Source organism: Nannobrachium achirus (assembly GCF_963921795.1).
Source record: "Nannobrachium achirus genome assembly, chromosome: 15".
Lineage (NCBI taxonomy): Eukaryota > Metazoa > Chordata > Actinopteri > Myctophiformes > Myctophidae > Nannobrachium > Nannobrachium achirus.
In genome coordinates, this window is record NC_137822.1 from 5,493,631 (window position 1) to 5,565,719 (window position 72,089).

General features: G+C 41.9%; 1 protein-coding gene across 1 annotated transcript; it reads left to right on the top strand.

Annotated features, from left to right (window-relative positions):
- Positions 1 to 7,542: 7,542 nt before the first annotated feature.
- On the top strand, positions 7,543 to 36,343 carry LOC308299204 (kinesin-like protein KIF2A; the record flags this gene model as incomplete). The annotated part of the gene is given in 21 exon segments (XM_080742930.1): positions 7,543 to 7,606; positions 9,130 to 9,224; positions 10,108 to 10,230; positions 10,679 to 10,733; positions 11,102 to 11,224; positions 15,677 to 15,777; positions 16,318 to 16,413; positions 17,282 to 17,336; positions 18,721 to 18,883; positions 19,437 to 19,527; positions 20,740 to 20,805; positions 20,936 to 21,022; positions 21,467 to 21,609; positions 23,022 to 23,226; positions 28,459 to 28,569; positions 28,995 to 29,062; positions 29,507 to 29,623; positions 31,828 to 31,975; positions 33,320 to 33,421; positions 34,710 to 34,845; positions 36,258 to 36,343. Coding segments are annotated over 21 exon segments (2,235 nt in total).
- Positions 36,344 to 72,089: the final 35,746 nt, after the last annotated feature.

The following is a 72,089-nucleotide window of genomic DNA, read 5'->3' on the forward strand; positions in this document are numbered from 1 at the left end:
AAACCATGCACTTACTATTAAAAAAATCAAATAAACTTGAATTACACCAGCGTTGACTGGAATCCCAGTATGATTGATCATGATCGATCTGTGTACTTACCTTTTCAAGCTTCACGGCTCTGTAGTTGGAGTCCTCCTCTGGTATAGCTTTACTAGCTAGCTTGGCTATTAACTAGTGGTAACAACCCTTGAAAAAGAGGCCTATGGCAAACCATGCGGTGGAGACGAAGCACTTTTTACTTGTACAGCGACAGATATAATACACAGACGCAAACCATGCAGTGGAGAACGAGCACTTTATGCTCGTACAGCGACAGAGACTATAGCTGTAACTGACTATACCTGTTTTAACCAACCTCGCCTCACAAGGGGACTATCCACAGGGCGGGAACCAGTTGTAACAGGCTTAGTAGCTGTGACACTTCCTGCATTACGCTTACACACCCATAGATATATCTGTACACACACCCGCCCCTCCACCACACTCTCACTCCTGCTCCCTAGGCTGAACAATCATTGGCATACAGTTAAGACACTCTTTGTTATGGCTGTTACTATGTGATCCTGGTTCATGTAACAAGTGTAGCAGAATGGCAGAGTTTCTGCCTGAAGACCAAATGCCAATTTCCCACATTGAAATTGGGGATTGCCTCTTACTGTAGTGTTTAAGATCTTTGGCTTTATAGTGTCCCTTCTCACGTGGGAGAACAGGGATCAGATTCCAGGAATTCAATTGGTGTCTTGACCTGTGTGCTTCATGCCTTCATGCACTCATTTACCACAGTATCCCTGGCATCCCTATACTCTGGGCCTTGACATAGCAGATCTACAAATGATTGTGCAGTTGTGATCTTGTAGATCAGCTATGTTCATAACAGCAGATTTATTGTGCATTGTGATGCGGTGCGTTGTAAGCTTGTAGATTGGTGGAACTATTGGTCACACATGGCAAGCATTATACTCTGCAGTCTTCTTGTTCTTATCTCGGAGAATACCAAAATAAATTCCAAATCAAGTTGGTTGTTTGAAAATTGAATATTATCTGAATATTCTGATTACAACGTAAGTCTGAGAGTGTGGTAACTCTCTCTTTCATGGCTCTTCTGGGTTGAACAACATCACCACGTCACTTACATCCATCATTCCAGCTGTTCGCTCCAGTGGCTGACACAGTACAGACGGCACCTGAAAGAAAACATTAAAATCATGCAGTGATAAGCTCCCCACCACCTTTATCCTCTGAGAAACTAATTGCACTATCAACCAACCAACCAACCAATCAATCAATCAATCAATCAATCAATCAATCAATCAATCAATCAATCAATCAATCAATCTGTCAATCTATCTATCAATCAAGGTTAATGTGTTCTTTTTCTCAGATTAATGTCGATGTATTAACTGTATGTCAGTGTCATTCGATCACATGATAACATTGGAAACGGGTGGTGGTTTGCCTCAGGACACAGCACAGCAGAATTACATCATCTGTTACTTTAAAGAACCTTACATTTATGCCTTATTACGGTCATCATTTGAACTTATTTTAACACAAATCTTTATCTTCTGGGGGCCCCCAGCTGGTACAAAATATTTTCAGAATGAGTTTTGTGGCCAAATACATATCAACTTTGGGGTCCTTGATATGAATGTTTGAGAACCAACTGGTCCAAAGTCTGTAGACACTAACTATGGGTGACCAGGCATTTGAAATGCAGGCCCAGTTGGGCCCCAGTTGCCTGGGAATTATAACAAAGCTGTATTTGCAATTAATTTATAATTGACTCTTGGCTTATTAGAAGAAGAGCTAGCTGTTTTCATGTTAATAGTTTTGCTGTGGTATAGTGGGTACCCACCCACCACACAATCGATCTCAGATATATTGGGATGATACAGCTGTCACTTGACCCGTGGTCCCTGGGCAGGAAGTTTACAATGACAATTTTGCATCTGGACATACAGTATGCCTCCATATGACGTTCCAGTGTGGGTATTGAAAAAATCATACCCAATGTGAAGTGAGCGGTGGTCGTGCTTGCATAACATCTTCAGACTAGGATTTGAGTCTAGGATGTACAGGCTACGCAACACATACACGTTTTGCTATGGCAAAACGCTGAGGAAAAAGGCTACAGACATACAACATATGACATCACTAGACAAACATGATGCTACGTACACACATTTTGCTATGACAAAACGCTGAGGAAAAAGGCTACAGACACACGCATAGCCACTCTATGGAGCGGTTTACGTGCTACACACACGTTTTGCTATGGCAAAACGCTGAGGAAAAAGGCTACAGACACACGCATAGCCACTCTATGGAGCGGTTTACGTGCTACACACACGTTTTGCTATGGCAAAACGCTGAGGAAAAAGGCTACAGACACAAGACATATGACATCACTAGACAAACATGATGCTACGTACACACATTTTACTATGGCAAAATGCGGAGGAAAAAGGCTACAGACATACCGGTACGACATATGACATCACTAGACAAACATGATGCTACGCACACACATTTTACTATAGCAAAACGCTGAGGAAAAAGGCTACGGACACGCACAGCCACTTATAGGAGCGGTTTGCACCGCTCAAAAAGGATTGAGCTCACAAGGGTTTCTATTACATTATATCAACCATTTTGATGGCAGCTGATTTTCATTGTGATCCATATAGAGTACTTTAACCTGTAGTGATATTTCTACCCAACAGAAGAACTGTCCAGTGTAACAGTCTTTGTCACAGTTTCATAAGAATATTTATATGATATGCCATGACTGCCTGTCTTCACAAGCTCAGTTAAATTTCACATTTGATTTAACAGAATGTTGACAGTTGAAGGTATTTCATGAAGTTGGTTTACTTTATCATACATTCTATTCTATTTAACCCATTATTCCTTTATAAAGCATAAGAAATAACTTAACCCATTATTCCTTTAAAAGGTTCAGGTGTACATGAAGTTATATGTTACCTCCTGTGGCACAGCCAGAGCAGCAGGTCCTTGGGATGTTTCCACCAGTGGTGGAAAGTAAAATGATGTGTACTTACTTCATGTACTGTATTTCTACTTTACTTGAATATTTCCAATTTCCAATACTTTTACTTATACGTCACAACATCTCAGAGGCAAATAATGTACTAACTCCACTACAATTATTTGACAACTTTAGTTACGAGTTACTTTGTACATTTGTATTATTATTATTACAAAACATACATTAACCACTTCAGCTCTGCATACAGTACATTTGGGCCATTTGAAAATAGCAGATCTACAAGCTCACAATGCGTCACGATGCAACCCATTGTGAGCTTGTAGATCTGCACTTTTCAAAATATTTGCATACAGGGACATTCTGCATAACGAGTACTTTTACTTTTGCTTCTTTAAGTACATTTTGATGCCAATACTTTTCTACTTTTACTCAAGTAAATGTTGAATTACAGACTTTTACTTGTAACAGAGTATTTGTACATTGCAGTATCGATACTTTTACTTAAGTAAAACATGTGAGTACATTTTCCACCACTGGTTTCCATCCTTTGTCAGGATCTCCCTCAGCCTCTGCAAGTCAGCACTTTTATCACATAAGCTTCTTATGGCCAATTGTGAAAATATTAAACATCTATAAGCTTATGATCCGAAATGTTGTAAGCTTGTATATACATTTTTTTGAGATGTTGAGCCTGTGACATGCCCAAGATAGTGACACAGAGTGTTATTTAAAACAGGTTTATTTTCTAGCTTGCTCTACTGTACATTCAATAAACAAAAATATCTCATACTCCTCACAACAATACTCCCTGTAACAAAGCGTAACAAAAATAGAATATGAAATAGAAAATGAAATTAGAATATTACAGGAAAAAAGCATTAGCACTTCCAGAATTAACAAAATCCTCCATGTAATGGTAAGTGTTTCAGTAAAACTATCAGGCCAGTCATCTTCAAACATAAGGCTATTATGTGACTGTCACTGGAGTAATTAAATCATGATTACATTTCAGACAGCACCCAGCAAGCACGGACAGGACATGAACCAATCAGTGATGTCTTGATTGGGGCCAGATCAAGTCAAACCATGACTAGTAAGATCTGGCCTAGAATATCACCAAATGTCAACCAACATAAATCCTGCCCACAAAAACAGACGTCCTGGATTAATCAGAGGGTCTGATCGAGGCTAGATAAATATCATAACTAGTCAGATATGTCCCAAAATAAATGCCCAAGCTCATATTTCAACTAACATTACAAGCAGTAACAATAATCCTGTCAAACAAAAAAGTCCATATGACGTCCTGGTAATGACGTCAAGATTATCCCCATATGGGCTGTGATCTGGCCGAGTTCTGAACGTCACCGGAGGACGTTATCATAACGTCATCATAACGTCATTTGGCTTGCAGGGCATGGTCTAAAGTCTCTAAACTAAAGCAATGGTTCCCAAACCCCCAGGGGGCCTCATCAAATTATTATTCCTGACTGATCAGTAAACAAACTTTAACCAACATACAGTATACTGTACAGTAAGTGTATACAGGGTATCTGTTCATTTCTACAATTTACCAAATTGGCCAGATTGTCAAATGACCGGGCCAATCAGTGACTGCGTTACCCTGTTCAGTTGAATCGCAGTCACTGATTGGCCCGGTCATTTTCTGATTTCTCATACTCACTCCCTATTATGGGCCGAAGTCCAGACTGATCCGTAGAGGAACGTGTGAGTGAATCCATGTTATCAGTCTGGCTAATGCCAGGCGGTGTCAGGCATATTCGCCTAGAACATATTCGCCTACACGCATTTGGTCCTTTCGCCTGGCATTTTCACTTTGGAGGAGAGTCTTTTCACCTACCTGTCTGAGCCATTTCGCCTACCCTCAATTCTGTGTGAAGATTTAATATGAAAACAAAACTAAATCAATTAACCATGCCTAGCGCGGGGCCCTTGCAGGTGCGGGGCCCTGAGCGACCGCACCGTTCGCTCTACCCTTCGCTCGGCCCTGGAGGGTAGGCGAAATGGCTCACAGGTAGGTGAAAAGACTCTCCTCCACGGCAAAATGCCAGGCGAAAGGACCAAATGCGTGTAGGCGAATATGTTCTAGGCGAAAGTGCTGGTGACCATGCCAGGATACCCAAAAACCGCTCCAGTGGAGCTGATCATGTGGCCAACGGTTTTCGATAACAGTTATTGATAATAAACAAGGTTGATAACATTTTACTTACTTTTTTACTTTATTTGTTTATTTAGACAGGACAGTACCAGTTCATGGACACAGAGATAATGACATATTGCATAATACAACATACAAGATCTTAGTGTAAACCAGCCGGAGTTAGCTTAGAGCTAGCCTCGGAAACCCAGACTTTTAGCTTAGAGCTAAATTTCATCCGTTGTCCTCAGGACATAAAACAAGAAACAAAACAAGACTAACAAAAACAAGAACAGAACAGTACAGGGCGAACAACAACACAACAAAAACAAGGTGCTTGGCGCAACCGCTTGCCTATAGTGCGACAAGGTGCCTAGTGCCAGAAGTAAGTTAAAAACCACACAGGAGAGACTAACCTGGCAGAGTAATGCTGCCGCTGGAATCTTTGAAACTTCTCTCCATCTAGGGCATCCAGGGTTTCCAGAAGTGATTTTCGGAGTGTTTTATACATATATTTATGTTCCTGTCTAATCAAACCAGAGCTTGACTCCACCAACTTCTTTGCTGCATTGTGTTGACTCGTTTGCTTCAGGATCTCCACTGCAACACTCACAGCCCCATCTTCAGTGTGAGCACCCACCATCAAATCCACTGTTTGCTCCCGAGTTTTATTCTCAAGAAGGCCCCTGGGAATGGCTTCAAAAACGATCACCAATTTCTGAGAGAGCCGCTGCCGGAAACGTTCAAAGTCTTCATCTCCCAACTCCTCCAGGGTGCACAGGAGGAGGTCTCTGGCAGAAACACACAGGATGTCATCTCTGTTTTCGGCGGTATATTTCTCCATTAACCTTTTTGCTGCGTCATGTTCACTCAACTGCTTCAGGATCTCCACTGCAACTTTCACAGCTCTGTCTTCAGTGTGAAAATCCACCATCACATCCACTGTTTCATCACGACTTCTTTTCTCCAGGTGGCTCTTAGGAATGGCTTCAAACTCAGACATCACCTCCTCAGAGAGATGCCACTGGAAACGTACAAATTCATAATGTTCAAAATGTCCCAGGGTGTCCCTGAGTGTAGAGGGTCCATCATAAACACTCTCCCTGGGTCTGCGCAGGTGAGGTAGGAATGGGTTCATGGTGGGAACCATGTTGTAACTGTGACTATATCTTCAAGTTTCACTTCCTTAAACACACACAGCTCGCCCCTCCCGCACATCACACTCACTCTCAGCAATCATTGACAGACAGTTATGGCAGTTACTGTCAGTGTCACTATTGCTCATGCAACTGGTGCAGCATAAGAATGGCAGTCTCTTCCTGAAGAGCAATTTCCTGCGTTGAAATGGGGGATTGCCTCTTAGGGTAGTAGTGTTTAAGATTGGCTTTTAGTGTCCCTTCTCACATGGGAGAATGAGGATCAGATTTTCTACACCTGCTTTTTTCAAAATATATTTATACATTTGAAAACGTGAGAAACAGGACATTCTGGATAGTGAGTAGCCTACTTTTGGTATATTAAGTACATTTTGATACCACAACTTTTGTACTTTTATTCAAGTAAATTTTTAATTCCATACTTTTATTTGTAATAAGAGATTATTTAATTGCCGTATTGATACTTTTTACTTGTGTGAGTACAGTATAGGCCTACTTTTCCCCACCAACAGACTGCGTCCATCCACCTGACTTTTGTCTGTGCTCAACCACGATCAGATATCTGCCATGCATAGGCCTATTACGCTTAAAAAGATCACTTATTTGTAGATATTTAATAATGACTGTACACACACCATTGAGCAATCATTTTGTAAATAATCAGTATTATTCACACATCAGCAACTCATAGATCCTATTAATTAGTTACAAGAAAACCAGATTCCTTCATTGTAAATAGGCCTACAACTCACAAAGGGATGTATAGTGTAATGACAGCATCATGTCACTGTGTCTGGGATGATGCTTCACGGATATCATATAGGCTATCCACTTTGCTCTGGCCGAAAAATAGCAGATCTACAAGCTCACAGCGCATCGCACCTCGAGCTTCTAGATCTGCGTGTAGATCTGCTTTTCTGCCCGCGACACCGTCGTACGACGAAGTAAAAGCTATAAGAGACTATCAGCAGCAGCAGCATAAAGGGCGAGTCTCCCCGGCGCAGGCGCACTGACTCCAGCCAGCCACCCAGTCCCTCTCTGTGTCTTTCCCTCTAACTGACCTAGACCACTTCTTTTCCCCTTTCTGCGGCTGCAACTTGGAACAATTGAGAGGAAAAATATAATCACACGCCCCCCGCCCAGCAGAGATTTACATTTTCTTTTTTTCCCTTTTTTTTTTATTTGCTCGTAAAAAAAACGCGAGACATACATTGACATGGCCGCTGCTATTTTCGGGAAAATCCTAACCGGCATATACGTGGAGATCAAACGTAGCGATGGTGGGTATTAATAAGAACGTTAGCTTCTCTCATCATCACCACCATCATCCCGATCCTCCTGCGGTGACTTGAGATGTTCTGAGCATGCATGGCTCGTTGAAACCACTGTCTGTCTGTCTGACGCTATTTTATAGCTATAGCAAGGCTACATCACCCCATCACCCATCTCCATCCTTACCATCCTCATCCTCATCTTTGTTGCATGCTTGGTCAGAAAACTAGGATGATCCGTTGAATGAAACCGATTCATGACTTCGGTTTCTGCGTTTTATCCTGCTGGCATCTTTCAGTCAAGATCGGCATGGCGTGTCAGTGTCACACATGAATTGCATTAAACCCACCGAGCTGTCATCGTGCTCAGTCTAGCCTAGTAACATCCCGGTTAATTGGCAGAAAATTGATTGATAGTCTGGCTTTCATTAATTAGCCTCACAACCCGAATCTGTGTGTGGGTTTAATATGAGCCGCCGATCGAGCGAGCCAGATCTGTTGTTCTAAACTGCATTTTGTGATGATGGTAGACTAGGCTACGTCTTAAAATCAATGTGCGAACTACATTAGGCAACATTTCGCTTGCTGATATTTATTATGCGAAATGTGCATTTTAAATGTCATTGGCAATGCCTTCCAAGCGTCCAATGAACAGGCGACGTGCTGAAGTTATGCGACATCATTGATGGGTAGTCATTATATTACTATACTGTATAGCTACCACGCCCATTGTGCATCGCAGAATAGGCTACCCCAAACATGAACCTGTATCAAATTACTGCCATTTAATTTGCCAAGGTTGGGTCATCTTAGGCTATTTATTTGAAAGGTAGGCCTATATAGCCTATAGAATACTAAGTGTTAAAAAAAGATTTATGGACAGAGATTTGTGTGATGGAGGGTGTATTCATGATTTCCAGATAGCTGCCTATGTGTTCTATAGCCTAGTGGTTCTCAAAGTGCGGTCCTGGGATCCCCAGGGGCCCTTGAGTGGGGGTTCCAGGGGGTCCCCAGCAAAATGACTTACAGCATCATAATCAGTTTGACCACTTTAACCCTATATTCAGCCATTTGAAAATAGCTGATCTACAAGCTCACAACTCATTTGTGATGCGATGCGTTTCGCCCTTGTAGATCTGTCTTTTGAACATTCAGTATAATTTATTATTATTATTATTTTAACAGCACAAATGGGGTTCCCTCTGGCATAAAATAATTTCATGTGTTGGTCGGTGAACCATTTGGGGGTCCTTCCTTGACATGATCATGTTGAGTGTTCATTTTTACAGCAAATTCTGATTTAGTCTTTTGAGTAACACACCATTTAGTCTCTGTCTTCAGATTTCTTTAGCCTAGTCCATTAGTCGACTATCAAAATCCTTAGTATTTTGTCTTTTAGTCTTAGTCAACAAAATGAACACTGGTTTGAGAACCACTTCCTTAAATAGGCCTTGACTCATACATGGTAACCCTGAATGGAGCTGACGTGATATGGTGTGATTTGTGTCCTTTCTTTCTCTGTGGCTCAACAGGACGAATACATCAAGCGATGGTCACGTCGCTAAACCCAGACAACGACAGTGTGACCGTGGAGTGGATCGAGAACGGAGACACCAAAGGCAAAGAAGTACGGCTGCCTCGCGTCACACCACACACCATGTCACCAATGTTTCATTTTGTCAGCAAATTTTGATTTAGTTTTACACAAAGAGTCTCATTTGTGTCTCCTACCAGATACACGAGGGTCTTTATTATTATCATCAAATTAGTGGCTTAGGAATGCGATAAACACAAAGAATAAGTCAAATCACTGGTTATATTTTGAAGGAAGAGGGTTTCTTAGTTGTAAATACAACTCTACAGGTGCCACAAAATGATTGAAGGTGCATTAGCTGTAGCTGTTGATCTGTTCCAGTTTACAGTATATTGTTCCTGTCTGGCATGATACCTTGATACCTTGCTATGTTGCGTAAAATAGCCAATCTACAAGCTCACAATAACGTGTCGCTTATAGACCGGCTATATTAGCTATTTTTTGAAAGATTTCGAAAGTGAAAGCGGTCAGGTGTCTGACTACTTGGGGGTGAGAATATGTTGCAATAATAACTACATTGGATCTGTTGGAACACATGTTCTTTTTTTCTCTCTTCCATTTCCTGAAATGTAACGGTTTTGGCCGTACACGTTTTCCAAGCGACAGAGACCATAATGTCGCCCTTGTCGGGTGGAAACCATGTATGTCCAAAACTGTTTTTTTTTTTTTTTTGCATTAATCATTTTCAAAAAAAAAAATTAAAATAGTGAAAATAGCTGATCTACAAGCACACAACGCCTCGCACCGCGAGGCGTTGTGTGCTTGTAGATCTGCTGTTTTCACTAGTCTTGTGCGACAGTCTTGTATGATGAAGCAGGGCTTTACAAAAAACATACAGATTTGAAACTTGGCGATACAAGGTTTCTGCCCGACACTGACACTAACGTCTCTTTCCCGTGGCTGCTGCCCCCTGCAGATCGACCTGGAGAGCGTGTTCGCTCTGAACCCAGACGTGGCCCCTGAGGAGGAGATAGCCGTCAGTCCTGAGACCCCCCCTCCGCCCTCCACTGCTGCTGCCAAGGTCAACAAGACCCCCAAGGTCTGCCTCTAAACCGCTGGTCACCTTTCTCTCGGTTAAAACCTCCCTGTTGGGCATGTCGTTATTGCCAAAAACATTTTCAAGAATTGTCTTTTTTTTAAACCACATTTATAAAAAAAAAAAAAAAAAAAAAAATCAGTCGCAGAGGTAGATTAATTTACACATTTTTTATCCATTTTTGCAGAATGTTCACCTGGTGGTTAAAAACAACTAGACTTGCTGCTTTAGTTTGCATGATGGATATGCAATATGTCAGTTAAAAACATCGTAATATATTTATTAAAATGCTAATCATTCAGTAACTCAAGTGTTTGCTATATATAGCAATGAATGGTAAGCAAGCCTTGTTGTGGAATAAGGAATTATTTCACTTGAAATCTCTTTCTTAAATTTTTAAAAGTAATTTAATATTTGTTACTAATCATGTGTTTTTAATAATTCCTTTCAGACCCGAAGAACAATTGTACCACCTAAGACTGAGAACCCTGTACGAGAGAATAGAGGTATGCTTATTGCATCTTTCAAGTACCTAGACATCCTATTGTCCTACATGTGATTATTATGTTGATTTGGTAAGATATCACAGACGTTTCTGTTACTTTTAAATACATTCACTGGACATATTATTAAAAAAAAATAACAATTAGAGGGTTTAAATGGTACTGGATAATATGCAGCTCAACAAAGAAAAGGTGAATTGATCCCGGTGCATGGCGGAGGATAATTTCACGATAAATTCAAATCTCCACGATACGATTGTGTTTCTTTTATCATGATAAACAATAATAACGATTATCATCCCACCCCAAATCCCAACCCTAACCATAACATTATTATTTATTATTGCTGTGATATTGTGTCCTATACCCAGCTGCATCAGTGGGAACGACTCGGGCCAGACCCAGCCAGCAGAGCCAAGCTTCAGAACCGCCCCCGCCAGCCATAGCACCAGCACAGCCTACCCAGCAACAGACCCTGCTGCAACAGCAGAATGGTAACACACGCGCGCACACACACACACACACACACACACACTTCTACTCCACTACATCTCGGATCCAAATAAGCTTTTTACTCCACTATATGCAACACATTGTGAGCTTGTAGATCTGCTATTTTGAAAAGATGTTTATACATTTGAAAACTTGAAATGGGAAGTGCTGCATAATGAGCACTTTCTAGTTCTACTTTTGGTACTTCAAGTACCAGGCCACTGCACTGAACGGTGGCCTTGTAGTTAGAATGTCCGCCCTGAGACTGGGAGGTCGGGGTTCGATCGGGTCATATACCAAAGACTGTAAAATGGGACCCAATGCCTCCCTGCTTGGCACTCCTGAGTGCGGCACGGCTGCGGCTCACCGCTCCAAGAGATGTAATGCGGAGAACATATCTCGCATATAGCAATGTATGTGACAAATTGTAGGAATCTTAATCTTAATTGTTATACCAATATGTTTGTGCTTTCAGTAGAAGTAGAAGTAGAATTCTGGACTTTTACTTGTAGCAGAGTATTTTTACATTGCAATATTGATACTTACATTAACAAAGGCATTTCTTATGATACATACCACCGGCATAGTGTTGCTGGTGGCAAACAACAATGATGATCAGCAAAGTGTGTTTAAAGAACAGAAATGCGTAATGTTTGAAGTGAACATCCAAGCCAGTTATTATTTATTACTGGGCTCATGTTGCTGTGCACAACTCTGTGACCCTCGGGGCGGGGTTCATTCAGCACTGGATCTGTCACTATTGTGATACTATCATGTTGACAGAAGCAGCTGTCCACAGTCATGTAAACACCACACACACACAGACGCACATGCAGAACACACGCACATGCATGCACACTAGAGCTGTCACAATCACAAATTTAAATTGACCATTAATTGTCACGCAAATAATTGCGATTAACGATTTGATTGTGTTTTTGGCATAGAACATTGGAACATAATGAATACAAATGTCATTTCTGTTTGGCTTCATTGGCTTCGTAATCACAAATTGCACAGGGCAGATAATGACAAATAACATACAAAGAAATGACTGACATGGTAGATCTACAAGCTTGTATTTCTGCTATTTTTGGAAAATGCTTGAAAATGTACGAGCATTTTTCAACATTGAAACGATTATGACGATTATGCAAAATAATTGTGATTATTATCTCAAATGATTGCGATTTGTCCGATGATGTAATATTTGTGACAGGCCCCACACACACGCACACACGCACGCACGCACACACGCACACACACACGCACACACACACGCTGCAGACAGTACCAGGCCACACTGTGGTGTGGCGGCTGCCTGGTAACAATGCTGCTACTACTGTGAGACTGAAACAAAAGCAGAGGCGAGGGTATCACCAGTCATTCTCACAGATTGGTAAAGGTTATGCCATCTCTTCACAAATTCTGTTCTCCTAGCTATGGTGTCCCTCAATGAGGCAGTACTTCATATATAGACTTTGTATACAGTATAGAGCAGGGTTCCCCAATTAGTTTTCCCCAAGGGCCGAATTATGTCTAGGGCACCAAGCTGAGGGCCACAACATTGCAGGGGGCGACGGCGGTGTTCCCGCTACTCCAGCGACAGTTCAGATATCGTCGTTGTCGGGTGAAAATCTTGCATGTCCAAAACCGTTGAATTTATAATTTTTAAAATTATTTAAACTAGTGAAAACAGCCGGTCTACAAGCTCACAACACCTCGCGGTGCGAGGCGTTGTGTGCTTGTAGATCTGCTGTTTTCACTACTTTTGTGCGACGGCCTTGTATGATTTGAGAAAGAACGTACAAATTTGGAGATACGAGATTTCCAGCCGACAACGACGATATACTAGTGTTGTTGCTGCTCTTATACCACCATTATTACCGGGGTTGGTGTGGGCCAGACAGTAGCCCCCCGCAGGCCGCAAATGGCCCGCGGGCCGCCAATTGGGGAACCCTGGTATAGAGTAAGAGTACCGAAATCCTGACACTCATCTCCTGGGTCGCAGAAGTTTTTCTCTTTGGAGAATAACATCGGGTCATCTTAAAATCGCCTCATTGCGCTCCAAAAATAAACAAACTGTCTCTGCCATATTGTCAGGGAGGTTACTCTGTATCGTTTACTATTGTCCGTCACTCATATTTGATACAGTCTGTTTCTGGCAAAAATGTAACTAATTTGGTGGCAGTAACATTAGCCTTTTCTCGCCGTCAGTTGATTTTTCAAACTGTTGAGATCATTTTTGGAACACAGTTCAAAAAAAGTCTATGGGAATTCAGAATGGGGAGAAAAAAGAAGCGCAACCCAGGTAGGATGTGTATATTATATTAGTCAGACTTCTAGTGCTCTGTTATTTTCCACAAATTCCACACCCCACTGGGTGTTCAGAGAACATTGAGGGGCTAGTTAGAAGCAAATATTTGATTTCCTCTTCATATTATGCCAATTCCTAATTTCCCCCCCTCACATGTGCAGTCCCTGTCTCTGCCAAACAGTTAGTCATGTGTTTCTCCTCCAATACATACATATGAAGTCACCTGACCAGATGCTTCTTTTAACACAAGTTTCCCGGGGGGAGCGTGTAAAGACTTTACAGCGTGTCCGTTGCACAGACTGTATGGCGGAAGCATTTGCATATTGTGTGAGCCTACTTGGGAACGATGCAAGTGTTGGTGAACACTGAAAATAGGGAACGCATGCCCCCACCCTGTTATGCATTGAGGCTGGGGTGAAGAAGATCAAAAGTCTGGCCTGGCTGTAATCTTTGGATTCAAGAGGATTTACAGTATTTGCCACATATCGTCACTGTCTGGCAGAAACCTCTTATCTCCAAGTTTCACATTTGTAGTTTTTTTTTGGTAAAGTAAAGCCCTGCTTCATCATATAAGACTGTCACACGAAACTGGTGAAAATAGCAGATCTACAAGCACACAACTCCTCGCATCGGCTATTTTCACTAGTATAAATCATTTTTAAAAAGATAAATCCAAAACAAACGGTTTTGGACGGTTTTCCACCCGACAACAACAAGTACATGCATGTGAAATGTTAGAGTGCATGCTCCACGGACTGTGCTAGCAGTAACAATAACCTTATATAATAGGTTTAGGAAAAGCATGAATCAATTTAGCAGCAAGGGGTGTTTGGGGTTTGGCTGTGGGAGGAAAAGCAAAGTTGATCTGTGGTCATATTCCCCCCCTGTGTAAAGAGATGTGGCTCGGAGCGCAGCACAGACACCAGTGATGTCACTCTAGTCTCCACCACAGCTGTGTGTGTGTGTGTGTGTGTGTGTGTGTGTGTGTGTGTGTGTGTGTGTGTGTGTGTGTGTGTGTGCTGTGAGGTCCATAAAGGCTCTTTCACAGTCGCTCCCTGCGCTTGGCGTTTGAGCGTCTATTCATAGTAGAGCGCTTGTTCCCAGTATTCTAACAAAGATGCCGGGATTAGTATGGACGTTTTCTGTGTGATTTCAGACACAACATTTGAAATGTCACCAATCCTCTAGAACCGGCGGTTAATTGAAAAACTCTAAAGAGTTAGTATTTTCAGAACATTTTAATGATCAATCAATCAATTGTGTTCCCGCTTGGATCAATGGAACTAGTTTACTTTTAAGTTCCTATTCATGAAAGACATTTTTCCACAGCGGTGCATCCGGCTTTGTTCGGGCATCTTTGCGAAAACAATTGGCCCGTGTTCAGGGGAGGGAAGCCGGGTGGGGATAAAAAAATCTTGACTATACAGACTCAGTGAGCACAGTTTTGCAATCGAGAAAGGACGTCATAGGCATACCTGGCTCCCTAGAGAAAACAGACTTTGCACCCACTGCACACAAAATGAAGTGGAAACATGAGCTACATTTTCTAACCACCTGTCCACTGTACCAAGACACCAGAGACACATACTTCCCACAGATCATTATAACCATCCAAGGAGAGTTTGAAAACATGACCAACGATGAAGACTCTTTTCACTTGTACATATTTTGTTCCGATTGTATTGTATCGTATTGTATTGTGTACACTTCTGCTTTGGCAGTGTAAACGTATGTTTCCTCATGCCAATAAAGCCCTTTGAATTGAAAAATGTAATTTAATTGATATTGGTCACTGCACGTAATTCTATGGGCTGGGGAGGGGGACGGAGGCCCTACATCCTCCCTTTGGGGGCTCCTCACTGGCAGTTGAGTCAGAAATGTGTGTGGGGAGGAAGTATTTGCCATAATGACTAAATTGGGTAGAAAGAAAATAGTTAAAAGAAAATCATGAATTCGTTATATTATCATTATTTGGGGCCCCACTTGCATTATCCTGTTCTAAAAGAAAATGGTGATGCTTGTTTAGATCACTGAGCTCAAAGTGATGTCGTCTCTTAATGGTTGTGTGTTTTTGTGTGCCCCTCCCTCGCTCCCTCTCCCTCTCTCTCCCTCTCTCCCTCTCTCTCTCTCTCTCCAGCACGGAGGAAGTCCAACTGTGTGAAGGAGGTGGAGAAGCTGCAGGAGAAACGAGAGAAGAGACGACTGCAACAGCAGGAGCTCAGAGAGAAGAAGGCACAGGTGCGTGAGTGCGTACGTGAGTGAGTGCGTGTGTGCGTGCGTGCGTGCGTGCGTGCGTGAGTGAGTGCGTGTGTGCGTGCTTGCGTGTGGTGAGTACACACAGGTACGACACACAAACACTCTCAGAGTCAGACACACACTGTACACAGAAGTGTTCAGAGGAGGAGTGGGCAGCCTAGAATAGGTTAGTCAAAAACATTGTCATGCTGTGCTCAGAGATGGGCAGTATTTGAAATACATGTATTTGAAATACGTATTTCAAAATACAGAAAAGTATTTGAAATACATTTTTTGTATTTTCAAATTTCAAGTATTTCAAATAGCCTGTGCTTGTGTCTCTCTGTACCTTCAACTTGTTTGTTTAGAAAAGTGCTTATTTTTGTATGTTTATTATCATAACTTTATTAGTATTATTATTATTAGCAGACTGAGTAAGCTATTCCACTCAACTCTTAGTACCCGTAAATGTGTTTTGGTTGTAACTTAGACTACGGTACATGCAACAGTAGACTGAACCATAGTTTGTATCTGTCATTCAAGGAGGTGGACGTCACTGTGCCCAACTATGAAATCATGTGCATGATCAGAGACTTCAGAGCCAGCCTGGACTACAGACCCCTCACTACCGCTGACATGGTACGTCCGTCGTCCGCTTCACTTACTCTTTAAGCCCGGGTTTATACTTTTGCAGACCCGTGTCATGTTCTGAAAATAGCCAACAGTGATGCGACACATTGTGAGCTAGTAGCTTGGCCATTTTCGCGCTATTTAGCAAGTGCCATGTACTGTAACCAAGCCCCCAGTACCGTGGTAGAACAGTTAAGCGGCCGGTGCTTGGTGGTCAAATCTGGGATAGCAACATTTTTGCTTTTAAAACACTAGTGCACGTGCTTCTAGAATCTGAAACGCAAGCTGGTGGCTATCTGTTGGCTCCGTTATTGGAGCCAACCAGGAAGTGTAGAGCGTCCTTCCGGGTGCTTCAAATGCCGCTGAGCAACTTTCATTGAAATGAACAGCTGGGGAGTCCGCCCTCTAGATATATTATAACTCAAAACGCAACAGATTCGCCAGAAATTGGGACATAATTCGCAAAAAGGACACAAGATAATTACTGAGGAAATCAATGTGATCTCATTAGAAATGGCAGAGACGTCCACAAGGACATCAGTTTGTGCTTTGGAGAAATTAGATTTAGTTTTCTTCCATTCCGTTCCACAGTGAACATTACCAGTAGTATGCTATATTGTTGTCCGAGGGTTGGGGGAGAGGAGAGCTTGTTTTTGTTGCTTCAACAACCTTGAATTGCTTAACAAGAAGGTGAGCCTCAAGGCCACGCTATGGCGTGATGTAGCGCGGCCTTGATGCTAGTGAGGTGCACCCGAGCGCCTGGGGTTTGTACCAGATGCCTCACAAATGAGGAATACAAAGGCACTAGTAGTAGAAAGCATTTTTTGAAGCATTCTTTTCATTTCTGCGAATTAAGAAATGCCCTTTGACGTTTCAGATAGAGGAACATAGGATATGCGTATGTGTACGAACACGGCCTCTCAATAAAAAAGGTAAGTGTTGCTGTATTCATGATTTTCTGTTCTTTTTGTTGCTCACATTGTAGATTAATTGTTGCTTAAAGGACAACTTTGTTTTTTTACAACAAGGGTTCATAAATTTAGATTGTAATTAGAGAAAAGAAAAAGTGAGTGTTAAAATGTTTTCATTTTACTTCGTTTTAGCACATTTAGCTAAAACGTGGGGCATGCGTACGAATGGGGGCATGAGTACAGGTGGCTAATTATGTCTTTTTAGACACAATAACCCTGTAATTTCTTTAGTGCTATTTACAGTAACCCCAGAAGTCACATCTTCCCATGAAAGATTGCGATGCATCTTGGGAATGGGCTTATTCTGTGTAAAAATACATATTTCGCCACTGGTATGCATGCCCCCAGCCACTGAAATCAAAATAATTCAAATCTCTAAAACGATAGAAAGGAGTAAATGAAAACATTTTAACTCTCATCTTTTATATTCTTTAATTACTATCTAAAATATGAACCCTTGTTGTAAAAAAAACAAAGTTGTCCTTTAATCACGATTCAGAATTTAGGCATTTTTACAGTAGCAGACACATCCAGAGACCAAGGGATACGAGATTGCTGTGAGAAAAAAAGATAAGAGTATTATCCTATAAGAGTATTAGACTAGGACAGTGTGACTGGCTGCATCACTGCTTGGCACAAAAGAAGCTCAACCATGTCACTTTAGGTGTTGATGCTTCTGCATTGTAAAAATGCATGTGAAATATAAAATCCTTGAAGCAGTCGGATCAAGTAAACAGTAATCCTAGCATCAAAAGCAAGTGTAGGAGTAGAAATACTATTTCGTCGTTGTCTGGTGGAAACCTTGTATGTCCAAAACCGTTCCTTTTGTATTTATCATTTTTAAAATGATTTAAACTATAGTGAAAATAGCCTATCTACAAGCACACAACGCCTCGCGGTGCGAGGCGTTGTGTGCTTGTAGATCAGCTATTTTCACTAGTTATGTGTGACAGTCTTGTACGATGAAGCAGGGCTTTACTTTACGAAAAAACTAAGAAATTAGAAACTTGGAGATACAAGGTTTCTGCTGGACAGTGACGATATAAATGCTGTATAGGGTAAGGCTGACATAGACAGACAACACATACAGACAGACCCTCTCCTAGTCGGCTTGCCTCTGAACAGACACACCTTCAAAATGACCTTATGTCATCTGTGTATTTCTCTGTGAAATGTCACAAAATGATGACATACAGAAGACAGAGGGTATTGTTTTCATCTCCCCACATCAGAACAATTGGATTCCTAGGTTCAAAATCTCCAAAGTTTCACTTCGAAACCGCTTTCTCACATTACCACACAAATGTTTCAACGTCGCTCTTCTGTGTGTTGATGACATTGACAGAGCTGACCATGAAGGACCTGGATGTGATCACCATTCCCAGTAAGGATGTGGTGATGGTCCACGAGCCAAAGCAGAAAGTTGACCTGACCCGGTACCTCGAGAACCAAACCTTCCGCTTCGACTACACCTTTGACGACAGTGCTAACAATGAAATGGTCTACAGGTATGATTATAGCCGTTCTATATGCACTTTATTGCAAAGTCACTCTTTTAGCACACAAACGCAAACAAAACAGATTCTGTCAAATTATGTAAATGTTACAAAACCCTGCACTCTTTTTTAAATATAAAATATACATTTCCTCTTGATTTTACTTGGATCATCCTATTTAAAATGTTAAAGTCGATAGGAAATTGACAACAAAAAGATACAAGTGTTCTGAGAGTGTTCAAATGGATCCATTTGGTTAAATTTGTACACTCTCAGATTTAAGGAGGTCCTTGCGAATAAAACAGTTGTGTCATAGTGTCATAGTAAATAAGTGTGATACATACAGTATTCTGAAGAAAACTTGGAGACTGACATTCAGTAATTGGGTCTTATGATCAAAATAAGAACATTATAATGGTGTGTAAAGAAAATCAAAAATGTGCCACAGACAAGACTAAGTCTTTGCCACGGACACAGACAATTGGTGACCCCTGGCTTTAGTGAAAAGAATGCATGGAAAATTCACACATAACAATAATAAGTTATTGTTTTGACATTATTTCAGATTCACTGCCAGGCCACTAGTTGAAACCATTTTTGAGAGGGGGATGGCAACATGCTTCGCATATGGACAAACTGGAAGTGGAAAAACACATGTGAGTCTCTTGTTCATTATTACATACTGTAATAATAATAATAAAAATTGGTGCCTGAGTCAAACATAGCATAATCTATCTACAGTAGATGGAGTAATATACACTGTTGAAGACAATGCATATAGCAAATCATATCTCACCTTCCTGTCAGCTTTCTTTCTTCTTCGATAGTTGCTACTAGTTTATCCCACTTTATTTTCTCCATGAATTTTAGATTTCATCACTGTCTGGCCAAAACCTCTTAACTCAATTTTTGAGTTTTTAGATTTTTTTGGTATAAATCAGGGCTATTGAACACCCTTTACATCTGAGTGTTGGTTAAAATAATATTGACTCCACACTTTCTGCCAAACCAGCTAACTCCACCCGATTGGCCCTCTCTTTTTTTGAAGCGATGAAAGCCGCTTCCAAAGTGTGGCTTTGTCTGTCCCGTGTCTGTCCCGTACATGTCCGTGCATGCAGAATTGAGGATTGGTCAAGCTTCACATGACAATTTCGCCCTCCAGACAAAATCATACATTCATTCAGAATTCATACAAATATAGAACTAAAGCACATAGAAAGTATAGATCTAGAACACAGAATGTATAGATCTAGAACACAGATTTCATAGCTCTAGAACACATAGAATAACACATAGAATTCACCGCTTCACTTCGAACCGAGGTTTGATTTTTCATAAATACCGGTATGTGCTATTGAAGACCCTTTACGTCTGTGTGTTGGTTAAAATAATATTGAACCAATGAAAAGTAGTAAAAAGCCCTTCAGTAAAAACCTAACTCCACAGCTCATTTTCCTGAAATTACATTTTGGAGTTAGGTTTCAGCCCGACAGCAGAGATATAGTACATCATATCTCACCTTCCTGTCAGCTTTTTTTTCTTCTTCGATAGTTGCTACTAGTTTATCTCACTTCATTTTCTCCATGCAGATATGCAATTATTAATATTTATTTTAGATTTGTTTTTTCTTGCTACTGTAGATGCTAGGTTTGAAGTTTACCTGCTATCCTAGTTTCTTTGAGGCACCAACATGACATTGTTCTCTCAGCACCCTACGCCAGTGGTTCTGTGGCTCAGGGCACCCCTGGAAATAGCTTTTCTCATCCACTGCACTCCTGAATGACATAGTTTAGTCAGGGACACTCACGTCAAGGTAGATTTAACCATTTGTTGCATACATGGAATGAAATTAATGAATCTCATTTCAGACGATGGGAGGAGACTTTTCAGGAAAGAACCAGGACTGCGCTAAAGGGATTTATGCATTGGTTGGTTAGTAGCTCTTCTACCATCAGCGCCATAAGACAGTGTTGTTTGTTTGCCTTTTTTAATCCATCAAATTGTATTTTATTGTATTTAATTTTTTAATGTAACTATATTTGCATTTCTCTGTGTTCAGCCAGGGACGTCTTCCTCATGTTAAAGAAGCCAAACTACAAGAAGTTAGACCTCCAGGTCTTTGCCACATTCTTTGAAATCTACAGCGGGAAGGCAAGTGTCTGAATGTGTTGTCCAAATCATTAATATATTCCTTTTTTTATTTTTAGAGCATTTCTTTTTTACTCCATTGTTTCTCCCCAATTTAGTCACTATGCCAATGAATTCCTCCTCACAGACCTTTCTGTGTTGTGTAACCATAGAGTTATAATAAGTATAGAGGGGACACCGGATATCCCCGCCCGTCCACTTGCATCGAGTTGAGAACCCACAATCTCCGTGGTAGTGGGCAGGGACTTTACCACTGCGCCAACCGAGCTCTACCTATTATTTTACAACATCCATAACAGCGAATGAGCTATGCTCATTGAGCTATGGCGGAGCTATATGGAAAGGGTTTTGACTTGGTTGCGTTTTCAACCCTCGAGAACACCGTTATTGTCTAGAAAGCGGCTTTGTCTGAACATGGCCTGAGCGTGTCAGCGTTGTGTATTGCAGGTGTTTGACCTGCTGAACCGTAAGGCCAAGCTGAGGGTGCTGGAGGACGGCAAGCAGCAGGTCCAGGTGGTGGGTCTGCAGGAGAAGGAGGTGAAATGCACCGAGGACGTCCTCAAACTCATCGAAGTGGGAAACAGCTGCAGGTATTTTTAACCCATTTAGGCCAATAATTATTGAATGCTTTAACCAGTGAAAAATAGCAGATATACAAGCTCACAGCGCGGCACCGAGTGCCACTCTGCGAGCTTGTAGATCTGCTATTTTTGAAAAAGTCGTGAAGATTTGTGCAAATCTTTGAATATGTATTTTTAAAGCGAACGTTTGTAACTCAAATTTTGCGTCTGGGTGGTCCCTGGAAGTAAATATTTTGAGATGGGGGTCCGTGGACAAATACATATCCTTTTGTATATACAGTAAATGGTTAAGACGGAATTCATTTCCCAGCAGAGTCCTTGCAACCACACTTGCCATTTCCTACAATTGAACCTTTTTCTAGTTAGTGTAGTTGCCCAATAGGGCAACACACTATAGTACTAGTGCCACTTTATTATTTCTAGATAAACTTTTAGCCAACGAGGAAGCAGCATTCTCGGTGACATTGTCTTGAATGGGAAAAGTGTAAAAAATGTGTAAAAAATGGCAAACACACTCGCAATTTCCCAGAATTGCATCTTTCGAGTTATTAGTGGCCTACCCAGGAACGATGCCATTGTATTGTATCGGTCCTGGACAACCGGCGATCAAAATTGGGAGTAAAAAGGGTTAACTCTGAATTATAGAAATCGCACCTGTGCGAAGTGAGTGGCGCAAACACGACACACGTGCGTATCACACAAAGTGAAATGTAGGAGCGGTTTGCACCGCTCAGAAACAACAAGGACAATAAAGTGGTTTGTTGGCCGTAATGTAACTGCTTTCAAGGAGAGTGTGGCTGAAGAATGATCATCACTCAACCAGTTTACCTTTAATTGTGTTTGCCCTCTCTCTCTCAATGTTGTTTTTGACAGCACATGTTGATTTAGTTTTAGTCATAGTCTTTTGAATAAAATGTATTTTAGTTTTAGTCATAATTTATTCACCAGAAAAGTTTTAGTTTTAGTCTAATTTTAGTCGACTAAATATCATAAGATTTTAGGCGACTAAATCTACAGTTGATTTAGTCAACTAAAATGTATTTTGGCAGGCCCTGATGGCATCGTAATGACTGATTTTACACTTGGTTGTGTGCTGATCTACAAGCTCACAATGTTGTGAGCTTGTAGATCTGCTATTTTCAGCACGCAACACCTGAGAGCAACCAAACATAAAATGACTCTCTTCTCCACTAGTCCCTCTCTAATGTTTTAGTCTAGTTTTTATTTTGTTGACGAAATTGTCAATACATGTAGTCTTAGTTTTAGTCATCACAGCTTAGTGTTTATTTCACTTTTATTTCGTTTTCGTCAGTGAAAAAAACGCAGTCGACAAATATTTTTCGTCATAGTTTTAGTCGACGAAATCAACACTGCTCTCTCTCCCTCCGTCCCTCCCTCCCTCCCTCCTCCCTCGCTCCCAGGACGTCGGGTCAGACGTCGGCCAACGCCCACTCCTCGCGCAGCCACGCCGTGTTCCAGATCATCCTGCGGCGGCGGGGGAAGATGCACGGCAAGTTCTCGCTCATCGACCTGGCGGGCAACGAGAGAGGGGCCGACACGTCTAGCGCCGACCGCCAGACCCGCCTGGAGGGAGCGGAGATCAACAAGAGCCTACTGGCCCTCAAGGTGGGTCTGCTGCCAGGGACGTGCAGAGAGTGTTAGAGAGGCAGGGGCTGCATTTTCTAAAAGGGCCTTTTGGTGAGAATCTCGAAAATAGCAGACCTCTGAGCTCCAAGCTCGGCTATTAGCCCTATTCACGGCCCGCCCACTCAGCAACTTCCTGGTGCTGAAATCACGTTTTGAAGGGTAAACCCCTGCTAAAAGCCCATAGAGTTAACACAGAAATCGCAAATTTAATGCAATTTTCAAATAGTACAGTATAAAATACGGCTAGCATGATCAAGAAGACAAGATAGTAAAAGGCACAAAGCATTATAATTTACTCTACCGTTCGAAATAATGATTTGTTGGCTTTAAGTCCAGCAATTTCTGTGTTATTTTACCCTTCTAAACTGACGTCAGCACCTGGAAGTTGCTGAGATATTTGCTGAGTGGGCGGGCCGTGAATAGGGCTTATTCTCAATGCTTGATGCTTGACTACAAATGGGGCCTTTTCCACCGGCAAAGAACCGGTTCCAGAACCAGTGCCGGTTCAACTTTCTTGGAACCTTGGTTCGTTCTTGCGAACCGGTGTGCGTTTCCACCAGATTGAACCATGACTGAACCAGAGGAACCAAGGATTTTGTGGTTCCCGTTCAGAACCAACTTTTATTGTTCGGAACCAACTCTGGTTCTCTGTGGAAAAGCTCACCTCTGGTTCATCCCATAGGCGGGAGAAAGAACCGGAACCGGTTCCAGAATCAGTGCCGGTTCAACTTTCTTGGAACCTTGGTTCGTTCTTGCGAACCGGCTTGCGTTTCCACCAGATTGGACAATGATTGAACCAGAGGAACCAAGGATTTGGTGGTTCCGGTTCGGAAACCAACTCCGGTTCTCGGTGGAAAAGCACACCTCTGGTTCATCCCATAGGCGGGAGAAAGAACCAGAACCGAGTTCTTTGCCGGGAGGAAAAGGCCCCTGAGAGGGCAATTCTTTCAACATGGGACGCTGCATTCAAGTTCAGGAGAGGGTAATTCTCTTGAATGCTGCCTTCAGGTGTGACATTTTCTTTCACCATAGTAAAAACTGCATTCATGGTCTGGAGAGAGAGGGCACTTTTTACAGACGGATAAAAGGCTAGGGGTTCAAGCCCCCTTTGATTTCTATGTGTGCATGTGCCTGTCTACTGCTCTGCAGCCTATAGCATTCGTCCACTTTTTATTTAGTAGGTTTAGGGCTGTCACGATTAACGAACTTTACGATTGTCACAAAAACTATTTGCTATTTACAATTTTGGCTTTCAGGCTTCATAAACAAAAGGTGCACATGGCACATATGACAAATATACAACCATAATAATAATAATAATTCAATAATTGAAGGCCCTAATCAAAATGTAGTGATATATTTAGGTTACATTAATACTGTATGCATTTTCTGTTTATAAAGAGCTGAAGAGATTACAGTACTATTCATAATATGTCCATTTAACACTTATTGCACATATTAATGAATGGTTGTTTTAATGATAGTCAAAAATATTTGTAACCTTTGTCATCTTCATTTAATTTCAGACTATGTTCAGTCACAAACTCAGTCACTCACAACTGGCCAATAAAAAAAAGATACGACTTCTGTTCAGAATTCGTCGTCTCACGACAAAAATAAAAGCCTGGCTCAATTCATTGACAACACAATACAAACGAGGGAAAAAAAAGGAAAAAAAAATAGATAGGCTACCAGTCATAGTTAGAGAGGCATCACATATCACATTTTATGCATAGAACTGAGATTTGTCCTGTTTGTTCAGAAGTGCTATACTTGTGGGGACAAATGATATCGAAGCTCTAGCCTACATAGAGTGAGGGTACTGTGTACAGTTGTGCTGATGGTAAAAGGTTGTATCGACTGTATAGCGGGTGCGTTCTGTCCCTAGCAATAGCTTTCTCATACATCGATGTCATACTTTCAAGCCGTAGGCCTACCTAGGGATGGGACAATTTCATATTGCGATTATTGTGACAAAGGAAATCGCGATTTACGATATTATCACAATAATCGAAATCCCAAAAAACGTGACGCGTTGTGAGCTTGTAGATCGGCTATTTTTTGGCAAAGACATTTGATAGAGAGTGAAAAAAAGACTATCAAGTACCTATATCATAAGTACCTTTTACCAATAGAGGGTTTAAGTGGTACCGGATATGCAGCTCTGCAAATAAAAGGTGAATTGAACCCAGTGCATGACGGAGGACGATATCACGATAAATTAAATGTCCACGACACGATTATCGTGAGCGGTTTTTATCACGATAAGCGATAATATCGCGCATCATCCCATCTCCTAGCCGTACCCCAGCTAACCCTAACCCTCTTGCTGGATACATTCATGATTTTATGGAGTTTGTTCTTGTTGACGAATGATAATGAGCCATACCAGGCAACAAAACAAAACGTGGATGCACTTTCCACTAAGGATTGATGAAAAAGTACCATTTGACTTTTTCCACGTTATACTGACTCAGTCTGCACATAATATGCAGCCTCTGCTGACCTTTCTTATAGATGGCATCGGTGTTGGAATTCTATCAGCTTGGAGTCAGTCGTTGTACGCAAACCAAGTACTTGTACTTGGTAGTACTGCCTCATCCCCATCAATGACAAGCCAGAAATAGCAGATCTACAAGCTCACTGTGAGCTTGTAGATCGGCTATTGTCTCTGGTGCGCATTAGCACTAGTCCTAAAATCAAAGATCACCTCCTTGGTTTTCTTAATTTTCAACTGAAGGAAGTTACTCTTCCGCCAAGCAGCAAACTCATCCACCCTTCCCCCGGAAGCTTATCTCATCATCCTCAATCAGACAAGAAACAGCCGTGTCATCGGACACAAATTTCATTTAATCTGAGTCACTCCTACAGGTCGCTTGTGTAGAAAGTAGTGAAAAGTAGTGAAAACAGCCAATCTACAAGCACACAACGCCTCGCACCGCGAGGCGTTGTGTGCTTGTAGATTGGCTGTTTTCACTAGTTTAAATCATTTTTCAAATGATAAATACAAAACAAACGGTTTTGGACATACAAGGTTTCCACCTGACAACGACGAAATATAACTCATGTACAATAATTGGCCCACTGGCTTGTCACTTGTCATGATCTGAAATGGCAAATCTTTGAGTAGCAGCAGCTATAGAGAGAGATCTCTCTCTATAGCGCGCAATGAGGGCCCGGGCTGAATCAGGGGCCCAGCATGTCCCTGAGCCCCCGCATGGGATTTCAATACATTCAGTAGTGGTTAGCTGTCCTGTGTCACACCTTTGAGACGGAGCTCTTCTCGCACCCTGGACAAGTACTCCGGGTCTGGATATCCGTAGCCTTGTGGACCGCCGGTCGCGTTGCTCTTGTGGTGAATGTCGTTCCAGACGATAGAGTTGTCGCGTCCCGTCGTGGCGGATTGTCCCACGGTGAAGACAAGACGCCTCTCGAAGGCCTTCTTCAGCAGCTTCAGGACCTGCTCTCCCTCCCGGCTGGCGGGCAGATAGGCCGTACGCGACGTGCTGCCATACCTTACCCCGGGGTTGGGGTGCTCGGGCCCTTGCACTCCCGAGGGGAAGTGATATTGAATGACGATGGTTCCGCAGTCGTCAAAGCCAGGTAAATGTTGCCCCTGGCTGCGTATCGCTTTCATCGTCCCCTTCGGTTGTGTCCCGATGTGGATTCCATGGAAGGTCTTGCATATGGGACACGCGGGCGTGTATTTAAAAGCCGCGTCGATACACTCGGTGCAGAAAGAGTGACGGCACGCTAAGGTCTTCCTGTCTTGAATGGCGTGAAGGCATATGGCGCAGGACTCGTCCTTCTCCGCTTCCGTTCTGGCTCTCTTAGTTCCTATTTCCCCGGTGTCCGTGGGGTCGGGTTCCGTTCGGCGGTTCAGCTTCCTGCGTTTTCGAGACATGGTTCGTCCAAGCCGTGAATGCAGCTGCTTATTAATACCCACCTGACAGTGTTTGCTCTCGTCATCACGATGAGGTCATGATGAGTCAGTCATGCCCAAATATGGGGACCGTCCGGGACTTTGTGAGAGTACCCGTTGTACCCACAGAGTTATAAGAAAAATACAGAGGGCACCAGATATCCCCACCCATCCACGAGTTTCTCACCCATTGCATGAAGCCACATTTCACCCCTTCTTCTGGTTGTAAAATGTGATGTAGTGGGGCCTAAGTGACGCGTTTTGCGTCATAGTTTGTGTTCATGGACGCGCTGGGGCTCCAAGTCATGAACGAGCACTTCCGCTATGAACGTACAGTCAATACAAAGAAGCCTAGATGCGCGTTCATGTTTCTGGCCCCATCTGTAAAAAATCACACCCAATGTGAAGTGAGCGGTGGTCGTGCTTGCATAACATCTTCAGACTAGGATTTGAGTCTAGGATGTACAGGCTATGCTACACACACACGTTTTGCTATGGCAAAATGCTGAGGAAAAAGGCTACAGACATACGACATATGACATCACTAGACAAACATGATGCTACGTACACACATTTTGCTATGACAAAACGCTGAGGAAAAAGGCTACAGACACACGCACAGCCACTCTATGGAGCGGTTTACGTGCTACACACACACGTTTTGCTATAGCAAAACGCTGATGAAAAAGGCTACAGACACACGACATATGACATCACTAGACAAACATGATGCTACGTACACACATTTTACTATGGCAAAACGCTGAGGAAAAAGGCTACAGACATACGACATATGACATCACTAGACAAACATGATGCTACGCACACACATTTTACTATAGCAAAACGCTGAGGAAAAAGGCTACGGACAAACGCACAGCCACTTACAGGAGCGGTTTGCACCGCTCAAAAAAAGCTGTAATACCCCTAACCCTAACGGTCCCTAAACCTAAAAAAAAGATACCAGTTCTGTTCAGAATTTGTTGTCTCACGACGAAAATAAAAGCCAGGTTCAATTCATTGACAACACGATACAAACAAAAATAGATAGGCTAACGGTCATGGTTAGAGAGGCATCACATATCACATTTTATGCATGGAACTGAGATTTGTCCTGTTTGTTCAGAAGTCCTATACTTGTGGGGACAAATGATATCGAAGCCCTAGCCTACAGCGATGGTACTGTGTACAGTTGAGCTGATTGTAAAAGGTTGTATCGACTGTATAGCGGGTGCTGCGTTCTGTCCTTAGTAAGAAAGAAATGTGGGTACTTTCTCCACCTCTGTTAGGAGTGCATTCGGGCGTTGGGGCGGAACAAACCACACACTCCCTTCAGAGCCAGCAAGCTGACCCAGGTGCTGAGGGACTCCTTCATCGGAGAGAACTCCAGAACATGCATGGTAACGCCACTCTAACACACTGACAGTTTTACTACATGACCACTATTGTCATTTCATTTCTCATTGTGACCCTAAATAGAGAGAGAGAACCGATATTCTAAAACAGTGGTTCTCAAACTTTTTCACGTCAAGGACCCCCAAATTGACTCTTATTAGCCCGCTGGACCCCCGTTTGAAAAGACATGCCAGGGACCCCCATAAGAGAAGATTTTTACGGCTCTAGCTGTGATTCCCAACCATTTTCATTTCAAGGACGCCCAGTTTGACACGCATTAGGCCTATGGCATTTCTATCTCTGGGACCCAAATTTCGATTGTAAAATCAGTGTTAATTTAACTCTGTTCTATTTGTACACTCCATTTTGGACATCCAGCTGAGTTGGATCTGAATAGAAAGATGAGTAACTGTGACATGTATCCCCACAGATCGCTACGATCTCTCCTGGGATGGCGTCTTGTGAAAACACATTAAATACGCTGAGATATGCCAACAGGTAAGTCATTCGTGAGGTACAGTAGTTGAAAATGGGCCGAAAATGTGATCCTTTGCCATTTACAAAAACCTAAAGATAGCAGTCTTTATATTCTAAGCCACACTGTAGTGCAGACATTGTTTTATTTCAGGGTTTCTTCTCACAAAAGGGTACTTTCTCTAGCTAATCTGAATGATAATGATTGATTGATTGATTGATTACTTTATTAGTCAAAAACAAACAGCAACATGTCAAGGATAACACCAAAAAGACTTTCTATTGTCTACACTGGTTCCAACTTATTGGAACAGAACTGTCTATGATCAATTTGTTTTATTGTTGTACTACATCAGTACAAAACTGAAAATAATAATTAACGTATTTATTTAACGTTTGTGTGTTTGTGCGTGTGTGCGTGTGTGCGTGTGCGTGTGTGTGTGTGTGTGTGCGTGTGCGTGTGTGTAGGGTGAAGGAGTTTGGGATAAGTCCCTCAGACATTCCCTTCACCCAGAGCGGTGGAGGGGTTCGCTCGGACCTCTCTCCTACCTATGAGTACGATGACTTTCCAACCTACCCCACCAGGTCTCGTCCACCCCACAACATGCTTCCTTTCTTATTCTTTTATCTTACCTTTTTAACCACTTGAACCCTATATACCAGTGGTTCTCAAACGTATACATTTCAAGTTCTCCTCTTAACTCTGACAGTGTGCATTTGTACTACTGTCAGAGTTACAGACTTGTATGGGTCAATTTAGGCCCCTATAAAGGAGCCCACCAAGTCCCTGGAATCCACTTTGAGAACCGCTGCTATATATACTGTAATTCTAGGGTTAGGATGAAAACAGCAAAAAACTGCTTGTGAAACCCAATGTTTCGCCCCAGTCTAATAGCAATGCTAGGGTTCGGGTGGTTAAGAGCCTGTACTTTCTGCCTACATAATTAGTGATTATTTGTGAATGATTAAATTGAGTTCATTGCTGCATGGAGCTTTTCGTTTATCTCAATTGTTTATGCCGATGCGCATGTTTTATGAGTTACTTATTTTGGCATGCAAATTAACCTTCTACTTTAAGGTTGCTGTACATTGCATGGCATTAATTGCTTAAGCGCTTAAGTTGCATGTTTCATCATACTACAGTGTTGCACAGTGGAAATAGCAGATCTGCTATTTTTGCCACACTATACACTGGAGTACGATGGAGTAAACATTATGAACCACATGAAATCCTATTTTGGGCAAGTCATTATAGGCTAAGATATTTTCTTGTATTCTTTTTCTTTTTTTCAAATTTGTCGAAGATAGCCAAAGTATGAAATAGGGATTTTTTTGCCCATACTGACATGCCCAAATTAGGGCAAAATAGCATGCCCAAGGTGTTTATCAGTTTCCCCAGCAACAGGCTCTGTGCATAACTGTAGCACCAGGGTACCAGAAGGTGGCATAACCGCTTCCTGTCTCCAGGTTCAGTGTCCCAAATATGCGAGGACATACTGTAAGTGCAGTGAGCGAGTGTCGAAGTCTTGGAATGTCGCTATAGTTTTGTTTCATTGGCTTGGCGGAAGATTTGAACGGGGAAACACAGACGATGCATTTATGTACGGGACACTGAACCGGAACACGTTGTTGTCGGGCAGAAAACTCTTTTTCTTCTTATTCTTAAATTATCATACTACAGCTTAAAAATCATCAAAAGTACTTTTAAATGTGAATCCTAAAAAGTTACAGTCTTGGTCGGACATTATGAGGTTTCCAGCAGACGATCAGCAAACCACCTTCCAAAACCAAAAACCACCTTCTGGAAAAGGTGGGGAATGATGCGGCGCCTGCAGAGCTAGTTCAGCCAGACAACTCAAAGGAGCGCCAATTCCTGATCAGTTGATCAGTCACATGCTCTCTCCATCTGATATGGGCGGGGCTATTTAAACCTCCCTGCTCACAGCTCATTCTTCTCACTGCTGCTCTGCCATCTTGCTGCTCTGCTGCTGCTGCTTTGTTTTTTGGCTCCCACCGCCACCCCCATCTATCTATCGTTGTTTCCTGTTGAGATTGGCACATTTTCAAATTTTTCATCTCACTCACGCCACTTTTTTCTGCTGACCTCACTCAGCAATGAAATAAAGCAGTGATCACCCCATGATGTGCACTGCAATGTAGTTTCAAATGCACTACATTGCAGGTGCTTTTTGAGTGAAAAAATAAGAAGGCACGTGTGACATCTGTGATCTGGGCGGCTTGCCCCAGGAAATGTGCCAAGCTCAATAGGGAACAACGGTATCTATCTTATCTATCTATCTATGAAATAGCCAAATCTCTGTCTGTCTGTCTGTCTGTCTGTCTGTCTGTCTGTGTTTACGCGTGTAGCCAATCACGGGCCACAGGCAATGTATGCCTGTTGCCAATCAGAGAGGGACAAAGGGTGACATCATAATATTAAGGTATAAGGCTGCATACAGGTAGAGACATGAGCGGTGTAGTTTATTATAATTCTGCTTACAGGTAATGAATGTAAGCTTTCTTTATATTATGCCCAACAACAAGTTTCGAGTAGCGACTGTAGGGAGTACCAGATATTTTTCCTATTTTGACTTAACTTTTCAAGTCACACACACACACAGGTTTCCATACTAATGCTCCCCTACGGTCGCAATAAATATATTCAATACAAGAGTTGTCTGACTGAGTGAACTGCAGTCATGCAGGCCTATACTGTATACAGTATAGTGTACATGCAGTCATAGTTGTAGTGAGAACACATGTACTTAGCGCTTGTGTGTGTTTTTCAGGGTGATGGAGCATGACATGGAGCCTCCGCTGATGGAGTCCAGCCACCAGGTGGCGCACAACCTCAGCCAGCTGGAGGTGTTGGAGGCCCAGTGGGGGGTGGGGAGCTCCCCGCAGAGAGACGATCTCAAACTGCTCTGTGAACAGAATGTAAGGCGTGCACGCACGCACACACACACACACACACACACACACACACACACACACAGGAGGATGGAACGATATGAAAATGTCATATCACAATTATTGACCAAAGAAATCGCGTTTTACGATATTATCGCAATAATTTCCCCAACATCCATTATCCTGGAGGCGGAACACGTTGTGAGCTTGTAGATTGGCACTTTTTTGGCAAAGAGATTTGGTAGAGAGTGGAAAAAAGACTATATTATAAAAGACTATATATTATAAGTACATTTTACCAATAGAGGGTTTAAATGGTACCGGATATGCAGCTCGGCAAATAAAAGGTGAATTGATCCCAGTGCATGATGGAGGACGATTTCACGATAAATGAAATCTCCATGATTTCTTTTTTTTTTTCACGATAAATGATAATTTCGCTTATCGTCCCATCCTTAACACACACGCACACACGTGCTTGTGAGCTTGTATATCTGCTATTTCCAGAGCGCAACACCCGAGCGCAAACCAAACATAAAATGACTTGTCTTTTAGTTCTACTGCACATCTTCTCCACTCGTCCCTCCTTAGTGTAGTTTTTATTTATTGACGAAATTGGCAATATACTTAGTCTTAGTTTTAGTCATCATAGTTTTATTTAGTTTGTATTTAGTTTTGTCAGTGAAAAAAGATAGTTGACGGAATATATCCGTCATAGTTATAGTCGACAAAATCAACACTGGCACGCATGCACAAGCAAGCACGCGCGCACGCACGCACGCACACATGCACTGACACAGGCAGGCACACACAACTATACATTTTATGTTGTACTGTATGCATATCCTGAATTACACACATCGATGTGTGTTTGAAGACGCATCATCGATACGATTTCAAACGTAAGGATGCCTAATAAAACTAAGCTGCAATTCATTCCACAAATTACACTTAAAGCTGTGTACTGTCACTGCGCAAGTTTCCGGTTCTACCCCCAGAGTTCCTTCACAAGATTTTCTTTTTTTTTTATCACTGATTTAATAGACCCAGCCCGCTTGCTTTGTGTAGAAATTGTGGTCAAACCGGAAATAGGATTGTGTCCAAAGGTCATGATGTTTAACCTAAACATCTCAATAGAATAGAAGGGAGAACAAATACAACCTTCCCAATTGTAGAACATACTCTACCAGATACTGATCGTAAAAAATCAATAGACGTATTCACAAACAAAAGTGACATGATACAGCTTTAAAGCTGATTGTAACTTAGTTGGAACTTAATTTGTTTTGCAGATCTACTGTTATAAATAGCAGATCTACAAGCTCACAAAGCATTGCAGGTGATGTGACAAACAATGCACTCTTTCCACAGGAGGAGGAGGTTTCTCCACAGCTGTTTAGCTTCCATGAAGCGGTCTCTCAGCTGGTGGAAATGGAAGAGCAGGTTCTGGAGGACCACAGGGCAGTGTTCCAGGTACCAGGAGATACCACACTCATGAAAACACTCAAATAAAACAGAAGAACAGGGTTCCCCAATAGGCGGCCCTACTGTCTGGCCCACACCAACCCCAGTAATAATGGTGTTATAAGAGCAGCAACAAACACTAGTATATTGTCGTTGGTGGGTGGAAATCTTGTATCTCCAAATGTTCTCCAAATGTTCTTTGGCAAATCATACAAGGCCGTCACACAAAAGGAGTGAAAACAGCAGATCTACAAGCACACAACGCCTCGCGGTGCGAGGCGTTGTGTGCTTGCAGATCGGCTGTTTTCACCAGTTAAAATATATTTTTAAATGCTAAATGCAAAACGAACGGTTTTGGACATACAAGATTTTCACCCGACAACGACGATATCTGAACTGTCGCTGGAGTAGCGGGAACACCACCGTCGCCCCCTGCAATGTTGTGGCCCTCGGCTTGGTACCCTAGACATAATTCGGCCCTTGGGGAAAACTAATTGGTGAACCCTGCAGTAGAAATTTCTGCGTGGGGGAGGAAACCATGCAAGTCACTAACCTGCTCATCGGGAGCAGTTGGGGGTTCAGTATCTTGCTCAAGGACTCTTTGACACTTATAGCCAGGATGAGACGGGAATCTAACCTGGAACCTTCTGATTCCAAGACGGCTCCTCTACCTCCTGAGCCACTGCTGCCTCAGTGAAAATAACCGGGGGAAAAAAGCTTGGCTATTTTCAGTGAAGGTTTCCCCCAAAATACGGATGCTGGGGTCTAAATGGTTAATAATACAGCTGGTCAGGGACCCACAAGCCCAAAAGCTCAAGGAATAGTGTTGAACCTGTGATGTCATGCCGTACTTTTTATTTCTGTTTTATCTATTTGTTAGGTCCACAGAATGAGAGGCCTGCTCTGCCGGAAACATCGTGAAAAACAGTTATGGCCATTTGTATATTCACTGTCCCATTGACTTCACTATACAGCAAAAGAAAAATATTTAAAAAAAGAGAGAAATCTGCTCTATGTAGCATGTGAGGGGTCAAACCAGGGGTTCTTCGTGATTCTGAATCCTTTGCAAGCATTTGTTTTGCATGAAAAACATTCCTTCGGCCAAAAGACGGCCCTACAAAACTGTGAAAAGTGATGACTCATCACTTTTCACAGTTTTGGACCTCAATGACCAAACTAATAGATGAAAGAGAAATAAAAAGTACGGCATGATATCACATTTTGGGTGACTGGGTCCCCGACTAAGCCTAAACTGGCATGAAAATAAACAACACGCCGTGTGTCCTTTCCTTTCCAGGAGTCGATCCGCTGGTTGGAGGATGAGAAGGTGCTTCTGGAAATGACAGAGGAGGTGGACTACGATGTGGAGACGTACGCTACTCAGCTGGAGCAAATCCTCGACCAAAAGATAGACATCCTTACAGAGCTTAGAGGTAAGGAGACACACTGTAAGAATCCTCTGCGTTAAAGGTGCCCTAAGTTTATTTTTCTCAAGAGTTTAATTATTATTGAACGTCTGCATTACTTAAACATCTGCATAACTGAATTTACAAGAAGTCTATACAATTAGAGAATGTAGAAGAATTGTTATTTTGATCAAACGTTTACCTGTTATCTCTCCTATTAGTCGGAGGCCTTAGGGAGATAGAATGGTAATTTTGCGCTGATCAGTCTAAAAGCGCCAGATTTTGCACAGATGTAGCCCAGGGCATGCTCTAATGATTTAGCTAGGGCGCCCGGGTTTGCGACCTTCGGGGTCGCTACAGCGGCCAAATGAAGTTGGGCTCCCATCGACTTTCTATACAGGAGGAAAATACCCAGAAAAACATTTTTTTTTCTAGAGCCCAATGAACGTTTTTTGTGCAAAACAAATGCTTGCAGCATCATGACAAACCCCTAGTTAGACCCCTCACATCCTATTTAAATACCCAGAGAAAAAAATCTTTTCTGGGTATTTTCCTCCTGTATAGAAAGTCGATGGGAGCCCAACTTGATCGACTCGGGCGCCCTAGCTAAATCATTAGAGCATGCCCTGGGCTACATCTGTGCAGAATCTGGCGCTTTTAGACTGATTAGCGCGGAGAAAAAACCCTAAGGCCTCCGACTATACAGTATGGTACCACATCAATACAGCATGTGGGAATTGTGGACAAAATCGTATTGAACGATAACAACATATTCAACGCTTTGGGTCTGAGAGGCTAAAATCTCATCAAATGGTGGTCCGTGGCTCAAATGCCGATTAAATAATGGACCTTGACATGAAAAAGGTTGTTGCTCTAGATCATACATGGGCAACTGGCGGCCCCCACCTTCACTTAATGCGGCCCTCAGGTTAATACCAGAATACTGATAATTATTGATTTCAGCTGTTACAATTCCAAACTTGACCTGCTTTAATTCCGTCAGTCTATATTAGTAGCTTAATGACTAGTATGACCAATGTATTTGTATAGGTTCATAAAGTTAACATGAGTATATAACTAAATGCGTTTGAAATTAAATCAAAATGTTATATTTCAGGATTCCAATTAAGAAATAACAAAAAATAATTCAGGATTCCAATTCAAAAGAAGCAAAAATAGCCGATCTACAAGCTCAAAACGCATCGCAGCGCGATGTGTTTTGAGCTTGTAGATCTGCTATTTTTGCTTCTATTGGATGCAATACTAGAATGACAAATGTGGCCCTCTGGAGTGAAGGTGAAAATATAGTGGCCCTCGCCATCATCAAAGTTGCCCACCCCTGCTCTAGATGAAAGCATGGAGGATACTGTGCATATACTGTATGTCATCCTTCATTGGGTGTTGTACTTAATGTGACATCCTGTCATTTTATCTTTCAGATAAAGTCAAGTCCTTCCGTTCTACGCTTCAGGAAGAGGAGCAGGCCAGCAAACAGATTAACCCTAAGAGACCTCGTGCACTTTAGACACACACACACACACACACACACACACACACACACACACACACACACACACACACACACACTTGGAGATACTGTATACTTTGTATAGTATTGCACAAACTAGAGTTTCCCATACAACAATGAAACATGTTAAAATATGAACTGGAATGCCTGGCCATGATGGGAGTACCGCTTAGGACAGGGGAGCTCAGATGTACCGTATTCATGCCAAGGACTCCAAAATAGCCGTAGCCTCTTGTCTTTGTCCCTATTGCCTCCCTATGTTTTTTCTCAGAAAACTAGCAGATCTACATGCTCACAACGCCTCGCGTGTGCATGTAGATCGTCTATTTTCACAATTTCAGCCGCTAATATTTTACAATTTGACCAATATATAATTTGTCATTTTAGGTTTATTTATGATTTTTTTTTTAAATGTCGATAATAATGACATGCCCAAAATAGGAACACCAGGTTGAAAGAGGTTAAACTGGAAAAAAAATAAGGGAGTTCTTTGTTTGTCCCCCACTGGTTCCCAAACCTGTTTTTCCCCAAAATGTTATGTCTCTCCAGGACGCAAACTAGCGGAAATAGCAAATCTACAAGATCACAACTTATTTATTATTATTATTATTATTTATTCATGGAATTTCTTTGATTTTTATTTTATTTATTTATGTACAATTCAAATAATAATGCAAAAAAAAAAAAAAAAAAAAAAAAGGAAATGTGACCCAAAAAGGACTCTTTCTATCTGTCTGTAGTGGTACCCCCATCCTGTTGTACAGGCAGCCGATAGAGCACCGAAGTCTGACGTCATTTACACATCCTACCTGGGTCCCGTTTTTTCCCAAATTCCCATAGACCTTTTTCATATCGTGTCATATAAGAACTGCGTTCCAAAAATAAACAAATTATCTCGGCACTGTGACTCGTACGGATATAGAAGAATCAACTGACGGCGAGGAAACGCTAACGTTACTGCCGCCGAGTTAGTTAAAGTTTTGCCAGAAACAGGCTGTATCAAATATGAGTGACTGACTATTGTAAACGATACAGAGCCTGAACCTCCCTGACAAGAGACAGTTTGTTTATTTGTGGACCACAATGCATATATGAGACTTATATGAGATTTTAAGATGACCCAATGTTGTTTTCCATAGAGAAAAAAGTCCGCAGGATGAAGGAGTGTTGTCAGTACTTCGTTACTCTAGTGCTAAATGTGTTCCATCTGGTCCATTCCTAAAATCAGGGGCTGACTTTCTCAGCTCCTCCACCTTCCTGTAGGCTGTATTTACGAGGTTACCGTAACTGTTTGATGTATTTACTCACATGTGGTTGACGCTCAAAGAGAGAAGTACATAGGTAAATTGTTTTTTAAGACATTTTTATAGGGTAAAAATAAAATACCTACAGTACCCTGAACGATTTTTCAAACAGCCATTAGCGCTTCGTGAGAGGGTGCCGTTGCTCGCGAGGAGGAGTTTTGCGTTCGTACCCTTCATTTGTACAGTTTTACCGTATAACATTCAACATGTGAACTACCTTTATTAAGTGACTAATCTTAACCCCCGAGATGGAGGCGGTTGAATACTTGATATTGTATTTCTCTCTGGAACATTATATGTAGAACAGTTACTAGGATATGAACATTTTGAAGAGGAGTCAGTGGAAACTCCGTGCGGCGGATGTTTTTGCATGAACAAAACAACTGTGATTGTATGTATATCCCCCCCCCTCTCATGTCAGCTGTTAATAGAACCCCAACACTGCATTTCACCCATATCAGTTCTTCTTTGACAAAACGTTAGCTTTCATGATAAACTGTGTAGAGACTGTGAGACTATCGGAGTTCCAGTGTTAAGAAACACTAAATAAATAAGCACACTTTATCAGGGTTCGATTTGTAAAATAAGAAAAGAAAAGACAAAAAGAAAGAAACAAGAAAGACAAATTTCCTCGAAACATTTGTCTCAAATATACATGTGGTTAATGTTAGCCTGCCATGTCCAGACTAATATCAATGTGTATAGTCTGGAATCTCTGTTTGGAACCTGCATTTCCAAGGGGGATTAAAAAAAAATGCCTCTGGTGATAAACCCGCCCCATATTTGCATACTGGTCCCTGATTGGTCCATCATTACTTCAGAAGGAGTGAAATCCAATCACAACCGAGTGGTGACAGACCAAATCTGCCAGGGCAATTTTCTTCAAAAAGTTTGCTAGGTTTCCAGGCTAGGTTCATCTGATTAAAATACACTTTTAGTTAAATTGTTCAATCCTGATACTGCTAAACATAATATTAAACATATCCAGGCAGTTTACATTTACCAAAAGAAAATGCACATATTTAATTCAGTCTGAACAAAGCATGCATGGACTCCCCCCCCGCCCTCCCCCCCAGCAAATCGAACCCTGGTCCCTGCACTGAAGGTGGTTCTGGAATCCTTTAGTTGCAGACTAGACATAAAACGTTTGTGTTTTTATGCAACCAAGCATGCCAAGCCTTAAGTCTCTGACTTTATAGAAAAGGTACATTTGCTCCTTTTCATGTTTTCCTTTCTCCCAAAGAACGTTTTTGTGCCCAGCTAAGTTATTAATCAACAATAGTAGGTATAAATACATCCTGTCTGCCTCTGCCACCCATTAGTCCCAGTCTTGCATGTGTTTCTTGCTGTATTGTTTACTGTAGTGGTTCTCAACCTTTTCAGGCCGTGACCCTCCTAAAATAATCATTTTTGAACCTGGGACCCCCCAACCCTAACAAGCACTTGGAATTGTAGGAGTTGAGGCATTACAACAGATAAATATTGTGAAAATAGTTGATTTACAAGCTCATAATGTAGCTATTTTGAAACGTTTTGCCTCTTTCTTATATTATTTGCAAATAATTATTGGCCAATGTTTTGCCAGTTTTTATAGCATAGTTTGTTGATTACCTTTGGTGCCATAATGGTCTTCTTTCTTTTTTTTCCCTTTTCTTTTTATTAAAAAGGTCTTAAAAGTCCTTAAATTGTCACTTTAATGTCATCTGCCCCCACCACCAAATCATGACCACAGGTTGAGAACCACTGGTTTTGAGGACCTCTTGTAGATAGGGCAACAGATAAGATCTTACTACGACATATCTAGACAACAATAGAGGTATGCGCATGCATAGAGGGAGTGGCAAATCGAGTGGCAAAGTGAGTTTAAAGTCATTTAACGTTGTTTAATGCAATCACTTTTCTGTTTGGATGTATGGGCTGTCAGTGTCAAGGCCAGAAAGTCGTTTTTTTTGCCACTCAGTAAGCTTTCCCGCATAACTTCCGGGTATGATGATGATGTCACACGCATACTCTCTATATCAGTTGCTTTCCTTTCTTTGAATATACAATTATATGGAAATGAATGAAGTCCTGAAAAGAATAATCATGACATTGTGAGTGGAGGACGATGCTAGGTGTACATACTGTATTGACAGTACTTATCATATGGGCCTATTATATCGTCGGTGTCGGGTGGAAACCTCATATCTCCAAGTTTCAAATTTGTATGTTCTTTCGCAAAGTAAAGCCCTGCTTCATCGTAAAAGGCCGCCGCACAAGTGAAGACAGCAGATCTACAAGCACACAACGCCTCGCGGTACGAGGCGTTGTGTGCTTGTAGATCGGCTGTTTTCACTAGTTTAAATCAGACAAGGTTTTCACCCGACAGCGACGATATATACATTGTAAATGTCTAGCATTCAAAACTACCTTTTATTTTTAAGGTGTTCTGGAACTTTTATTTTTCTTCCTCTTTTTTTACTGTTAAATGTTAAATTAAATGTATATTGATGATATGAGTATCATTGTATTTGTTTACAGGGATTTTGGGTGAGTTTACCAGGCGTGGACTTATTCCACTCCTGACATCACAGCCTTGAGTGTGGGAAAAGTGGAGTCGGGGTCCGATCGTAGCCGTTCAAATACAGATTCCACAACAATTGACACAACATATTTATTGAGGATGCCAACATTATTAGATTTTCCGGTGTCTTAAAGTATCTGTTGCCTTATCTTTGTGGGTTCTCCTCGTTTCCCCCCATTTAGAATTTGCATTAAAATGGAAACTAAATGACAAATGTATCTAGACAGGTTGAGTTGAGCTGCTGCTGTTCAATTGTTAATGTATGATATCAGTTGTAATGTTGCGTTAAGATTAAAGAACTTTTATTGCACTAAATGATAATATTCCTACGTTTGTCCTGATTAGTTGTTGTTGTTGTTGATCTACAGTACTGTAGCCCTGCCCAGGGGTCTTCAAATGGAGGTCCGGGACCCCTCAGAGTTACTACAGGGGGTCCTCCAAATCTTTGTGTGATAGGAACTTGTTTTTTTCCCCCCTTTTCTTATATTAACCACTTGAACCCTAGCGTCCATAATCTGAGAACTTTAGCCAAACATAGCAGATCTACAAGCTCACAACGCCTCGCAGCTTGTAGATCGTCTATTTTCGGCAAAGAGGGGTAAAAGAGCAGACTAAGTACAGAGTGAAAGGTCAAGTTTATTAAGTATTGACGGTTCGGTTAAATATCTGAAAACATACATTAACATGAATCGTTGAAGACCCCAGCTGCAGCCTATATGCACGGACCTGGAATTTGTGCTCTGCTGCCTTGCTCAAGGACACTTCCGACACTAAAGCCTGGAGGAGCAGAGTATCGACAGTGGTGTAAAGTAACCAAGTACATTTACTCAAGTACTTACAAATTGACCGGGTTGTCCATATAGGTTGTGATCCTACTGGGTCATAGATAATATTTCTGGTGGACAACCTTTTATGTCGGGGCAAATGCAGCACACCTTCCTTTGCCCCCTGGGTATAAGGACCTTTATCTAATATGCCTATGAAGTGCACACACACACAAAAAATAATAATAATGAATATAGCTGCAAGCAGCGATAAAGTGGCCAAAGCCAAAAACACCTCAAATCATGAACACAGCCTGCAATGTGCGTGAAATCTTGCAAGCACATTCCCAATAGGTCAAGGAACAGATATCACCCTTCTTACATTGGCCTGTTATAGCGCCACCAGCGGGTCAACTTTTGCACAACACATTTTTGGAACAAAATGGACCAATCTTTGACATCAGTAACGTCAAAGAGAGCACTACCTGCGATCTTGACATTTTGTACTTTTATAGCCATTGTTTTCTGGCTTGAAGCGAGCCCACAATTGTTTCGAAGGAACAATATTTTCTAGTTATGCTAAGATAGCGTGACCAGCTACAGTGTAAATTTTCCAAGCCAACTTTATATTTGTAATTCTTCAGTTGATAAAGTCATTCATTCCTCCGGAAAATAATTCTTAAAGTGTAAACAACAAAGTTCAGTTTTTGTCACAGGAATGAAGGCTAGCTCGACACCACCACGGCGGTTCCCATCAGCCTCCACCATCATCACCCCAGACAAAAGAATGAAACTACTGCTACTTGTTTTTAAGCCAATCCTGAGGACAAAACTAAATGGGTGATCAGTGTTGTGTATCCTTAAAAGTGCATGAACCTAAAAATACATGTACTTCTATTGTCGACGTCACCTTATAGCCCAATGCAGAGGAGTAGATTTCAGCTGGTCAATGACTGCTCCCACAGACAGAGATAGGTTAGGACAGAGAAGAAGAAGAAGGTTACTTCTTACTAGTAGCGGGCCATAACCTCGATTATAGACAAAGCTTCAAAATAAACCCACAAATCCAAAGATGTGGCCAATCCAGATGTCATTAATATCACTTCATAGAACGGACGTCATGACTGGCCTGGACTATATATTTGGGCATGCCTGACAACTCCATATATGGGCATGCCTGACAACTCCATATATGGGCATAAAAGTGGCACAGGCAAACAGATACAGAGATATCCATATATGGGCATAAAAGCACATAATATGGATTTCCGTGTCAGGCATACCCAAATATGGTGTCTAGGTCTGTATGATGTCATTACTATGACATCAGACTGCCATGGTTACTCAGCATGTCAGAGTGAGTCTGAGTCCACGTTGTCATGGTTACCACTGTTGACACAATATGGAGTCCATATTTGGACTTCACTTGTGACTCATCGTGACATCATCATGATGACAAAAGCAAAATACTAAAAAAGCTGTGTAGATAGCGTCAGATAGACAGACAGAACCTTAACACCCTCATTAGCATAATGTATGCGAGCATAATGTATGCGAACCACACCCAAACGCATTTCCAAACCATGCCCCGCCCCCAATTTGCATACTTCGACTAAGCTCCTCCCCTTCATTTACATACGGTCGTCTGAATTTTTTACGCGCTGGGAAACCTACCTTAACACCCTCATTAGCATAATGTATCCGAGCCGAGCATAATGTATGCAAACCACGCCCACACGCATTTCCAAACCATGCCCCGCCCCCAATTTGCATACTTCGACTAAGCTCCTCCCCTTCATTTACATACGGCCGTCTGCATTTTTTACGCGCTGGGAAACGCCACTTAACAGCCTCATTAGCATAATTTATGCGGACCACACCCACACACATTTCCAAACCATGCCCCGCCCCCAATTTGCATACGTCGACTAAGCTCCTCCCCTTCATTTACATACGGTCGTCTGCATTTTTTACGCGCTGGAAAACCCACCTTAACGCCCTCATTAGCATAATGTATGCGAGCATAATGTATGCAAACCACGCCCACACGCATTTCCAAACCATGCCCTGCCCCCCCCATTTGCATAAGTCGGCTTAATTTACATAATTAATGCGTGCGACGCCCACAAAACTCACTCGTTAAGTCAGACTCCTCCCTCTTGTTGAAACCACGCCCACTCGTTAATAGCAGATCTACAAGCTCACAACGCGTCTTGATGCGACGCGTTGTGAGCTTGTAGTTGAAAACACGCCCACTCGTTAAGTTCGACTCCACCCCTTGTATTTGCGTGTAATTAGCACGTCAGCGCGGTGACGAGAACGCTTGTCATGCGGCCTCATTTACAGGAAGGAAGGAAGGAAGGAAGGAAGGAAGGAAGGAAGGAAAGAAAGAAAGAAAGAAAGAATTTGCCTAAATGTGTGGGGTTCTTAACGAGGAGGCAGTAATTACGCACGCATGCATGCATGCACACACACTTTCTTTATTTATTTATTTATTCATGTGTTCGTTCATTCATTATATATTTATTTATTTATTTATTTAAATACTCTGTTGCTAGTATCCACAACTTTCCAACATCCCATAATGCATTGCGCAGAAGTTGGATGGAGCTTCCGTGAGCTTGTATGTGTTATTTAATACCAGTAACACGAGAAGCCAGACAGCGAGTTTGGAGACGGTAGCACGCTGCAAAGCGGAGTTATGGCTCTTTAAAGCCCAGCCGATCGATAGGCAGACGCCTGGGGGGGGGGGGCGGAGTCCAGGGGCGGAAATAAATAAATAATTAATTACATAAATAATCAGTCTCGTAAACAGTCGGGAAATAAATAAATAAATAATCAGTCTCGGAAACATAGTCGGGAAGTAAATAAATAAATAGATAAATAAATAATTAAACCAGTAAGACTCCCTAATATATACTGACTGCGTAGCGATTTGCGTGATTTTAGGGCAAAATCTGTAGGAGTAGTGTCCAAAAATGGGTTTTAAAAAATCCCTTTAAAAGAAGCCGATCAGGCATGAGATGCTTATTTTAATTGACAACACTCCTGTTAGTATAAGACTATACACACGGAGCACAACGCTAATGTATCACAGAGAGATATTGCAGACTGACCCAGTAGCCTTGTCACTGGTGCAAGACAAAATAAACAACTATGAAGAGAAAAGACCGAAATGTTTAATTGCACCGTCAACTTTTTATCAGAGCTCTGACGCTTCTCCCTCTCCCACAACAAAAACAGCCAAGCCAGCAGAACGTAATTAACCAGTCTCACTCACCTATTGCTGCTTTCAAACGCTGTGTATTGTTTTAAGTCCCAGGAGCATGGTTTTCATATCATGAATATGAACTTTAGATTAGTCAAAAAGCTTGTGTCAGTAATCCACGTGAATCCTGTATACATTGTGCAGGCTGCAACAACTCTTGACAAGTAGCCCAACACGCTTAAGCATTTCCTGTAACGGTGGATTTCAAAATAAGACCCTGCCGTAATATGATGATTTATAAGCAATTGGTTTTATTTTTAAGTCGACTACTTACAGGAAGTAAATGGACTAAATTAGAATTACATGACACACTAGTCTAGACATGCTTGGCTGCGAGCAGGGAAGGACGCTTGTTGCACATTATATATTATACTGTATATCACTAGCGTCCACATGATGATGTTATGTTATTTTAGTTGTTGTAAGGATGCGACTATCATCAAAATGACTTAATATGCTATAAAAAATATAATATATGTAATAAAATAAAATAAATAAAAAATATATATAATTTTTTTTTTTTTTTTTTGGGTGGGCACAAAAAACGAAATGGGTGGGCCTAGGCCTAGTCAGGCCCACCCATGGCTACGCCTCTGCAATAAACGAATAAAGCTCCTTTTAGTTGAGCTTGTACCAGTGAACTGTACTGTCATGAAACTTGTCATAAAGTCTTCAATCAATCACTCGATAAAGGGATCAATACTGCATTAGATAAATAACCCACATTTACCCAAAACAGCTGATCCACAAGCCCACATGCAGCCTTGTAGATCGGCTGTTTTTATTGTTTTAGTTATTAAATTGTTTCCCCCTTTTTTCCCCCTGACTTAGTCTTTTCTAGGATCACCTTTTAGTTGAGCTTGTACCAGTGAACTGTACTGTCAATGACACTGTATCCCTATGACAGTCCTATATCAATAATTAGTTCATTCGTGAATGACTTCCCTGTGGAAATAAGCCAAAAACATTACTAGGATCTCCTTTTAGTTGAGCTTGTACCAAATCATGTTTATTACGTATCTATCTATCTATCTTCCTAAGTCACATGCATTCACATTGCACTGAACGAACGCACGCACGCACGCACGCTGCGCAGGTCAGCTCAGCTCAGCAGCTGGCTTTTTTTTTTGGTTTTTTTTTTTTGTAAAGCTCCAGCCAGAGTCAGGCGCCGAGGTGGGGGGACGGCACCAAGCCGGACTTGCGAGCCCAGGCAGCGGCCGAAGGCCGCTGCCCCCCCCAACCCCCTGGAAGTGCGGTAGACTGCATGCCTCTAGAACCTATCAGTAGGTCCCCATCCATAGATGGCGCTGTAGCCAAGGAATTCTCCCCCAGTCACTCACCTGACACACCAGGAAGTGCAGTGCACCAGTCTGTGTTGGAGAAAGCAACATGCATGTTGCACTGCTGCTGCTGCCTCGAGGTAGGAATCACTCATACAGTATGTGTGTTCACTAATCATTGCTATAGAGTGTTTGTTCAGTAACAGTGTTAAACGGCTCTATATTGTGACAGGAATCGTTCCCACCGAGTCTTTGTTCACTAACAGTGTTACAGTGTGATATGAAAGAATCCACATGAGGGCAGTGTTTCCATTCTCAACTCACTGCAGTTGAACAGAGGGCGGAACCCAATGCAATAACAAGTCCTATTATTTAGAAAGGAGTCACGTCAATGTCAGCATTTCTTTTCCCTCTCTTTTTGCCAACATTTTTTAAATCATTTTTTTAAAATCATTTCACAATGTAAAAACAAAAATCCTTTTGAGAAAAATTTAATGACCTATACACAGTATCTATAGGCTGTGTCTGTGTATATTCTGAGTGTATTATGTATTTTCAAAGCGAACGTTTGTAACTCAAATTTTGCTTCTGGGGGGTCCCTGGAACTAAATATTTTGAGATGGGGGTCCGTGGCCAAATAAATATCATTTTGGGGGTCCTTCACATGAAAAGGTTTGAGAGCCACTGACATAGTAGTCTCTCAAGAACAGACTAACTGAGCTCCAGTTAAGTGAAAAGGACCTTTTCTTTGACGATGGCTGGCCAGATTGCTCACATAGAAACATAGGTTTTTCAAAAAACCTTAGAAGCATTCAAGACACTTATAGAATCGGGTCAAAATTCTAATTTTCACGATTTTTCAAAAATAGCAGATCTACAAGCTCGCAGCGCGGCACTCTGTGCCGCGCTGTGAGCTTGTATATCTGCAATTTTTTTATATTTAAAGCATAAAATATTGCGTCATAATGTGTTCAGGCCTAAATGGGTTAAGATGACCAGGACCAATTATATGAAGACAGGGTTGAAAATGGGGGAAATGCTTATTTGATATAAAATGGGAATACAATTTGTTACAGTGCTATGTAAGTAATGCAGGTATGTATTGTCGTATTGTCTTTCCAACTGACCAGTTTAATGGGTGCTCTGTCTCTGGAGTTTGGTACCAACACCATCCCCGGAGTCCTCGCTGTGGCGTTTGCCACTGGTCAGAGTGTTGGAGTGGTGCCGAAGACCTGAAGAAGAGAGGAAGAAAGGTTTTAATGAAACCTGCAATAAGTATTTCCTGAAAATGTACATAATACATACTAGGGCACTCACGAATAGTGATTTTTAGTATCCGAATTATTCGACCTCAAAGTATTCGAATATTCGACAGGACTGGCCAAACTGTCGAACCAAAATAGGAACACCAGGTTGAAAGAGGTTAAACTGGAAAAAAATAAGAGAGTTCTTTGTTTGGCCCCCGCTGGTTCCCAAACCTGTTTTTCCCCAAAATGTTATGTCTCTCCAGGACGCAAACTAGTGAAAATATCAAATCTACAAGATCACAACTTATTATTATTATTATTTATTCATGGAATTTCTTTGATTTTTATTTTATTTATTTATGTACAATTCAAATAATAATGCAAAAAAAAAAAACTAAAAAAAGGAAATGTGACCCAAAAAAGAAATGTGACGCTGTTTGGGATACACTGGCTTACTGTTGGAAGCAGTTGGTAGCGAGGACTCTTTCTATCTGTCTGTAGTGGTACCCCCATCCTGTTGTACAGGCAGCCGATAGAGCAGCGAAGTCTGACGTCATTTACACATCCTACCTGGGTCCCGTTTTTTCCCCAAATTCCCATAGACTTTTTTCATACCGTGTCATATAAGAACTGCGTTCCAAAAATAAACAAATTATCTCGGCACTGTGACACGTACGGATATAGAAGAATCAACTGACAGCGAGGAAACGCTAACGTTACTGCCGCCGAGTTAGTTAAAGTTTTGCCAGAAACAGGCTGTATCAAATATGAGTGACTGACTATTGTAAACGATACAGAGCCTGAACCTCCCTGACAAGAGACAGTTTGTTTATTTGTGGACCACAATGCATATATGAGACTTATATGAGATTTTAAGATGACCCAATGTTGTTTTCCATAGAGAATAACGTCAGCAGGATGAAGGAGTGTTGTCAGGACTTTGTTACTCTAGTGCAGGGTTCCCCAATAGGCGGCCCGTGGGCCATTTGCGGCCCGCGGGGGCTACTGTCTGGCCCCCACCAACCCCAGTAATAATGGTGGTATAAGAGCATATACACTAGTATATCGTCGTTGTCGGGTGGAAATCTCATATCTCCATATTTGTACGTTATTTCGCAAATCATACAAGGCCGTCGCACAAAAGTAGTGAAAACAGCAGATCTACAAGCACGCGAGGCGTTGTGTGCTTGTAGATCGGCTGTTTTCACTAGTTTAAATCATTTTTATTATGATAAATTCATTTATAGCCATTGTTTTCTGGCTTGAAGCGAGCCCACAATTGTTTCGAAGGAACAATATTTTCTAGTCATGCTAAGACAGCGTGACCAGCTACAGTGTAAATTTTCCAAGCCAACTTTATATTTGTAATTCTTCAGTTGATAAAGTCATTCATTCCTCCGGAAAATAATTCTTAAAGTGTAAACAACAAAGTTCAGTTTTTGTCACAGGAATGAAGGCTAGCTCGACACCACCACGGCGGTTCCCATCAGCCTCCACCATCATCACCCCAGACAAAAGAATGAAACTACTGCTACTTGTTTTTAAGCCAATCCTGAGGACAAAACTAAATGGGTGATCAGTGTTGTGTATCCTTAAAAGTGCATGAACCTAAAAATACATGTACTTCTATTGTCGACGTCACCTTATAGCCCAATGCAGAGGAGTAGATTTCAGCTGGTCAATGACTGCTCCCACAGACAGAGATAGGTTAGGACAGAGAAGAAGAAGAAGGTTACTTCTTACTAGTAGCGGGCCATAACCTCTATTATAGACAAAGCTTACAAATAAACCCACAAATCCAAAGATGTGGCCAATCCAGATGTCATTAATATCACTTCATAGAACGGACGTCATGACTGGCCTGGACTATATATTTGGGCATGCCTGACAACTCCATATATGGGCATGCCTGACAACTCCATATATGGGCATAAAAGTGGCACAGGCAAACAGATACAGAGATATCCATATATGGGCATAAAAGCACATAATATGGATTTCCGTGTCAGGCATACCCAAATATGGTGTCTAGGTCTGTATGATGTCATTACTATGACATCAGACTGCCATGGTTACTCAGCATGTCAGAGTGAGTCTGAGTCCACGTTGTCATGGTTACCACTGTTGACACAATATGGAGTCCATATTTGGACTTCACTTGTGACTCATCGTGACATCATCATGATGACAAAAGCAAAATACTAAAAAAGCTGTGTAGATAGCGTCAGATAGACAGACAGAACCTTAACACCCTCATTAGCATAATGTATGCGAGCATAATGTATGCGAACCACACCCAAACGCATTTCCAAACCATGCCCCGCCCCCAATTTGCATACTTCGACTAAGCTCCTCCCCTTCATTTACATACGGTCGTCTGAATTTTTTACGCGCTGGGAAACCTACCTTAACACCCTCATTAGCATAATGTATGCGAGCATAATGTATGCAAACCACGCCCACACGCATTTCCAAACCACGCCCCGCCCCCAATTTGCATACTTCGACTAAGCTCCTCCCCTTCATTTACATACGGCCTTCTGCATTTTTTACGCGCTGGGAAACGCCACTTAACAGCCTCATTAGCATAATTTATGCGGACCACACCCACACACATTTCCAAACCATGCACCGCCCCCAATTTTCATACGTCGACTAAGCTCCTCCCCTTCATTTACATACGGTCGTCTGAATTTTTTACGCGCTGGGAAACCTACCTTAACACCCTCATTAGCATAATGAATGCGAGCATAATGTATGCAAACCACGCCCACACGCATTTCCAAACCATGCCCCGCCCCCAATTTGCATACGTCGACTAAGCTCCTCCCCTTCATTTACATACGGTCGTCTGAATTTTTTACGCGCTGGGAAACCTACCTTAACACCCTCATTAGCATAATGTATGCGAGCATAATGTATGCAAACCACGCCCACACGCATTTCCAAACCACGCCCCGCCCCCAATTTGCATACTTCGACTAAGCTCCTCCCCTTCATTTACATACGGCCTTCTGCATTTTTTACGCGCTGGGAAACGCCACTTAACAGCCTCATTAGCATAATTTATGCGAACCACACCCACACACATTTCCAAACCATGCCCCGCCCCCAATTTGCATACGTCGACTAAGCTCCTCCCCTTCATTTACATACAGTCGTCTGCATTTTTTACGCGCTGGAAAACCCACCTTAACGCCCTCATTAGCATAATGTATGCGAGCATAATGTATGCAAACCACGCCCACACGCATTTCCAAACCATGCCCTGCCCCCCCCATTTGCATAAGTCGGCTTAATTTACATAATTAATGCGTGCGACGCCCACAAAACTCACTCGTTAAGTCAGACTCCTCCCTCTTGTTGAAACCACGCCCACTCGTTAATAGCAGATCTACAAGCTCACAACGCGTCTTGATGCGACGCGTTGTGAGCTTGTAGTTGAAAACACGCCCACTCGTTAAGTTCGACTCCACCCCTTGTATTTGCGTGTAATTAGCACGTCAGCGCGGTGACGAGAACGCTTGTCATGCGGCCTCATTTACAGGAAGGAAGGAAGGAAGGAAGGAAAGAAGGAAGGAAGGAAGGAAGGAAGGAAGGAAGGAAGGAAGGAAGGAAGGAAGGAAGGAAGGAAGGAAGGAAGGAAGGAAGGAAGGAAGGAAGGAAGGAAAGAAAGAAAGAAAGAAAGAAAGAAAGAATTTGCCTAAATGTGTGGGGTTCTTAACGAGGAGGCAGTAATTACGCACGCATGCATGCATGCACACACACTTTCTTTATTTATTTATTTATTCATGTGTTCGTTCATTCATTATATATTTATTTATTTATTTATTTAAATACTCTGTTGCTAGTATCCACAACTTTCCAACATCCCATAATGCATTGCGCAGAAGTTGGATGGAGCTTCCGTGAGCTTGTATGTGTTATTTAATACCAGTAACACGAGAAGCCAGACAGCGAGTTTGGAGACGGTAGCACGCTGCAAAGCGGAGTTATGGCTCTTTAAAGCCCAGCCGATCGATAGGCAGACGCCTGGGGGGGGGGCGGAGTCCAGGGGCGGAAATAAATAAATAATTAATTACATAAATAATCAGTCTCGTAAACAGTCGGGAAATAAATAAATAAATAATCAGTCTCGGAAACATAGTCGGGAAGTAAATAAATAAATAGATAAATAAATAATTAAACCAGTAAGACTCCCTAATATATACTGACTGCGTAGCGATTTGCGTGATTTTAGGGCAAAATCTGTAGGAGTAGTGTCCAAAAATGGGTTTTAAAAAATCCCTTTAAAAGAAGCCGATCAGGCATGAGATGCTTATTTTAATTGACAACACTCCTGTTAGTATAAGACTATACACACGGAGCACAACGCTAATGTATCACAGAGAGATATTGCAGACTGACCCAGTAGCCTTGTCACTGGTGCAAGACAAAATAAACAACTATGAAGAGAAAAGACCGAAATGTTTAATTGCACCGTCAACTTTTTATCAGAGCTCTGACGCTTCTCCCTCTCCCACAACAAAAACAGCCAAGCCAGCAGAACGTAATTAACCAGTCTCACTCACCTATTGCTGCTTTCAAACGCTGTGTATTGTTTTAAGTCCCAGGAGCATGGTTTTCATATCATGAATATGAACTTTAGATTAGTCAAAAAGCTTGTGTCAGTAATCCACGTGAATCCTGTATACATTGTGCAGGCTGCAACAACTCTTGACAAGTAGCCCAACACGCTTAAGCATTTCCTGTAACGGTGGATTTCAAAATAAGACCCTGCCGTAATATGATGATTTATAAGCAATTGGTTTTATTTTTAAGTCGACTACTTACAGGAAGTAAATGGACTAAATTAGAATTACATGACACACTAGTCTAGACATGCTTGGCTGCGAGCAGGGAAGGACGCTTGTTGCACATTATATATTATACTGTATATCACTAGCGTCCACATGATGATGTTATGTTATTTTAGTTGTTGTAAGGATGCGACTATCATCAAAATGACTTAATATGCTATAAAAAATATAATATATGTAATAAAATAAAATAAATAAAAAATATATATAATTTTTTTTTTTTTTTTTTGGGTGGGCACAAAAAACGAAATGGGTGGGCCTAGGCCTAGTCAGGCCCACCCATGGCTACGCCTCTGCAATAAACGAATAAAGCTCCTTTTAGTTGAGCTTGTACCAGTGAACTGTACTGTCATGAAACTTGTCATAAAGTCTTCAATCAATCACTCGATAAAGGGATCAATACTGCATTAGATAAATAACCCACATTTACCCAAAACAGCTGATCCACAAGCCCACATGCAGCCTTGTAGATCGGCTGTTTTTATTGTTTTAGTTATTAAATTGTTTCCCCCTTTTTTCCCCCTGACTTAGTCTTTTCTAGGATCACCTTTTAGTTGAGCTTGTACCAGTGAACTGTACTGTCAATGACACTGTATACCTATGACAGTCCTATATCAATAATTAGTTCATTCGTGAATGACTTCCCTGTGGAAATAAGCCAAAAACATTACTAGGATCTCCTTTTAGTTGAGCTTGTACCAAATCATGTTTATTACGTATCTACCTAAGTCACATGCATTCACATTGCACTGAACGAACGCACGCACGCACGCACGCTGCGCAGGTCAGCTCAGCTCAGCAGCTGGCTTTTTTTTTTTGTTTGTTTTTTTTGTAAAGCTCCAGCCAGAGTCAGGCGCCGAGGTGGGGGGACGGCACCAAGCCGGACTTGCGAGCCCAGGCAGCGGCCGAAGGCCGCTGCCCCCCCCAACCCCCTGGAAGTGCGGTAGACTGCATGCCTCTAGAACCTATCAGTAGGTCCCCATCCATAGACGGCGCTGTAGCCAAGGAATTCTCCCCCAGTCACTCACCTGACACACCAGGAAGTGCAGTGCACCAGTCTGTGTTGGAGAAGCAACATGCATGTTGCACTGCTGCTGCTGCCTCGAGGTAGGAATCACTCATACAGTATGTGTGTTCACTAATCATTGCTATAGAGTGTTTGTTCAGTAACAGTGTTAAACGGCTCTATATTGTGACAGGAATCGTTCCCACCGAGTCTTTGTTCACTAACAGTGTTACAGTGTGATATGAAAGAATCCACATGAGGGCAGTGTTTCCATTCTCAACTCACTGCAGTTGAACAGAGGGCGGAACCCAATGCAATAACAAGTCCTATTATTTAGAAAGGAGTCACGTCAATGTCAGCATTTCTTTTCCCTCTCTTTTTGCCAACATTTTTTAAATCATTTTTTTAAAATCATTTCACAATGTAAAAACAAAAATCCTTTTGAGAAAAATTTAATGACCTATACACAGTATCTATAGGCTGTGTCTGTGTATATTCTGAGTGTATTATGTATTTTCAAAGCGAACGTTTGTAACTCAAATTTTGCTTCTGGGGGGTCCCTGGAACTAAATATTTTGAGATGGGGGTCCGTGGCCAAATAAATATCATTTTGGGGGTCCTTCACATGAAAAGGTTTGAGAGCCACTGACATAGTAGTCTCTCAAGAACAGACTAAATGAGCTCCAGTTAAGTGAAAAGGACGTTTTCTTTGACGATGGCTGGCCAGATTGCTCACATAGAAACATAGGTTTTTCAAAAAACCTTAGAAGCATTCAAGACACTTATAGAATCGGGTCAAAATTCTAATTTTCACGATTTTTCAAAAATAGCAGATCTACAAGCTCGCAGCGCGGCACTCTGTGCCGCGCTGTGAGCTTGTATATCTGCAATTTTTTTATATTTAAAGCATAAAATATTGCGTCATAATGTGTTCAGGCCTAAATGGGTTAAGATGACCAGGACCAATTATATGAAGACAGGGTTGAAAATGGGGGAAATGCTTATTTGATATAAAATGGGAATACAATTTGTTACAGTGCTATGTAAGTAATGCAGGTATGTATTGTCGTATTGTCTTTCCAACTGACCAGTTTAATGGGTGCTCTGTCTCTGGAGTTTGGTACCAACACCATCCCCGGAGTCCTCGCTGTGGCGTTTGCCACTGGTCAGAGTGTTGGAGTGGTGCCGAAGACCTGAAGAAGAGAGGAAGAAAGGTTTTAATGAAACCTGCAATAAGTATTTCCTGAAAATGTACATAATACATACTAGGGCATTCACGAATAGTGATTTTTAGTATCCGAATTATTCGACCTCAAAGTATTCGAATATTCGACAGGACTGGCCAAACTGTCGAACCAAAATAGGAACACCAGGTTGAAAGAGGTTAAACTGGAAAAAAATAAGAGAGTTCTTTGTTTGGCCCCCGCTGGTTCCCAAACCTGTTTTTCCCCAAAATGTTATGTCTCTCCAGGACGCAAACTAGTGAAAATATCAAATCTACAAGATCACAACTTATTATTATTATTATTTATTCATGGAATTTCTTTGATTTTTATTTTATTTATTTATGTACAATTCAAATAATAATGCAAAAAAAAAAACTAAAAAAAGGAAATGTGACCCAAAAAAGAAATGTGACGCTGTTTGGGATACACTGGCTTACTGTTGGAAGCAGTTGGTAGCGAGGACTCTTTCTATCTGTCTGTAGTGGTACCCCCATCCTGTTGTACAGGCAGCCGATAGAGCAGCAAAGTCTGACGTCATTTACACATCCTACCTGGGTCCCGTTTTTTCCCCAAATTCCCATAGACTTTTTTCATACCGTGTCATATAAGAACTGCGTTCCAAAAATAAACAAATTATCTCGGCACTGTGACACGTACGGATATAGAAGAATCAACTGACAGCGAGGAAACGCTAACGTTACTGCCGCCGAGTTAGTTAAAGTTTTGCCAGAAACAGGCTGTATCAAATATGAGTGACTGACTATTGTAAACGATACAGAGCCTGAACCTCTCTGACAAGAGACAGTTTGTTTATTTGTGGACCACAATGCATATATGAGACTTATATGAGATTTTAAGATGACCCAATGTTGTTTTCCATAGAGAATAACGTCAGCAGGATGAAGGAGTGTTGTCAGGACTTTGTTACTCTAGTGCAGGGTTCCCCAATAGGCGGCCCGTGGGCCATTTGCGGCCCGCGGGGGCTACTGTCTGGCCCCCACCAACCCCAGTAATAATGGTGGTATAAGAGCATATACACTAGTATATCGTCGTTGTCGGGTGGAAATCTCATATCTCCATATTTGTACGTTATTTCGCAAATCATACAAGGCCGTCGCACAAAAGTAGTGAAAACAGCAGATCTACAAGCACACAACGCCTCGCGGTGCGAGGCGTTGTGTGCTTGTAGATCGGCTGTTTTCACTAGTTTAAATCATTTTTATTATGATAAATTCAAAGCGAACGGTTTTGGACATACAAGATTTTCACCCGACAACGACAATATCTGAACTGTCACTGGAGTAGCGGGAACACCCCCGTCGCCCCCTGCAATGTTGTGGCGCTCGGCTTGGTACCCTAGACATTGTTTTCTGGCTTGAAGCGAGCCCACAATTGTTTCGAAGGAACAATATTTTCTAGTTATGCTAAGATAGCGTGACCAGCTACAGTGTAAATTTTCCAAGCCAACTTTATATATTTGTAATTCTTCAGTTGATAAAGTCATTCATTCCTCCGGAAAATAATTCTTAAAGTGTAAACAACAAAGTTCAGTTTTTTGTCACAGGAATGAAGGCTAGCTCGACACCACCACGGCGGTTCCCATCAGCCTCCACCGTCCATCACCCCAGACAAAAGAATGAAACTACTGCTACTTGTTTTTAAGCCAATCCTGAGGACAAAACTAAATGGGTGATCAGTGTTGTGTATCCTTCAAACTGCATGAACCTAAAAATACATGTACTTCTATTGTCGACGTCACCTTATAGCCCAATGCAGAGGAGTAGATTTCAGCTGGTCAATGACTGCTCCCACAGACAGAGATAGGTTAGGACAGAGAAGAAGAAGAAGGTTACTTCTTACTAGTAGCGGGCCATAACCTCTATTATAGACAAAGCTTACAAATAAACCCACAAATCCAAAGATGTGGCCAATCCAGATGTCATCAATATCACTTCATAGAACGGACGTCATGACTGGCCTGGACTATATATTTGGGCATGCCTGACAACTCCATATATGGGCATGCCTGACAACTCCATATATGGGCATAAAAGTGGCACAGGCAAACAGATACAGAGATATCCATATATGGGCATAAAAGCACATAATATGGATTTCCGTGTCAGGCATACCCAAATATGGTGTCTAGGTCTGTATGATGTCATTACTATGACATCAGACTGCCATGGTTACTCAGCATGTCAGAGTGAGTCTGAGTCCACGTTGTCATGGTTACCACTGTTGACACAATATGGAGTCCATATTTGGACTTCACTTGTGACTCATCGTGACATCATCATGATGACAAAAGCAAAATACTATAAAAGCTGTGTAGATAGCGTCAGATAGACAGACAGAACCTTAACACCCTCATTAGCATAATGTATGCGAGCATAATGTATGCGAACCACACCCAAACGCATTTCCAAACCATGCCCCTCCCCCAATTTGCATACTTCGACTAAGCTCCTCCCCTTCATTTACATACGGTCGTCTGAATTTTTTACGCGCTGGGAAACCTACCTTAACACCCTCATTAGCATAATGTATCCGAGCATAATGTATGCAAACCACGCCCACACGCATTTCCAAACCATGCCCCGCCCCCAATTTGCATACTTCGACTAAGCTCCTCCCCTTCATTTACATACGGCCGTCTGCATTTTTTACGCGCTGGGAAACGCCACTTAACAGCCTCATTAGCATAATTTATGCGAACCACACCCACACACATTTCCAAACCATGCACCGCCCCCAATTTTCATACGTCGACTAAGCTCCTCCCCTTCATTTACATACGGTCGTCTGAATTTTTTACGCGCTGGGGAACCTACCTTAACACCCTCATTAGCATAATGTATGCGAGCATAATGTATGCGAACCACACCCAAACGCATTTCCAAACCATGCCCCTCCCCCAATTTGCATATGTCGACTAAGCTCCTCCCCTTCATTTACATACGGTCGTCTGCATTTTTTACGCGCTGGGGAACCTACCTTAACACCCTCATTAGCATAATGTATGCGAGCATAATGTATGCGAACCACACCCAAACGCATTTCCAAACCATGCCCCGCCCCCAATTTGCATACTTCGACTAAGCTCCTCCCCTTCATTTACATACGGTCGTCTGAATTTTTTACGCGCTGGGAAACCTACCTTAACACCCTCATTAGCATAATGTATGCGAGCATAATGTATGCAAACCACGCCCACACGCATTTCCAAACCACGCCCCGCCCCCAATTTGCATACTTCGACTAAGCTCCTCCCCTTCATTTACATACGGCCTTCTGCATTTTTTACGCGCTGGGAAACGCCACTTAACAGCCTCATTAGCATAATTTATGCGAACCACACCCACACACATTTCCAAACCATGCACCGCCCCCAATTTTCATACGTCGACTAAGCTCCTCCCCTTCATTTACATACGGTCGTCTGCATTTTTTACGCGCTGGGGAACCTACCTTAACACCCTCATTAGCATAATGTATGCGAGCATAATGTATGCGAACCACACCCAAACGCATTTCCAAACCATGCCCCGCCCCCAATTTGCATACTTCGACTAAGCTCCTCCCCTTCATTTACATACGGTCGTCTGAATTTTTTACGCGCTGGGAAACCTACCTTAACACCCTCATTAGCATAATGTATGCGAGCATAATGTATGCAAACCACGCCCACACGCATTTCCAAACCATGCCCCGCCCCCAATTTGCATACTTCGACTAAGCTCCTCCCCTTCATTTACATACGGCCTTCTGCATTTTTTACGCGCTGGGAAACGCCACTTAACAGCCTCATTAGCATAATTTATGCGAACCACACCCACAAACATTTCCAAACCATGCACCGCCCCCAATTTTCATACGTCGACTAAGCTCCTCCCCTTCATTTACATACGGTCGTCTGCATTTTTTACGCGCTGGGGAACCTACCTTAACACCCTCATTAGCATAATGTATGCGAGCATAATGTATGCGAACCACACCCAAACGCATTTCCAAACCATGCCCCGCCCCCAATTTGCATACTTCGACTAAGCTCCTCCCCTTCATTTACATACGGTCGTCTGAATTTTTTACGCGCTGGGAAACCTACCTTAACACCCTCATTAGCATAATGTATGCGAGCATAATGTATGCAAACCACGCCCACACGCATTTCCAAACCATGCCCCGCCCCCAATTTGCATACTTCGACTAAGCTCCTCCCCTTCATTTACATACGGCCTTCTGCATTTTTTACGCGCTGGGAAACGCCACTTAACAGCCTCATTAGCATAATTTATGCGAACCACACCCACACACATTTCCAAACCATGCACCGCCCCCAATTTTCATACGTCGACTAAGCTCCTCCCCTTCATTTACATACGGTCGTCTGCATTTTTTACGCGCTGGGGAACCTACCTTAACACCCTCATTAGCATAATGTATGCGAGCATAATGTATGCGAACCACACCCAAACGCATTTCCAAACCATGCCCCGCCCCCAATTTGCATACTTCGACTAAGCTCCTCCCCTTCATTTACATACGGTCGTCTGAATTTTTTACGCGCTGGGAAACCTACCTTAACACCCTCATTAGCATAATGAATGCAAGCATAATGTATGCAAACCACGCCCACACGCATTTCCAAACCATGCCCCGCCCCCAATTTGCATACGTCGACTAAGCTCCTCCCCTTCATTTACATACGGTCGTCTGCATTTTTTACGCTTTTGAAAACCCACCTTAACGCCCTCATTAGCATAATGTATGCGAGCATAATGTATGCAAACCACGCCCACACGCATTTCCAAACCATGCCCCGCCCCCAATTTTCATACGTCGACTAAGCTCCTCCCCTTCATTTACATACGGTCGTCTGCATTTTTTACGCGCTGGGAAACGCCACTTAACAGCCTCATTAGCATAATTTATGCGAACCACACCCACACACATTTCCAAACCATGCCCCGCCCCCAATTTGCATACGTCGACTAAGCTCCTCCCCTTCATTTACATACGGTCGTCTGCATTTTTTACGTGCTGGAAAACCCACCTTAACGCCCTCATTAGCATAATGTATGCGAGCATAATGTATGCAAACCACGCCCACACGCATTTCCAAACCATGCCCTGCCCCCCCCATTTGCATAAGTCGGCTTAATTTACATAATTAATGCGTGCGACGCCCACAAAACTCACTCGTTAAGTCAGACTCCTCCCTCTTGTTGAAACCACGCCCACTCGTTAATAGCAGATCTACAAGCTCACAACGCGTCTTGATGCGACGCGTTGTGAGCTTGTAGTTGAAAACACGCCCACTCGTTAAGTTCGACTCCACCCCTTGTATTTGCGTGTAATTAGCACGTCAGCGCGGTGACGAGAACGCTTGTCATGCGGCCTCATTTACAGGAAGGAAGGAAGGAAGGAAGGAAGGAAGGAAGGAAGGAAGGAAGGAAGGAAAGAAAGAAAGAAAGAAAGAATTTGCCTAAATGTGTGGGGTTCTTAACGAGGAGGCAGTAATTACGCACGCATGCATGCATGCACACACACTTTCTTTATTTATTTATTTATTCATGTGTTCGTTCATTCATTATATATTTATTTATTTATTTATTTATTTAAATACTCTGTTGCTAGTATCCACAACTTTCCAACATCCCATAATGCATTGCGCAGAAGTTGGATGGAGCTTCCGTGAGCTTGTATGTGTTATTTAATACCAGTAACACGAGAAGCCAGACAGCGAGTTTGGAGACGGTAGCACGCTGCAAAGCGGAGTTATGGCTCTTTAAAGCCCAGCCGATCGATAGGCAGACGCCTGGGGGGGGGGGGCGGAGTCCAGGGGCGGAAATAAATAAATAATTAATTACATAAATAATCAGTCTCGTAAACAGTCGGGAAATAAATAAATAAATAATCAGTCTCGGAAACATAGTCGGGAAGTAAATAAATAAATAGATAAATAAATAATTAAACCAGTAAGACTCCCTAATATATACTGACTGCGTAGCGATTTGCGTGATTTTAGGGCAAAATCTGTAGGAGTAGTGTCCAAAGATGGGTTTTAAAAAATCCCTTTAAAAGAAGCCGATCAGGCATGAGATGCTTATTTTAATTGACAACACTCCTGTTAGTATAAGACTATACACACGGAGCACAACGCTAATGTATCACAGAGAGATATTGCAGACTGACCCAGTAGCCTTGTCACTGGTGCAAGACAAAATAAACAACTATGAAGAGAAAAGACCGAAATGTTTAATTGCACCGTCAACTTTTTATCAGAGCTCTGACGCTTCTCCCTCTCCCACAACAAAAACAGCCAAGCCAGCAGAACGTAATTAACCAGTCTCACTCACCTATTGCTGCTTTCAAACGCTGTGTATTGTTTTAAGTCCCAGGAGCATGGTTTTCATATCATGAATATGAACTTTAGATTAGTCAAAAAGCTTGAGTCAGTATAATCCACGTGAATCCTGTATACATTGTGCAGGCTGCAACAACTCTTGACAAGTAGCCCAACACGCTTAAGCATTTCCTGTAACGGTGGATTTCAAAATAAGACCCTGCCGTAATATGATGATTTATAAGCAATTGGTTTTATTTTTAAGTCGACTACTTACAGGAAGTAAATGGACTAAATTAGAATTACATGACACACTAGTCTAGACATGCTTGGCTGCGAGCAGGGAAGGACGCTTGTTGCACATTATATATTATACTGTATATCACTAGCGTCCACATGATGATGTTATGTTATTTTAGTTGTTGTAAGGATGCGACTATCATCAAAATGACTTAATATGCTATAAAAAATATAATATATGTAATCAAATAAAATAAATAAAAAAAATATATATATATATATTTTTTTTTTTGGGTGGGCACAAAAAACGAAATGGGTGGGCCTAGGCCTAGTCAGGCCCACCCATGGCTACGCCTCTGCAATAAACGAATAAAGCTCCTTTTAGTTGAGCTTGTACCAGTGAACTGTACTGTCATGAAACTTGTCATAAAGTCTTCAATCAATCACTCGATAAAGGGATCAATACTGCATTAGATAAATAACCCACATTTACCCAAAACAGCTGATCCACAAGCCCACATGCAGCCTTGTAGATCGGCTGTTTTTATTGTTTTAGTTATTAAATTGTTTCCCCCTTTTTTCCCCCTGACTTAGTCTTTAATAATTAGTTCAATTTGTTACAGTGCTATGTAAGTAATGCAGGTATGTATTGTCGTATTGTCTTTCCAACTGACCAGTTTAATGGGTGCTCTGTCTCTGGAGTTTGGTACCAACACCATCCCCGGAGTCCTCGCTGTGGCGTTTGCCACTGGTCAGAGTGTTGGAGTGGTGCCGAAGACCTGAAGAAGAGAGGAAGAAAGGTTTTAATGAAACCTGCAATAAGTATTTCCTGAAAATGTACATAATACATACTAGGGCATTCACGAATAGTGATTTTTAGTATCCGAATTATTCGACCTCAAAGTATTCGAATATTCGACAGGACTGGCCAAACTGTCGAACCAAAATAGGAACACCAGGTTGAAAGAGGTTAAACTGGAAAAAAATAAGAGAGTTCTTTGTTTGGCCCCCGCTGGTTCCCAAACCTGTTTTTCCCCAAAATGTTATGTCTCTCCAGGACGCAAACTAGTGAAAATATCAAATCTACAAGATCACAACTTATTATTATTATTATTTATTCATGGAATTTCTTTGATTTTTATTTTATTTATTTATGTACAATTCAAATAATAATGCAAAAAAAAAAAACTAAAAAAAGGAAATGTGACCCAAAAAAGAAATGTGACGCTGTTTGGGATACACTGGCTTACTGTTGGAAGCAGTTGGTAGCGAGGACTCTTTCTATCTGTCTGTAGTGGTACCCCCATCCTGTTGTACAGGCAGCCGATAGAGCAGCGAAGTCTGACGTCATTTACACATCCTACCTGGGTCCCGTTTTTTCCCCAAATTTAGTTATTAAATTGTTTCCCCCTTTTTTCCCCCTGACTTAGTCTTTTCTAGGATCACCTTTTAGTTGAGCTTGTACCAGTGAACTGTACTGTCAATGACACTGTATACCTATGACAGTCCTATATCAATAATTAGTTCATTCGTGAATGACTTCCCTGTGGAAATAAGCCAAAAACATTACTAGGATCTCCTTTTAGTTGAGCTTGTACCAAATCATGTTTATTACGTATCTATCTATCTATCTTCCTAAGTCACATGCATTCACATTGCACTGAACGAACGCACGCACGCACGCACGCACGCTGCGCAGGTCAGCTCAGCTCAGCAGCTGGCTTTTTTTTTTTTTTTTTTTTTTTGTAAAGCTCCAGCCAGAGTCAGGCGCCGAGGTGGGGGGACGGCACCAAGCCGGACTTGCGAGCCCAGGCAGCGGCCGAAGGCCGCTGCCCCCCCCAACCCCCTGGAAGTGCGGTAGACTGCATGCCTCTAGAACCTATCAGTAGGTCCCCATCCATAGACGGCGCTGTAGCCAAGGAATTCTCCCCCAGTCACTCACCTGACACACCAGGAAGTGCAGTGCACCAGTCTGTGTTGGAGAAGCAACATGCATGTTGCACTGCTGCTGCTGCCTCGAGGTAGGAATCACTCATACAGTATGTGTGTTCACTAATCATTGCTATAGAGTGTTTGTTCAGTAACAGTGTTAAACGGCTCTATATTGTGACAGGAATCGTTCCCACCGAGTCTTTGTTCACTAACAGTGTTACAGTGTGATATGAAAGAATCCACATGAGGGCAGTGTTTCCATTCTCAACTCACTGCAGTTGAACAGAGGGCGGAACCCAATGCAATAACAAGTCCTATTATTTAGAAAGGAGTCACGTCAATGTCAGCATTTCTTTTCCCTCTCTTTTTGCCAACATTTTTTAAATCATTTTTTTAAAATCATTTCACAATGTAAAAACAAAAATCCTTTTGAGAAAAATTTAATGACCTATACACAGTATCTATAGGCTGTGTCTGTGTATATTCTGAGTGTATTCTCAAATTTTGCTTCTGGGGGGTCCCTGGAACTAAATATTTTGAGATGGGGGTCCGTGGCCAAATAAATATCATTTTGGGGGTCCTTCACATGAAAAGGTTTGAGAGCCACTGACATAGTAGTCTCTCAAGAACAGACTAACTGAGCTCCAGTTAAGTGAAAAGGACGTTTTCTTTGACGATGGCTGGCCAGATTGCTCACATAGAAACATAGGTTTTTCAAAAAACCTTAGAAGCATTCAAGACACTTATAGAATCGGGTCAAAATTCTAATTTTCACGATTTTTCAAAAATAGCAGATCTACAAGCTCGCAGCGCGGCACTCTGTGCCGCGCTGTGAGCTTGTATATCTGCAATTTTTTTATATTTAAAGCATAAAATATTGCGTCATAATGTGTTCAGGCCTAAATGGGCTAAGATGACCAGGACCAATTATATGAAGACAGGGTTGAAAATGGGGGAAATGCTTATTTGATATAAAATGGGAATACAATTTGTTACAGTGCTATGTAAGTAATGCAGGTATGTATTGTCGTATTGTCTTTCCAACTGACCAGTTTAATGGGTGCTCTGTCTCTGGAGTTTGGTACCAACACCATCCCCGGAGTCCTCGCTGTGGCGTTTGCCACTGGTCAGAGTGTTGGAGTGGTGCCGAAGACCTGAAGAAGAGAGGAAGAAAGGTTTTAATGAAACCTGCAATAAGTATTTCCTGAAAATGTACATAATACATACTAGGGCATTCACGAATAGTGATTTTTAGTATCCGAATTATTCGACCTCAAAGTATTCGAATATTCGACAGGACTGGCCAAACTGTCGAACCAAAATAGGAACACCAGGTTGAAAGAGGTTAAACTGGAAAAAAATAAGAGAGTTCTTTGTTTGGCCCCCGCTGGTTCCCAAACCTGTTTTTCCCCAAAATGTTATGTCTCTCCAGGACGCAAACTAGTGAAAATATCAAATCTACAAGATCACAACTTATTATTATTATTATTTATTCATGGAATTTCTTTGATTTTTATTTTATTTATTTATGTACAATTCAAATAATAATGCAAAAAAAAAAAACTAAAAAAAGGAAATGTGACCCAAAAAAGAAATGTGACGCTGTTTGGGATACACTGGCTTACTGTTGGAAGCAGTTGGTAGCGAGGACTCTTTCTATCTGTCTGTAGTGGTACCCCCATCCTGTTGTACAGGCAGCCGATAGAGCAGCGAAGTCTGACGTCATTTACACATCCTACCTGGGTCCCGTTTTTTCCCCAAATTCCCATAGACTTTTTTCATACCGTGTCATATAAGAACTGCGTTCCAAAAATAAACAAATTATCTCGGCACTGTGACACGTACGGATATAGAAGAATCAACTGACAGCGAGGAAACGCTAACGTTACTGCCGCCGAGTTAGTTAAAGTTTTGCCAGAAACAGGCTGTATCAAATATGAGTGACTGACTATTGTAAACGATACAGAGCCTGAACCTCTCTGACAAGAGACAGTTTGTTTATTTGTGGACCACAATGCATATATGAGACTTATATGAGATTTTAAGATGACCCAATGTTGTTTTCCATAGAGAATAACGTCAGCAGGATGAAGGAGTGTTGTCAGGACTTTGTTACTCTAGTGCAGGGTTCCCCAATAGGCGGCCCGTGGGCCATTTGCGGCCCGCGGGGGCTACTGTCTGGCCCCCACCAACCCCAGTAATAATGGTGGTATAAGAGCATATACACTAGTATATCGTCGTTGTCGGGTGGAAATCTCATATCTCCAAATTTGTACGTTCTTTCGCAAATCATACAAGGCCGTCGCACAAAAGTAGTGTAAACAGCAGATCTACAAGCACAGCGTTGTGTGCTTGTAGATCGGCTATTTTCACTAGTTTAAATCATTTTTAAAATGATAAATTCAAAACGAACGGTTTTGGACATACACGATTTTCACCCGACAACGACGAAACCTGTCGCTGGAGTAGCGGGAACGCCACCGTCGCCCCCTGCAATGTTGTGGCCCTCGGCTTGGTACCCGAGACATAATTCGGCCCTTGGGGAAAACTAATTGGGGAACCATGACGTACAGCATAGAATACAAATCAAAATGCAACGTCCCTTCATGGAGGCACAAGACATAAAGAAAAGGCACAATAGGAAATCAGTGTAAAAGCACAGTGAGGAGAGGAGGACCAACCTGGCCTTTAGCCATGAGATACGCTGCTATGGCCATGTGCTGGAACAAGACAGGTGGAGACCTCTGTAGCCTTCTCCATCTGCTATGCAGGGGTCTGCTCCGTACCTCAACAGCTGGATGACAATGGACAGATGACCTTGTCTGCACAGGAAACATAAGTCAACATCATCTCCTCTTCAATTCTACTAATACTATTAGGCCTACCAGGGTTCCCGCACATCTTTACCAATTCATTTCCAAAACTTTTCCAAAACTTTTCCAGAATAACCAAAGACAATGCATAGCTATTTTTTCCAGGACCTTCCAGGACCCTTGATCAATTCCAAAACTTTTCCAGTACTGGAAAAATATTTTTCTAATTTCAAAACATTTCCAGGAATTTCATGACCGTGGGAACCCTGTACTAATACTACTACTACAACTACTACTACTACTCCTCTGCCAGTGCCACCATCCATTAAAGGATATGAAACACTGGTTTCTTTCTAAACTGGACTGAAAAAACATCTAGGACACCACAAGAGGAAGTAAATGTAAATGTCCCATCTCCTGTGTACTGTACATATAGAGCTATATTGCCTTACCCCTAAACTTCTTTGCTTTATTTTTTTTACAATTTTGAAAAACATTCAAAAAAAGAAAACTTCAAACAGCTGATCTACATCGACACGTTGTGAGCTTGTAGATCAGCCATTTGAAATAATAAAAAACATGTTTTTCAAAATAGTAAAAAATGGCAAAAGATATTAGGGATAAGGGGTAAGGCAAAATAGGGCCCAGAGTGTTGTTATTTGTTGATGACATGCATGTACAATGCTATTGTGTACATTTTCTTTATGCTACATTGATAATACAGATAGATAGGACCACAATGGAAATAAGTCCCCACGACTGTTTTGTGTAATTTTTTAAATTTCATGCTGTTTACATTTCTGACAAAGTATTTAATCAAACAAATCAATGGTGATGAAAGATGCCCCTAAACGAACAAACATGTCCGAGTTGCCTGAAACAAAAGATATGCAGTTTTGCATGTAATTGTGGGCTCGCCTATAAGGCGAGCACACTTTAGATATTGTCATTATTGTGGGCTCGCCTATAAGGCGAGCACACTTTAGATATTGTCATTATTTATCTATCAACCAGACCAGAGCATATCAAGTTCTCCTCAATACTTTGTCCCCTTTCAACTCCTACATACTTAGTGAGAAAATGAAAATAAAAACATCAATGTGTTCAGCTTACTGTGGCGACGTGTGCTATTACTTTTTACAGCAATCGGCCAAATGGTGGCGCTGTAGGAAGCCTTCGAAAGTGCGAACTTTGAACAGGTATAGCTCATGCTCTGTTATACGTACAGCCATGAAACCTGTATACACGTATGCGTCTCCTCATGCCGAACAACTTTTACGCTCTGACTTTTGACCTCTGACCTTTAGATCCCCCAGAATTTGGAATTATATGAAAAACAGTAAAAATCTATCTCCTCCTGGGAATTTTGCGATACGCGCATGAAACTTTTTTCACATGAACTTTGGACCAATACGGTCAAACTAGTATCGGCGGATTTCTTTTAAAGTGAAATATAATTGTTTAATAATTCAATCAATATTGCGTTTTTATGCAAATTATTCTTCTGCCTCTAAATCATACATGCAAAGTTACACGTTCATGGCATTTGGCAAAGATGTGGAGGGTTAGTCAAAGTATCACTGAAACCAATTTTATTCCAATCGGCCAAAGGGGGGCGCTATACGAAGCGTTTGAAAATTCAAACTTCAAACGGGCATAAGTCATGACTAGAGGTGAACCGATTGATCGGTTCCGATATCAGATCGGCCGATCAAGGCCATATCGGTTTTGATCGGTGTTTCCATAATTGGATCAAAGCGAGCCGATCAAGGGATTGAAGCAAAAGGGACGTTGACGTTCGATTCACGTGCGCGTTGTGCATGCGTGCTTCGGACGAAGGAGAGCTCTGTTCTCCTCTCTTCTCTTGTGTGTGTGTGTGTGTGTGTGTGTGTGTGTGCCACCTATGCTGGTCACAGTCACCTGCTAACAGCTACAGGTGCCAGACGGGCCCTTATGGATCTACACCAGCATCAACAACAACAACACTGGACTGGACTAAAACTCCAAGGGAAACTTGCATGTCTCCCCTATGCTGACCACTCTGTCTCACACTCATTCCTAAAGAACACTGCACTCAATGAGGACATCATCACATTCACAGTTAAAGCCAGATTACAAGTCCTTCCCACCAGACTCAATCTTTCCATCTGGTTCCCCAGCACTCAGGTTCCTCATTGCTTGCATCACACCACAGAACAGATCACTGAAACACTGTCACACATCTTGAATGGCTGCTATGCATACAAAGGGATGTACATAGCACGCCATGATAGAATAGTGGAACTCATAGCAAAGGACATATCAAAATATCATGCACCCTCAGTGAGAATGTACAAACATTCCCGTGTCATTCCATCCATGTTTCATCTCTGTGATAACTCTGACATTTTTGCATCTTTGACAGCTAATACACCAGATGTTGTTGTGGTTGATGAAGAGTCCATGGAAGTGTCTGTATTAGAGATGGCCTGTACCTTTGACCCTAGCCTAGAGGAAGCTTTCATGACTAAGGTCATTAAATATCAACCTCTCCTACATACCATCTCAGAGCTGGGGTACAGGTGCAGACTATTTGTTTTTATATTTGGCAGCCTAGGACATACCCACAGGCTGGTTGTTAGAGGGTTTCAACAACTTGGAGTGCCTAAAAAAGAGGCAAAAAGGCTGGCAAAGTATTGTGCCGTCTCCGCTATAATCGGCAGCCGCCACATATGGCGGAGACGCTGTTACTTATACCCGTAGAGTACTGAGTGACTTGCTATTGTATCATGAAGGACATATGCCATGATTTTGTAAATGTAACTCTACTGCACCTATATTATTTGTGTCCTTGTATGCATTTCCTTTGTGTGGACATAAATAAATGGTTAAAATGTGTGTGTGTGTGTGTGTGTGTGTGTGTGTGTGTGTGTGTGTGTGTGTGTGTGTGTGTGTGTGCGTGCGTGCGTGCGGCTCCATGTTCACTTCTGTCTGTGAGCCACTTAATCCCCCCCCTCCTCCCACACCACACACAGACATGCACCGAAGAAAGGGGGACAGAGTGAGATGAAAGTTGTTTGTTTTAAACATATTGGATACACCATTGGAATAGTAGCCTACTTCTACCTTTGTAGGTGTTGACTTCTCAAAGTAAAATCCACGATTTGAGTGATCAGATGAATGCGTTTTCAGCTGTGTTGGGTTAACGAGGCTCCGCTCGTGTCTCTCTCTCTCTCTCTCTCTCTCTCTCTCTCTCTTTGGGTTAACGAGGCTCTGCTCGTCTCTCTCTCTCTCTCTCTCTCTCTCTCTCTCTCTCTCTCTCTCTCTGCGACGTGAGAGAAGAGAGAGAGGCTGTAACGTTGATGTTAAACTTAATTCCAAAAAACATAATTCCAAAGTCATTGGAGGACAACAGTTGGAGGTAGTTGTTGTCGATCTAAGGATAACGTTTGTAGTTCCCTTATATAGTTTAAAACAGTCATTTCCACAGGTGCTAACCGTTAGCACTAGATGTAAGGAGGATGACGCGTTGCCATTTAGTTTCTGCGACAGAAACAAGCAAACAGGTCTATAAAAAGTGTTGCCATATCCTGTTTTTTCCAGCAAACAGGTCTATAAAAATAAAAAACTGGGAAGGTCAGTCAAACAGAAATGTTGTTGTCTGATATTGTTTAAGAACAGTGGTTCTCAAACATTTTCATGCCAAGAGCAAGGACCCCAAATATGTATATAGTGTACAGAAAATCTTAAGGGCCTATTTGGCCTATTATTGTTGCTATTAACCATTATAGCCAAATAACCTTGAAAATAATGAAGGATAGACAATATTGCCACTGTCTTTATGAGAAAACCTTTTTGTTTTGTTTTTCTTGAGGAGGAATTTTCCTAGGACTAAAATGATTTACGATAATATATCATATTGAGAATCGAATCAAATCATGACCTTAAAATATAAAGTTGAATTGAATTAATATATACAATGTCAATGTTGTGTAAGAGGAATCATTAAATATATAAATGCTCCGACAGTGACACAATAGAAGAATTTATGGATTTCACGCTGTGATCGATCGGTAATATCGGTGGTAATATCGGTGCTTTGATCGATCGGTAATATCGGTATCGGCAGATATTGATTCCAGCTGATCGGTGATCGGTATCGGCCCCAAAAAACCTGATCGGTGCATCTCTAGTCATGACTCGTTTCGTTTGAAGACATGCAACTTGTTACACGCGTGCTTTGACTCGAGCGGAAGACATCTGTGTCATTGTTAAGTAAGCTCCGCCCTTCGATTTTCCGCCATTTTGAGCAGTTTGTAAAACGCGTAAACCCGCTTTTATTCTGGAATTTTCGCTCCACGTGCACAAAACGTTTTTTACGTGAACTTTGGACCGATATCTAAAGATCTGTCATATCAGATTTCTTTAAAATTGAAACATGCTTTTTTAAATAAATTCAATGAATATTGCAGTTTTATGCAAATTATTCTTCTGCCTCTAAATCATACATGCAAAGTAACATGTTCATGGCATTTGGCAAAGATGTAGTGTTAGTCCAAATATCACTAAAACCAATCTTACCCCAATTGGCCAAAGGGGGGCGCTATATCATTTTGAGCAGTTTGTGAAACGCTTAAACCCGTTAGGATATTTTTTTTGCAATTTGCATGAAACATTCTACAAACAATCTAAGGACCTTTATCTAATATGCCTATGAAGTGCACACACACACAAAAAATAATAATAATGAATATAGCTGCAAGCAGCGATAAAGTGGCCAAAGCCAAAAACACCTCAAATCATGAACACAGCCTGCAATGTGCGTGAAATCTTGCAAGCACATTCCCAATAGGTCAAGGAACAGATATCACCCTTCTTACATTGGCCTGTTATAGCGCCACCAGCGGGTCAACTTTTGCACAACACATTTTTGGAACAAAATGGACCAATCTTTGACATCAGTAACGTCAAAGAGAGCACTACCTGCGATCTTGACATTTTGTACTTTTATAGCCATTGTTTTCTGGCTTGAAGCGAGCCCACAATTGTTTCGAAGGAACAATATTTTCTAGTTATGCTAAGATAGCGTGACCAGCTACAGTGTAAACTTTCCAAGCCAACTTTATATTTGTAATTCTTCAGTTGATAAAGTCATTCATTCCTCCGGAAAATAATTCTTAAAGTGTAAACAACAAAGTTCAGTTTTTGTCACAGGAATGAAGGCTAGCTCGACACCACCACGGCGGTTCCCATCAGCCTCCACCATCATCACCCCAGACAAAAGAATGAAACTACTGCTACTTGTTTTTAAGCCAATCCTGAGGACAAAACTAAATGGGTGATCAGTGTTGTGTATCCTTAAAACTGCATGAACCTAAAAATACATGTACTTATATTGTCGACGTCACCTTATAGCCCAATGCAGAGGAGTAGATTTCAGCTGGTCAATGACTGCTCCCACAGACAGAGATAGGTTAGGACAGAGAAGAAGAAGAAGGTTACTTCTTACTAGTAGCGGGCCATAACCTCTATTATAGACAAAGCTTCAAAATAAACCCACAAATCCAAAGATGTGGCCAATCCAGATGTCATTAATATCACTTCATAGAACGGACGTCATGACTGGCCTGGACTATATATTTGGGCATGCCTGACAACTCCATATATGGGCATGCCTGACAACTCCATATATCATGGGCATAAAAGTGGCACAGGCAAACAGATACAGAGATATCCATATATGGGCATAAAAGCACATAATATGGATTTCCGTGTCAGGCATACCCAAATATGGTGTCTAGGTCTGTAATGATGTCATTACTATGACATCAGACTGCCATGGTTACTCAGCATGTCAGAGTGAGTCTGAGTCCACGTTGTCATGGTTACCACTGTTGACACAATATGGAGTCCATATTTGGACTTCACTTGTGACTCATCGTGACATCATCATGATGACAAAAGCAAAATACTAAAAAAGCTGTGTAGATAGCGTCAGATAGACAGACAGAACCTTAACACCCTCATTAGCATAATGTATGCGAGCATAATGTATGCGAACCACACCCAAACGCATTTCCAAACCATGCCCCGCCCCCAATTTGCATACTTCGACTAAGCTCCTCCCCTTCATTTACATACGGTCGTCTGAATTTTTTACGCGCTGGGAAACCTACCTTAACACCCTCATTAGCATAATGTATGCGAGCATAATGTATGCAAACCACGCCCACACGCATTTCCAAACCACGCCCCGCCCCCAATTTGCATACTTCGACTAAGCTCCTCCCCTTCATTTACATACGGCCTTCTGCATTTTTTACGCGCTGGGAAACGCCACTTAACAGCCTCATTAGCATAATTTATGCGAACCACACCCACACACATTTCCAAACCATGCACCGCCCCCAATTTTCATACGTCGACTAAGCTCCTCCCCTTCATTTACATGCGGTCGTCTGAATTTTTTACGCGCTGGGGAACCTACCTTAACACCCTCATTAGCATAATGTATGCGAGCATAATGTATGCGAACCACACCCAAACGCATTTCCAAACCATGCCCGCCCCCAATTTGCATACTTCGACTAAGCTCCTCCCCTTCATTTACATACGGTCGTCTGCATTTTTTACGCGCTGGGAAACGCCACTTAACAGCCTCATTAGCATAATTTATGCGGACCACACCCACACGCATTTCCAAACCATGCCCCGCCCCCAATTTTTTTAAGTCGACTAAACTCCTCCCCTTCATTTACATACGGTCGTCTGCTTTTTTTACGCGCTGGGAAACCTACCTTAACGCCCTCATTAGCATAATGTATGCGAGCATAATGTATGCGCACCACACCCACACACATTTCCAAACCATGCACCGCCCCCAATTTTCATACGTCGACTAAGCTCCTCCCCT